General features: G+C 38.6%; 1 protein-coding gene across 1 annotated transcript; it reads left to right on the top strand.

The window, feature by feature from the left end:
* Window positions 1–14429: 14429 nt before the first annotated feature.
* On the top strand, window positions 14430–32470 carry LOC149175934 (uncharacterized). Its single transcript, XM_089421296.1, has 3 exons — window positions 14430–14981; window positions 15068–15369; window positions 32352–32470. Exons 1-3 carry the CDS (start codon window positions 14551–14553, stop codon window positions 32468–32470), a joined length of 852 nt encoding a protein of 283 aa, XP_089277422.1. The 5' UTR covers window positions 14430–14550.
* Window positions 32471–72089: the final 39619 nt, after the last annotated feature.

Here is a 72089-nt window from a genome sequence, read left to right as displayed (position 1 = left end):
CGCAATACCACACGTACACCAATAGCATATGTACAAGGCACCACCTGCACAATGTGTGCACAACATCACATGTACATGACACCACCTGCACAATGTGTACATAACACCATGTGTACATTGTACCACTATACAACGTGTACACAAGACCACATGTACATAGTACCACACACACAACATGTACGCGACACCACATGTACACAGTTGTACATGCACGACATGTACACAACACCACCTGCACATAGTGCCACTTGTACAACATTTACACAACACCACTTGTACAATCATGCATACAACACCATATGTACATAGAGCCACATGTACAACATGCACGCAACACCACATGTACATAGCATTGCATATCCAATATGTACATAACATCATCTGTACCCAGCATTGCATATGAAATATCCACACAACATTACATGCACATAACATCACATAAGAAACATGTGCACAACAATATTACCACACATCCAAAACCACATTGTATTTACCAAGAAACCTTGGTTCCAGTGTCTTATCCATGCTTGTCCCAGCATGCGCATACCACACTGCTTTCATTTCGTTGTTGTATCCCTCTGTATAACCTATCCATAACATAGACATAATATAATCACATAATATCAACTCATAGTCACATGATACTAACCTTGTATATTTTTCATGACTACTCTTCCCACTTGATTCCTCATAGGCAGGTTCGTCTTCCTGCCATTCACCTGCGTAAGAAATCATTCCTCCACAAGGACAATTTATGATGACCTTGTCAAAAAGTGACATAGAAACATGGATACATGCATATATATACATAAAAAATTATCATAAAACAATCATGATCCTGTCAGACAACGATATACATACATACATGTATATATATATATATATATATATATATATATATATATATATATATATATATATATATATATATATATATATATATACATGTATATATATATATATATATATATATATATATACATGTATATATATATATATATATATATATATATATATATATATATATATATATATCTATATATATATATATATATCATCATGATCATGACCATAACATAATTACCAGATAACATAAGGTCTAGGTTAAGTGAACTTCCTTATTTGTGAACATCATGCACAACATTGAGAAGAATCATTCTCAACATAGCCAAGGCATCTGACACATCAGATCCATTTACTTTACCATTTCTGGTTATCTTTCTCATGTTTGTACTTCCATCGTCCTTTTACACCACTGGACCCAACCAGTGCAACTGATTGTCATAGTCTTACCTTCCGCTGCGCTTACTCATGCAAAAAGCTTCATTTGTGCCTTACATTACTTGTCAGGTACCACATAGCTCTCCCTGAGCTCTGTTAAATTTCCTCTTTCCCAACCAATCCCCAAGAATTAAAACATAAAAGGCAAGCCAAGAAACAACAAGAAGAAAAATCATGAAAACCAATAACAACACTGCATCGCAAAAAAGTGGCATAACTATGCACCACACACACAAAAAATCGCAAATAAAGTGCAACAATCACAAAATACCAAAGAAAAAGACTAAAAACAGATGCCATGACTCAATCCCCATGGTTCCCAAGGAAATCTCAACCTGAGCCTTCTTCAATATTTCATGGCAACCTCTCTTGCCATGCAACTCCTTGCATCATACTTCCATAAAAACATAACTGTCAATACATAAATAAATAATATAACAATACACTAGTCACCTTACCTTGTTGTGTCAAGCATGTTTCTTTCAACTGAACACATCACGCCATCTGTCAGGGGACTCCAATCCCCTTGACAGATCCACCTGTAACTAGAGACTAGCTAATATACATGTCAAGTACATGTTCATGAATCTAGCACATATCCATATAATCTCAAACAAAACCAAGGTTAAGAAGACTTCTTGTTTGCATAGAACTCATTCTTTTGGAATTAGGTTTTCCAAACATAGCCAAACAAATTCTTTCCCAATTCCTTTCTTTTACCTTTTTACCTTGTTGCAATTGAGTCTTACTACATACTATCACATCACCCAATTGTTAGTTATATAAGCACATCAATTGTTACCTTGTCACGTTAATACCAAGCAAGTTTCTTGCAACTCTTCACACATGTCAAACATATTGTTGGGTTGTGTTATATTCTTTCCACGACTAGCCCAAGTAGTTAACTAGGGGGTTAGAGGGGGGGCGGAGCCCCCCACTTCGTTGTGCCAAATGCGTAGCGGGAGGGTCACAGTGGGTTTGAGGGGTGCGAGTAGTCCCCCTCTATGGGGTTCGGGGCAGCGCCCCAAAAAATTTTGTTTTTGGAGCCTATATTAGGTTGGGCGGACCTACCTATGGTTTGTGCACATGTTTTGGACGCGATGGCTTTCGGTCCATGGTTTTGGATGCGATGGTTTTCGGTCCATGGTTTTGGACGCGATGGTTTTCAGTCCATGGTATTGGATGCTTCAGCATGTATAAATATGTATTGTAACATTGAAAGGAATATAATGAAAAATCAAGCTGGTAGTCCTGGTTTTTGGATCCAGGGGAAAAATCTCTATGTATATGTGTTTTATGTGTTATGCTCTTGCATTGTTTATTTTTTGTGTTTTAGAATTCGTATGTAGGTAATTTCTGTACGGGGTTAAAACCTACATTTGGCATTGGAGTTGTTTTGGCTTCAAGGGGACGCCCTTGTTGTTGACGGGTTTCACTCGGGCCTGTGGTAGACCTTGTTCAGTGGGAGATCTGAGGGATTGATTCTAGTGGTGAAAGAAGATGTCGAGCAGTGGAAATATAGAGATCGAGAAATTTAATGGTCAGAGTTTTTAGCTATGGAAACTCAAGATGGAGGATCTGTTAGTGGATAAAGATCAGTGGGTCACGGTAGATCCAGGTACTAAACCAACGAGAGTGTCCGATGAAGAATGGAAGAAGTTGGATCAGAAAGCTAAGAGCATAATACGATTGTGTGTCTCAGATTCAGTATTGCTGAATGTATTAGGGGAAGCTACGGTGAAGGCTTTGTGGGATAAGTTAGGGACTTTATACCAATCTAAGTCTCTGGTAAATAAACTATTCCTATGGAAAAAAACTGTATAACCTAAGGATGAAAGATGGAGACTCGGTGACAGAACATCTGAACGCATTTAATACTGTGGTAAGTCAGTTATTATCTGTTGATATTAAAATTTCAGATGAAGATAAGTGCATCAGTTTGTTGTGTTCTCTACTAGATTTGTGGGATAGTCTGGTTATTGCAATAGGTAGCAATTCAACTGCCTTGCCGTTTGATGAAAGAGTCTCATCCTTGTTGACGGAGGAGATGAGATGGAAAAATTTGGAGAGCCAGAATGGTGATACCTTGTTTGTATGAGGACGGTCCCAGAACAGAAACAGAAATAAGTCATTGAGAGGGAGATCTAAATCTAGAGGGAGATCTAAATCTCCAGGAAAACCTGTAAAGGTGGTGTGATGGAAATGTGGAAAGGAAGGGCACTACAAATGGGATTGTAAATCTAAAGCTCCTAACAAGGGAAAGGGATCTGATGATGCTCCTTCTACAGAGGTGAAAACCACCTCAGATGAAGGTGGGGATGTGTACTTGGTTTCTTCAAGTACACATGTAGATCATGAGGCTTGGTTGATTGACTCATGTGCATCCTTTCACTTCACTCCCCATAGAGAGTGGTTCTGCGAGTATGAGAAATATGATGGTGGTCATGTCTTCTTGGGGGATGACAAGAAGGGTAGAATCGTTGGTCGCAAAAAAGTAAAGTTGAAGTTGCAAGGTGGAAGGGTTAGAACACGTATGGGTGTTCTGCATATTCCTACATTGGCTAGAAATCTAATTTCCATAAGTAAGCTGGATGATGCAGGTGTAAAAGCAGTATTCGAGAAGGATACCTGCAAAATGGTTCAGGAGCATTGGTATTGATGCGGGGAGTTCTGATTGGAACTCTAAACAATGTAAACTTTGAAACGGGAACTATAAACTCAAAATGAGAACTCTGGCCCAAAAACCCCAAAAAAACCACAAAAACAGTGCTCAAAACGAAAAGTGTGTATACTGGAACGATGTTTTTTTTTTTAGGTGTCAATTTTGCAGTTGTTTTAAAAATGGCAGCGACTACGAAATTTTCTACGAAATTTTCCTGCAAAATATAGCTTCAGAAAAAAAGTGTTGATACTGGAATAATGATTTTTTTTTTAGGGGTCAATTTTCATACTTTTTAAACAATGCTAATAAAACCAATTTTTTATGTCTCAAACAAAGTTAACTTTTAAGGAAAAACACATTAATGTTTCTGGTAGAATATCATTTTTCTTTCTTAAGTATAAATTTAACATGTTTTCAACCACAAAACTAAAAAAACATGACATTATGAACAAATTATTTCACTGAATGAATTCAAAAGTCTTTATTTGTACACTGAATAAAAGAGACATTATATCTCTAATTTGATATTGCATTGTAGATATTTAAACAATAAGATTTATCATACTTAAGACATAATCCAACAACATAAAAATGCTTCATAACTTCTCATTTAACAAAATATGGAAAACATCCATTTTATTTGAAGATACGATGCATACATCAGTTATATAAACTGTCTTAAACAATTATTCAAAATCACTCATATTTTCTTGCACACCATCAGAATTCACATCTTCAGATGAGTGACTGGATGCTGACGAAGATGTTCCATATTCTTCTCTGTCATCAACTAGTGCCCCATCTGAGTCCACATGCATGCCCAAGATTCCAGGTTTCAAAAGTCTTCTAGATCTACGACTGGTTTCAGCAGAGTCCCATGTCAACACTGTTCCTTCTGGTAACAACCTTTTCAGAATCTCTGTCGTCTTGAAGCGAAGAGTTCCTCTCTTTGTTAAATTGAAGTCATAAACAAGTATGTCAACATCCTTCAATTGTAATATGTCTGTGCGGCGGCGATTTATATTTGTACCCTTTCTTTTTCTTTTTCCACCATTTTTTTTGTCAACTACCATCTCTGGCTTATACACACCATTGAATGGATGTGTATTTGTGGCATACCAATGTACTTCAACACCTGTAACATCCTCATTTTCTGTAAAGACCTTTAAAACTTTAGCAACCCAAAATGGATAGCCATTAGGATCTCCATCTGCTAGCACTGCAATCATGCAACCCTCCTTAATATCCTGTACTGAACCCCTATAAAGGTCTTCCATGGCTTCACGTTGTGCACGAGATCTTCTGGAACCTATATACATCTCTCTTTCCTCTGCCTGTGAAGAATTAATAATACCCTGAGATTGTTGTTGTTCAACAATGTTTACTTCCTCATGTTCATTCGACACATTTTGTGGCCAAATAAATGGATTTTTCAAAGGTATATCTTCATTTATTGTTGTCGAAATGAGATCACTTTGATTATTGAAAAACGACTCCCACCAAACTGAATCAGCAATGTCAAAGTACTCATATGTATATCTAATACATTTTTTAATTTCTTCCAGGCAATCAGAATAATTTATAGCCCTGTTCTGTCTACGTGCATTCTGAACTTCACCAACTGATTGTAATGACAATATTTTTGATGCAAATATTGGATGATCTGGAATGAACTTCAAAAATTGCAATCCTGATGACGGTGCCCACTCTGTAGTAGTTGAATACTTCTTGCCCCATATTAGTGTTTTCCCATCAATTTTTTTGATACGAAATTGATGTTGGAAGCTAATGTCATTAAGTTGTTCAATGCATTTCCCCTCACCATATGATCCCAGAATAAACCTTCGCATGTCAACAGTTTCTTCCAACACTTTAAAAGCAGGCTCTGGCATGTATGATTTCTTAATACATTCAATTAGTGATGGCAAGCTCCCAACTTCCTTCCTCCTCAATGTGACTGAAAAACGACTGAACATCTGATCAATATGGTCATGAGTGTGCCCAACAAGAAGGAAACCAACCTTTACCTTTTGAAAAATTCTCAATTCAACAAGCATGTTCAGATACCCAAAAACAATCTGATTTTTGTTTTCACGGCAAGTGTTGTCCAATTGTAGATACAAAACTTCAGGAAGATTACCAGACCAATGAGAAATGACATCATGAATTATGGTTATGGTCAGATTTGCATCATTATGAATATTTGGAGCTGTGAAGTACACCCTTGGCAACATTTTCCCATTGAAGACCATACAACCGACCAAGTGAAACTGAATAAAATTTTCTTCTTGTAGATTTTTGGGTGTGCGAACAAAATGTGGTAAAAGTGTTTTCTTCTGGTCCATACCATCAATTATCAAACCCAAATATTTATTTGGATTATCATAACACTTCTTTCGATGCTTGTACAACTTCTTCCTTTCATTTGTTTGTTGTTCGCGATGCTCCTGAAGTTCTTTGACAATTAAATCTACACAACATAAAAGAAATTCATTAAGAAATATGTTTTCATAGTTGATGACTATACAATTTTAAAAGTAAAAGTTATGAACACTTACCTCTTTCTGAGCCTTCACATTTGTCCCTTTTTGATTTAAGAGAAGCACATGTACTGCAAATCCCCATCCTTGTCTTCTTAGGAATACGAACATTATTGAATTCTTTCTTCCATAGCTTCACAAAATATTGATATGTAATAAAGTGGCCCTGTCCCTCAGCACTTTCTGCATATTCTTTGTATAAGTTGTAGATTTCTTGTCTTGAAAAATTATCTGGAATATGTATTGTCTCTCTATTTGGCATACACTCTCCATGCTTTGAAAAGAAATCTTTCATCCATGACATTGCAGTATTTGATAATGGCCCAAACTGTCTTTTATAACGTACTTTTGAATAAAATGTGGGATCCTTTTCCAAATTTTCTTGAATTCTCGAGAGACGAAAATTCCCAAGTGAATGAAACTTTTTGAAAGCTTTTCTACACAATAAAAAATTCCTAATATGATAATCATAACCTGACAATGTAGATTGCATGTAGCCAACTAAATATGAGTTTTGCATGCTTTTATTCATTGACAAATATCTCTTCCTGCTTTCTAATGCAAATGTGAAATCCATACGTTTCAAGCAATTTTTTTGGCAACATTCACTTGAAATGAGAGCGCTGATAGAACTTCTTCTCGTCAGATATTCTGCTCTACCCCTTGTATAACTAGAATAGCTTGCATTGATACGAAAAGGTCTACTCCTACTCCTTGATACAATATTTCTTGGCAACATCTCCATCATTGGATCTTCATTTTTATAAGGACTTTCATCATTAAGAGGAACGTTATCCACACTATGATCTGCTCTGATTTTCAAATTTTGACTGAGAGGATACCCTTCATCTTCCCCTTCTTCAGTGCTACTATCATAGTCCTTAGAATTCAGACTAAATGGAAAATCTGACTCGATGTTTAATGGATATTCTTCCTCATGTACATTGTCAGTGCTGCTCTCATAGTCCATAGAATTAGGACTATGTTGAAAATGTGGCTGTTTACTTATTGAAGATGCTACATCCTGTCCTTTGTCACTGCTACCTTTATACTGATTAGAATTAGGACAAACTGCATCATCCTGTTCTTCATCACTGTTGCTCTCATAGTCCTTAGAATCAGGACTAAGAGGACATTGTGATACTCCAATGTTTTGAGAATCATCATCCTGCGCTTCATCACCGCTGCTCTCATAGTCCTTAGAATCAGGACTAAGAGGACATTGTGATACTCCAATCTTTTGAAAATCATCATCCCGTGCTTCATCACCGCTGCTCTCATAGTCCTTAGAATTAGGACTAAGAGGACATTGTGATAATCCAATCTTTTGAAAATCATCATCCCGTGCTTCATCACCGCTGCTCTCATAGTCCTTAGAATTAGGACTAAGAGGACATTGTGATACTCCAATCTTTTGAAAATCATCATCCCGCGCTTCATCACCGCTGCTCTCATAGTCCATAGAATTAGGAGTAAGAGGACATTGTGATACTCCAATCTTTTGAAAATCATCATCCCGCGCTTCATCACCACTGCTCTCATAGTCCATAGAATTAGGACTAAGAGGACATTGTGATACTCCAATCTTTTGAAAATTATCATCCCGCGCTTCATCACCGCTGCTCTCATAGTCCTTAGAATTAGGAGTAAGAGGACATTGTGATACTCCAATCTTTTGAAAATCATCATCCCGCGCTTCATCACCGTTGCTCTCATAGTCCATAGAATTAGGACTAAGAGGACATTGTGATACTCCAATCTTTTGAAAATTATCATCCCGCGCTTCATCACCGCTGCTCTCATAGTCCTTAGAATCAGGACTAACTGGACACTGTGACAATCCATACTTTTGAAATCATCATCATGCTCATCATCACTGCTGCTCTCATAGTCCTTAGAATTAGGACTAAGTGGACACTTTGAAACTCCATTATTTTGAAATTTTCCATCATGCACCTCAAAACTGCTGCTCTCATAGTCTTCAGAATTAGGACTAAGTGGACATCGTGACCCTCCATTCTTTTGAACTTCACCATCACATTCTTCAAAACTGCTACTCTCATAGTCCTCAGAATTAGGACTAAGTGGACATTGTGACACCCCATTCTTTTGAACTTCACCATCATGCTCCTCATCACCGCTGCTTTCATAGTCCTTAGAATTTGGACTAAGTGGAATCTGTGACTCTTTAAATTCTCCATCCCCTCTTTCATCAGTGTTGCTCTCGTAGTCCTTAGAATCGGGACTAAGTGGAAGAATTGACTTTCTATTCATAGTGGAAGGATTCCCACTATATTCATCAATATGAATAGAGTTGTTACGCGATGAAGATGTTGATGGTGTATAAACCAAAACTTCACCATCAGAGCAATCCATCACTTTCAAATAGAAAATGTTGAATGACACAAATGGAGTCTCCTGAGAGTATTATATAGCTTAAAGAATGAAATATTCCCTCCAAAGTTATTCCCTCCAAAAATTTTCGCGAAAATATTTCCCTGCAAAAAATTTCGCGAAAATATTTCCCTCCAAAAATTTTCGCGAAAATATTTCCCTCCAAAAATTTTCGCGAAAATATTTCCCTCCAAAAGTTTGTTAGATTTATTTACCTTTATTATTTTATTCTACAATTGATTGAAAAACATAAACTAATTTATTTTTATGAAATAAATCACTAAAATTCAAATTGTAAATCACAACTTGTACATTAATTATTCTAATAGTTAAAGTATATCATATTTACTTAACAATTTCTTTTTTTTCTAATTTTTATAATATATTCTCAAACATATTAATCCCACATTCAATCCGTTGTAAAACAACTCTACAATATTCTCTCTATACTAATGTAAAACAAATTATCCCACATTAATCGTATGGAAAAACATCTTCGTAATTTCACTTATATAATAAATTTCGCTATCACTATTACTCGCCTCACATCTAGGTTTTCTGAAATTCCTTGAAAGACTCGTGAATTTGTGGAGCAGCGATATTGCTATCAACAATATATACAACGAAGAATTGTCGCAATTGAAAGGCAAGTACAAATATTTTTTCGAAATTTTCATATTAAATTACGCTAATGAAAAATATATTTTTTTTTAAATTAAAAAATTTTCCAAGCCAATTTTTTTTTTTTATACCACATGGTGAATCGGTAACTGTGAATCGGGCTGGGCGGGGCGGGCGGGCCGGGTGGGCTGGGCGGGCCAGGTGGGCTGGGCGGGGCGGGCGGGCGGGCCGGGTGGGCTGGGCTGGGCGGGCCGGGTGGGCTGGGCGGGCCGGGCAGGCGGGCCGGGTGGGCTGGGCGGGGCGGGCGGGCGGGCCGGGTGGGCTGGGCGAGGCGGGCGGGCGGGCCGGGTGGGCTGGGCGGGGCGGGCGGGCGGGCCGGGTGGGCGGGGCAGGCGGGCGGGCCGGGTGGGCTGGGCTGGGCGGGCGGGCGGGCCGGGCGGGCCGGGTGGGCGGGCCGGGTGGGCTGGGCGCGGGCGGGCGGGCGGGGCGGGCGGGCGGGCCGGGTGGGCTGGGCGGGGCGGGCGGGCGGGCCGGGTGGGATGGGCGGGGCTGGGCGGGGGGGCGGGTGGGCGGGCTGGGCGGGGCGGGCGGGTGGGATGGGCGGGGTGGGCGGGTGGGCTGGGTGGGGCGGGCGGGGTGGTCTGGACCACCCCGCCCGCCCCGCCCAACCCACTCGCCCACCCCGCCCATCCCACCCGCCCGCCCTGCCCACCCGGCCCGCCCACCCCGCCCATCCCACCCGCCCGCCCACCCCGCCCATCCCACTCGCCCGCCCGCCCACCCCGCCCATCCCACCCGCCCGCCCACCCAGCCCATCCCACCCGGCCCGCCCGCCCCGCCCGCCCACCCCGCCCATCCCACCCGCCCGCCCACCCAGCCCATCCCGCCCGGCCGCCCACCCCGCCCATCCCACCCGGCCCGCCCGCCCACCCCGCCCCGCCCGCCCCGCCCGCCCACCCCGCCCATCCCACCCGCCCGCCCGCCCGCCCCGCCCGCCCGCCCGCCCGCCCCGCCCGGCCCAGCCCGCCCCGCCCCGCCCACCCGGCCCAGCCCGCCCCGCGCCGCCCACCCGGCCCAGCCCGCCCCGCCCCGCCCACCCCCCCCGCCCACCCCGCCCGCTCGGCCCGCCCCACCCCGCCCCGCCCGAGGGCGGAGCGGGGCGGCCCGGGGGTGGCGCTGCGCCGGCGGCGCCGCCTGCGCAGCGCCACCCCCGGGCCGCCCCGCCCCGCCCGAGGGCGGAGCGTCGATTCCCGGAATCGACGCTCCGCCCTCGGGCGGGGCGGGGCGGCCCGGGGGTGGCCCTGTGCGGGCGGGGTGGGCTGGGCGGGTGGGCTGGGCGGGGCGGGGTGGGCGGGCGGGCGGGGTGGGCCGGGCGGGCCGGGTGGGGTGGGATGGGCGGGGCGGGCGGGCCGGGTGGGATGGGCGGGGCAGGCGGGTGGGATGGGCGGGGCGGGGTGGGCGGGCGGGTGGGATGGGCGGGGCGGGGGGGCGGGTGGGCTGGGCGGGGCGGGCGGGGTCGGATGGGCGGGTGGGATGGGCGGGGCGGGCGGGCGGGTGGGATGGGCGGGGCGGGCGGGTGGGATGGGCGGGGCGGGCGGGCGGGTGGGATGGGCGGGATGGGCGGGGCGGGCGGGTGGGATGGGCGGGGCGGGCGGGGTGGGGTGGGCATGTGGGATGGGCGGGGTGGGCGGGTGGGATGGGCGGGCGGGCGGGTGGGATGAGCGGGGTGGGCGGGTGGGATGGGCGGGTGGGCGGGCGGGCGGGATGGGCTGGGCGGGGTGGGCGGGTGGGATGGGCGGGGCGGGCGGGCGGGATGGGCGGGTGGGATGGGCGGGGTGGGCGGGCGGGGCGGGCGAGCGGGGCGGGCGGGATGGGCGGGGCGGGCGGGGTGGGGTGGGCGGGTGGGATGGGCGGGGCGGGCGGGCGGGTGGGCTGGGCGGGGTGGGCGGGTGGGATGGGCGGGGCGGGCGGGGTGGTCCAGACCACCCCGCCCGCCCCGCCCATCCCACCCGCCCACCCCGCCCAGCCCACCCGCCCGCCCGCCCCGCCCATCCCACCCGCCCGCCCCGCCCATCCCGCCCGCCCCGCTCGCCCGCCCCGCCCGCCCACCCCGCCCATCCCACCCGCCCATCCCGCCCGCCCGCCCCGCCCATCCCACCCCGCCCGCCCCGCCCAGCCCACCCGCCCGCCCGCCCCGCCCATCCCACCCCGCCCACCCCGCCCGCCCATCCCACCCGCCCCACCCGGCCCGCCCATCCCACCCGCCCGCCCGCCCCGCCCATCCCACCCGGCCCGCCCACCCCGCCCGCCCCACCCGGCCCGCCCACCCGGCCCGGCTCGCCCAGCCCGCCCGCCCCGCCCAGCCCACCCGGCCCACCCCGCCCGCCCGCCCCGCCCGCCCCACCCAGCCCACCCGGCCCACCCGGCCCGCCCCGCCCACCCGGCCCGGCCCGCCCGGCTCGCCCAGCCCACCCGGCCCGCCCGCCCCGCCCATCCCACCCGGCCCACCCCGCCCGCCCGCCCCTCCCAGCCCACCCCGCCCAGCCAACCCCCCCAGCCACCTCGCCCGCCCGGCCCGCCCAGCCCACCCGGCCCGCCCGCCCACCCCGCCCCGCCCACCCGGCCCGCCCCGCCCACCCGGCCCGCCCCGCCCAGCCCACCCCGCCCAGCCCCGCCCAACAATTTTTTTATTTACTAATTTATGTGTTTTTTTTTTAGGAAAATGGCATCAAGAAAAATTTCTGTGAATCTTTCTGGAGCAAGGAGTCTTAAAGGTGTATCTTCAAAAAGCGTTGGTGAACGAACTCCACCTGAGCTCATACCTACAAAAAACGTTGGTGAACGAACTCCACCTGAGCTCATACCTACAAATATGTCAACTCTTTTAAGTGATAAGAAGCTAATCTCAGATTGGAAAAGTTCAAAAGAGGTGAAATTTCCATCAAGAGCCTGGTATGTGAAAGAAAGAGAGAGCACAACTGTGAATATATATCTATACATTGATACACGCAATAATACTGAAAATTTGGAGGTGATGGGAAAAGTCATAGATATGTGTTCGGTACCAAACACTGAAGTTGTTTACGTACTTACAAAAACTGCCAAGTCACATGAAAGGATTAAATACCGACTATCATATTCATTATATGATAGGAGAGAGGTATCTACAAAGTTGTGTAAACAAATCGTAAATGATATGACACAAAACACGGTAAGTATTGTTATTTGTATTTTTATTTTGCGTTTTGAAAATGTCTCGCTATATTTTTTAACTTTGATTATATTAACATATGATATTTTGTTTGGCAGAATTTTGTTGAAAGCTGTTCAATTATGGTGGGAGGCATTCATTACATAGAGAATGATATCATGAACGTTGTCAGCCATTTTTACTCAGTGTCAGAGGAAGATATGCAAAACATGGAAAATGTAGTAATTGATGATGCTACAAAACTACATCCAAAGAATCAGAAAAAAAGGCCTCTGGTGGATAAATCTAGCAAGGGTAAACAAGTTACTTTTGAGGACGATGAAGTTGACAATGAAGCATATGTTGCCATTACTGAAGATGACATTGAAATTGTGGAAGGTCGTAAAAGACCAAAAGTAACAATGGCCAAGAATAGATCTCTTCAGAATGTTAAGACGAAAAAAAGTAGAGTTGAAGATCTTGAAGTAGTCATTACCAGCAGTCAAGAACCTAGTGAAACTTCAAAAGAAAGCAGAGAAATCATTACACCAGGAGCTGATTTAGGTGATGGCATTATCAAAACAAAACAAAATGCCATTCGACAGAATTTGACAAAGAGAAACCTAGTTGATGGTGATCGTACATTTCAGTTAAATGTGACACAAACCTATAAGGCAAGTGAAGGACAATGCCAATATCAAGTCAGAAAGCCGCACCATCTGCATGTTCACAACTTGAAGACATTGATGAGGTACAATCCATATGCTCATGTGGTTAGTTATGTGCTTCTTGTTGATCCACTTCAAGTTCCCAACAAAGAAGCATTTGATAAGTCAAAATGTTTTGAATACAATTATTATGTGCTTGGGGGGAACCATTCTGTTGAAGCTCAAAGACAATTGATGGAGGAATATCCTAATAACCCACGTTTTGAAACGATGAAATGTATCATTTATGCTGGTTTAAATGAAACAGAAGCAAAGCTAGTGGCATGGGATCATAATTCAGATAATGAATATAGGATGTCTATGACTTTGGTCCAAAAGGTTAGATTTATTCATAGTGAATTCCTAGAAAAATGTGGTGGGGATAAGATCAATATTACTACAGATTTCCGAAAGGAATGTTGTATGGAAATAGGCTATCAAATTGAAGATAAAGGCAATTCAAAAAATGGAAAAGACAACAGATCTAGCGATTTATTCAGAGGTGTTGATAACATTTTCCAATTGGCATTTAGAACTGGAGATATTTGGAATTTGATTGATGACATTTTTAGCATGTGGGAAGACATTGGCATTAAAAACCAGAAGGTCAGAAAGTCTAAGCCATTGATATGTAGCAACAATAAATCAGCGCCTGAACTGAAGCAACTTCCAGACGATATGACCATCACGCCTTGGAGGGCGATGCAAGGAGTGAAAGATGAAAAAATTGTCAAAACAATATTATCTCGTGTGAAGTCGGGGGAATTATCATTGGAAGAAATGTCTGAAGAATTTCAAAAGTAAGTTTGCTGAATTATTTTTACTTATTTCCAGGATTATAGTTATCTTTTAACTAAAACATGTTGTTATTGGTAGTATTTGTTATACATATCAGTATATTAACTTTTTCTTACTTTATCTATGCAGTCACAAAGTTTACATGAAAATTCAGGAACAAATGGTTAAATTGTTGAATGAAGATAGTTGGGATGATGTTGTACGCAACTATCCAGATTCAAGTTCTACATCAACATTGAAAGCTTTTTATCTTGCATTTAAAAAGGTAACTTGATTTATACATTCAGTTTTAATCATCTGTGTACTATTTTTAATTTAAATTAAAACTTACACATACATTTGTTTGTTTGGTAAAAGATGAAGAAAGAAGATAATGGAGCACCAGACAGTTTCAAGACTTTTATTGAAAAAATAAAGATTGAAAGACTGAGAAAGCAACGTATTAAGAATGTTGAACTTGATCCAACTCTTAATCATTTCATTTGGAATGGGCTAGACACTATTCAATATCAAGTAATACAAGGCGACTGTGAAGACATTGCGAAACTCATACCAAAAAGGGATTATGCCCTCGTTATTGCAGATATTCCCCATGGTTTCAATATTCCAAACATTTGCTATGATAATGACCCTTATACTTATCAAGCTTTTAATAAAGTGGTGGCGGGATTTAAGGAAGTGACGTCATCACCATTATGGAGATTTGTGACATTTCATTCAGACACACAGTTGGCAATGTTATTGTCAAGCTTCAAGGGGAAAACAAATTCAAGGATGCAGCTTACATGGTAAGATGTTTAAAGGTATATTTGATTAATGTTGAAAAATTAATTTATGTACAAGTTAATTGAAATTTTACTATTTTATGTTACAGGCAAAAGTCAAATCTTCTTGACAATGAAGATCAACAATTTATAAATGACTGTGAGTTCATTCATATTGATAGTTGGGCAAAAGATGATAGCCATATGTCTATGATTTTTAATCGGGTGGACAAAAAGAGTCATAGCCAAATACTGACTTATGATGCTGTTGTGAGAAAACTAACATATGAAGACAAAGAAATGAAAGGAGAGATAGTTAACATTTATCAGAAACCACAATTATTGATTAACTATCTTATAGACATATGTTCAAATGAAGGAGATTGGGTTCTGGATTTATTTTCTGGCTCAGGTACGTTTTGCCACATGGAATTGAATTTCAATATGTTCTTTTTTTTAATTAATATGTCATTGTACTAATTTACTTCATTATTTTTTTGTGCTTGATAATTAGGTACAACACTAGCATGCTGCCTTCAAAAAGGAAGAAATTGCATTGCAATTGAGAAAGATCCATTACAATGCAATTTCATTCAGCAAAGAATTAATGCTCTTCAATTTCTTCCAGATGCAATGCAAGAAATTGGGTTGAAGAAAGGGGACTTTAGTGAATCACGTGTGGCAAAAAAGGCAAAGGAACCCCAACCACCATTACATGGAATGTATGGAAAGACACATATTGGGGGATTTGCAGACATGAAAGACCCATTAGAAGAGGAAAATGAGCAAAATGAGCAAAATGAAACAGAAAATATTGTGGAAGAGGACAATGATGAAACTCTAGAGGACGAAGAGTTTGGATTACGTGACATTCTTGATTAAATTTAAGTTATGCTTGTAACTCAAGCTTTGCAATGTTTTGACTTTGACATTTTATGAGAAGAATAAACACTCAATTAGGGTTGTTATACGTTCAATATTGGTAATATGTGATTTTTGCATTGATTTTTAAGTTAATCATTTTTTTTTGAAAAAAAAGTAGTTATTATTATCCTTTTGACATGAAATTCATAAAAAAAACTATTATTTGACCATTTTTAGTTAATATTTTTGTATAAAAATTGTGATTTTGACATGTTAATTCTAGCAAAAAATTATCAAAACGTTTAGTTTTTTTGTTATATTTATGTTAAAAATGGTTATTTTTTATGTCCATTGTTAAAAAATGTTGTTTTTTAGAAACAATTATTTCATGTCGATTGAAAAATTAATTAAGGGGGTTGAAAAGATGTCTAAATATGTAGATTATCTAAAATTCAAACTATCGACTTTATAATTTAAAAACGCAAAACAATAAAAAGCCCACTAAAAAAAAAAAAAATTAAGATAGAGAACAAGAAAATATGAATACAATGACGACTTCAAAAACTATCAAATTTAGAAAATAATTTTTTACATTTCACACACTAGAAAATTTAAAGTCAAAAAATAGGTCTTTTAAAAAAAGGGTGTGATGCAGAATACACACTTTTTAAAATCAGGATGAAAATCACTACCATTCACCGAGCCTCACCCACTTAATGCACATGAAAAAAATTAAAGTTCCAAAAAGCATGTTCTTAAAAAAACATGTGTATTCTGCATCAACACTTTTGAAAATCGGGTCATTTTTTTGCCACCTCTACAAAACGGGTAACAGTATCAGTTCCCGTTTCAATGTTTACATTGTTTCTATACAAGCTGCAAGGTAGCATTGTTATTGATGGGTGCAACAGTTCTGTGGTTCCTGAAAGTGGAGCAGAAAATCTAGTGGTCTTTGGAGAGAAGACCATGCGGTGGCATCAAAGGCTTGGACATATTGGAGAGAAGGACCCTCGAATAATTCATGGTAAAGGTATGGTAGAAGGTATGAGTAATAGCTCTCTAGATTTTGATTTCTGTGAAAATTGTGTATATGGGAAGCAGAATCGGGTGAGTTTCCCCTCTGGTGGTAAGAGGGCGTAACATATATTAGAACTTGTGCACAGTCATGTGTTTGGACCTGTGAAGGTTCCATCACTAGGTAAGTCTGTGTACTATGTATCATTTATAGATGACTTCTCAAGGAATACATGGATATATTTCCTTAAGAAGAAATCTGAAGTCTTTGACAGGTTTAAAGAATTTAAGGCTCTGGTGGAAAACCAGACAGAGAAGTAGATAAAGGTGTAGAGGATAGATAACGGTGGAGATTTTTGTAGCAAGGAATTTGAAGAATTCTGTAAGAAGTGTGGTATAGCACGACAAAAGACTACTCCATACACACCTGAGAAAAATGGAGTTGCAGAAAAAATGAACTAGACGTTGACAGAAAGGGCAAGAAGCATGCTCAGTGGTGTTGGATTAGGACAAGAATTCTGGGCAGAGGAGGTGGAGACACATATTACCTGGTCAACAGATCACCTTCATCAGTGTTCGAGGATAAGACTCCACAAGAGGTATGGACTGGTAAGAAACCCTCTCTTTCACATCTGAGGGTATTTGGATGTGATGCATATGTACATGTTCCAAAGTAGAAAAGAACCAAGTTGGATAGTAAATTTGAAAAGTGCATCTTTATTGGGTATAAGGATGCTTTAAAGGGTTATAATCTTTGGAACCGAGTAACAAGGAAGGTTGTGTACAACCAAGATGTGGTGTTCAGAGAGGTGAAAGATGTTATTAAACATGAAGTCCAACCAAAGGAACCTGAGAAGATAGAGTTTGAGCTTAAGGAGGAAGAATCAAACTCTACAACAAAGGAGGAATTAGAAGATGAAGAGCCACAAATTTTGAGTGTGAGAAGATCAGTTCAAGAAAGAAGGTAGCCAGAAAGGTATAGTCCATATGCTTTCTGTTCAAATTTTTCTTTATCTATTACTGATGATGATCCCAGAACTGTGAAGGAAGCAGTAGATTCAGAGGATGGAAACTATGGAAAGAGGCCATGGTTGATGAAATGACATATTTGCACAAAAATGAGGCTTGGGATCTGGTGGAGTTGTCAGCTGGAAGGAAACCCATTGGTAGCAAATGGGTGTTCAAAAAGAAGACAAATGCAGAAGGAAAGGTGGAGAAATACAAAGCTCGATTGGTAGCAAAAGGTTATTCCCAGGTGCCAGGTATTGATTTTGGTGATATTTTTTTCCTATCGCCAAGGTAGCTTCTATTAGATTACTTTTATCTGTTGCTACTGCTTTTGATTTTGAGGTAGAACAGATGGATGTGAAGACAACATTTATTCACGAGGATCTGGAAGAGGAGATCTACATGATGCAACTTGAAGGTTTTGCAGTGAAGGGTAAGAAAGAAATGGTATGCAAGTTAAAGAAGTCTCTGTATGGGTTAAAACAGTCATCAAGGATGTGGTATCATAAATTTGATACATTTATACGGAGACTTGGCTTCACCAGAAGCAAAGAAGATCACTGTGTGTATTTTAAATTAATTGGTGACCATGCTATTTATCTGGTCTTGTATGTGAATGATATGTTGTTGGATGGAAATGACAAAGAAATTATCCAAGATTTGAAGACCCAATTTTCCTCCAAATTCGACATGAAAGATCTTGGTGCTGCAAACTATATTTTGGGCATGGAAATTAAAAGAGACCAAGAAAATATGAAGCTCAAGTTAAACCAGAGGAAGTATGTCGAGAAAATACTACAGAGGTTTAATATGCAGGATAGTAAACTGGTGAAGGTTCCTATTCCTATAGGTGTGAGGTTATCTGTTGAACAGTGTCTAAAGATACAAGAAGAGGAAGAGGACATGTCCTGTGTTCCATATGCAAGTGCAGTCGGTAGCCTAATGTATGCAATGGTCTATACTAGACCAGAAATTACACATGCAGTGGGAGTATTGAGCAGGTTTACGTCAAAACCAGGGAAGGAGCATTGGACAACAATGAAGCAGGTTTTCAAGTATTTTCGTGGCATTAGTGATTATGGTTTGTGCTACTAAGGAAGACCAGGATTGGACAGAGTGTTGGATATTTGTAGCTTTGTTGATGCATACTGGGCTGGAGATTTGGATCAGAGAAGATCTACAAGTGCGTATGTGTTTAACCTATTTGGAGGTGCGGTCAGTTGCATGAGTAAGAAACAATATGTAGTGGCACTATCAACTACAATGGAAGAATATATGGCCACCACTCATGCAAGAAAGGAAGCAGTTTGGTTGTAGAAATTGCGTTCAAGTATGGGGTTAGTTCATGGAGCTATAAGGATAGATTGTGACAGCCAAAGTACAATTTTCTTGGCAAAGAACACTGCATATCATTCAAAGACAAAGCACATTGATGTTCAGTATCACTTTGTGAGGGATATGATAGAAGACAAAAAGGTGTTGCTGGTAAAGGTGGACACTTTGAAGAATACTGTAGATGCATTAACAAAATCTGTGAGCTCTGAGAAGTTCTCTTGGTGTAGAGAAAAAATGGGTGTTGTAGGGATGGATAAATGACTAAGCTTTCTTGTGGCCCCCTGTGGAAAAAAAACAACAAGTGGGAGAATATTGGGTTGTTTTATATTCTTTCCACGACTAGCCCATGTAGTTAACCGAGGGATTAGAGGGGGGGCGGATCCCCCCCCTTCGTTGCGCCAATTGTGTAGCGGGGGGGGGGGTCATAGGGGGTTTAAGGGGTGCAGGGCAGCGCCCTGGAAAGTTTTGTTTTTGGACCCTATATTAGGTTGGGCAGACCTACCTTTGGTTTTGCGCATGGTTTTGGATGCGATGGTTTTTGGTCCATGGTTTTGGACGCGATGGTTTCCGATCTATGGTATTGGATGCTTCGACATGTATAAATATGTTTTGTAACATTGAAAGGAATATAATGAAAAATCAACCTGGTAGTCCCGATTTTGGGATCCAAGGGAAAATCTCTGTGTATATTTGTTTTATGTGTTATGCTCTCCCATTGTTTATTTTCTGTTTTTAGAATTCATATGCAGGTAATTTCTATACGGAATTAAAACCTACACATATGTCCCAAATATCAATAAAATCATATCTATCAATTCGAAATCAACCTTACAAGGACTAATCAATCATGTCATAATCCATATTCAATTCATAATCATCATATGTAATGCTACAATTGTCACCTATTACACTCAAGTATGTATCAACCATCTCAACAAGTATGTTAGTACAATCATCTTAAAACAAGATCATTTAAACACATACTCATATTATGCAATTCATCAAACATTCAACCAACTTTAAAACATACCACATTAAATAAATCAAATAGACGATGTAATAGACACCAAACACTCAAACACCCAATAGACAACATAATCAAATGATCAAGCACCAAGTATATGATATAAGCAAACTCATACTTAATGTATCTCGAGGGAGGAAATCTTGTCTGCACCATCAATCCATATTAGCACGATATATCTTTACAATATATTAACCCAAACATAAATAAGATCACGATATCCAAATAGTCACTAGCTAGCATGTTTACATCATAACTCATACACAATTATCATTCACACATATGCAAAGTCAAACTAGATTAGTACAACACCATATCACAAATATGTTGGCTCATACTTGAACGTCATAACCCTAACCATCTGCATAGGCCAATCCAATTAAAATCTTAATGTAATAACCCTAATCATCAAGTTACTAGCATATAACAACAATAAGTTATATATCATGCTCATAGAAAGCATATAACATAATCATCAATTTATCTAACATAAAACAATAATAAAAATGCATACAACTACAAGTTACTATCATTCTTGACTATCTGACACATGTGCATATAACTACACTAATCAACTAACATCTATCATTAATGTAACCATAACATCAAAAGACATGTACATAAGCCTAATTATATAACCCTAATGCATATAAAAATTCTTAACTTACATACATGCATGTCAACATACAATACATGTATGACGATATGATCTTATTGCAAAGCCTAATGTTGCAACCTCATTATGATGATCTGCATCTCCTGCTCTATCTCTACCAACACATTAGCATCATAACATGGCAACATCACCCTAATGACCTAAATTGTGTACCATGACTTCACAGGGCATGTTTGACCTACTATTCATGCATAACTATAACCAAGACCATACATGCATAACCATTGCATATAGACATATAACACATGAGTACCAAATCATATACACATCATTCTAGCTAGACTTTAGTCATCAATGATGTTGTGTGTGGAGCCTGATTATCTTCTTTATTAAGAGGTATCACCGCATTGGACCCCAGTTCATAATGTGGCAGCAATGCCACCCGTAATATTTACGCTGCAGGGGGGTCTAGGGAGGAGCGATTGCAACCTTTGGGAACCCCCCCATGGTGGGGGATCGGGGGCAACACCCCCAAAGCTAAAAATAGATGTAAAATTTCCTTGTAAAATGTTGTAATTTCGTAGTCAATCTGAGTCATTCATTAGGTGGAGATGTGACGGTAGAAGTTATGTTTAATTTAGTGTTTTTTTCCCTAGAAGGCAACCCCTTGCTATACATGAGGGAATTGTGTTGTGTCTATGTATATTTGTATTCTAAGTGAGAACGAGAGAGGAGATTGTGTGTGAGCGAAGATGGAATTACAGTGGATCTCTTGTAGGTTTTATCTCTTCATTTTGCTGGATAATATAAAAGGAAGGACTAGCTGTTTCTTCGTGGACGTAGCCCAAATTGGGTGAACCACATATATCTATGTCTCTCTTGTTTTATGTGTTCTTTGTGTTTGTATTTCTGCAATATATTTTATGTGTTCTGTTTCTTTGTAATATATAATTGTCTAACAACTGGTATCAAAGCTGAAGGTCTATTTGGCTGATAAACTCACAGGAGAGAAGGGTTCCTAGTTTGAGTGGGAGAAATGGTGGAATATGGTAGGTTTAGGGTCGAAAAATTTAACGGCCAAAACTACCAGCTGTGGAAGATGCAAATGGAAGATTATTTGTACCAGAAAGATTTGTACCAACCATTGAGCAGAAAGACAAAGAAGTTGATGAGTATGACAGACACAGAATGGGATATTCTCGATAGAGAGGAACTTGGAACAATACAACTGTGCCTAGCGGTTTCGGTAGCCTTTAATATTTCAAAGGAAATGACAACAGAGGGTTTAATGTCGACATTGGCCAAACTATATGAAAAACCCTCGGCCTCAAATAAGGTATTTCTTATGAAGCGTTTATTTAATATGAAGATGTCAGAAGGTGGATATGTTGCTGATCATTTAAATGAATTTAATATAGTTACCAGTCAGTTAAGTTATGTAGGGGTAACTTTTGATGATGAAGTTAGGGCTCTGTTATTTCTATGCTCATTTCCAGAAAGTTGGAATCGTTTAGTTATGGTCATTAGTAACTTTGTCTCTGGATCTAGTAATTTAAAGTTTGATGATGTTGTCGGTGCAATCCTTAGCGAGGAAATATGATGAAAAAGCTTTAGTGAGACATCAGGTAATGCTTTGACTACAAAGACTAGGGGAAGAAAAATGGAAAGAGTAAAAAGCCCAGGATATCGCAGTAAGTCAAGGAAAGGCAGATCCAAGTCCAGATCGGGGATAGTATGTTGGAAATGTGGGAAGAAAGGACACTTGAAGAAAGACTGCAAGTCTCGGAAGGGAAAAGAAGGAGACACGCAACAAGGAAACAATCATGAAGCGAATGTGACAAGTGATGTGTTGCAAGATGTTATGATTCTTTCATTAGAAAATATTATTGATGCCTGGGTGGTAGATTCAGGGGCCTCATTCCATGCCACACCTGATAGGAAACATTTTCATGATTATGTTCAAGGATATTTTGGATAGGTTCGATTGGGTGATGATAAACCCTGTAAAATCATTGGAATGGGAATAATTTTCATAAAACAACAAAATGGAAATCAATGGCTATTGAAGGAGGTAAGGAATGTTCCAGATATGAAGAAAAATCTAATTTCAACAGGGCAGTTTGGAGGTGAAGGTTGTGTAACTACTTTTACAGATAAAACTTGGAAGGTCATTAAAGGAGCCGTGGTAATATCAAAAGGAGAAAAGGTTGGTACATTGTATTTATGCAATGGTATTTCTAATTATGTTAATGCTTTAACCTCTACGGGGGAAGATATAGAATTGTGGCATCATAGGCTTGGGCACATGAGTGAGAAGAGGATGCAAATTCTTCACTCAAGAAATTTGTTACCAGGTTTGGAGCATGTTGATTTAAAATTCTGTGAGAATTGTGTTTCTGGAAAATAGAAGAGAGTCATATTCCTTAAAGTTGGGAAAGAAAAGAAGAGCGAAAAATTAGAGCTTGTACATATAAATGTATGGGGACCTGCTTAGGTATCATCTCTTAGTGGCTTTCATTATGATGTTAGTTTTATTGATGATGCAACCAAAAAGACCTAGATTTATTGTATTCGAAATAAATCTGATGTATTTGATACCTTCAAGAAATGGAAAGCTTTGGTTGAAAATGAGACATGAAAAAGGTTGAAGTGTCTCAGATCAGACAATGAAGGTGAATATTGCAGCAAAGAGTTTAATAGGTATTGTTCAGAGAATGGAATTCATAGAGAAAAGACAGTTCCAGGAACACCACAAGAAAATGGTGTGTCAGAAAGGATGAATAGGAAAAGCATGGAGCGTGCAAGGTGCATGAGATTGCATGCAAGATTACCTTTACAATTTTGGGAAGATGTTGTAGATAATGTTGTTTATCTAATAAACAGAGGGCCTTCAACTTCCTTGGATGGTGGCATTCCAGAAGAAGCATGGACAGGTAAAAATGTAAACTACTCATTTTTAAAGACTTTTGGTTGTGAAGCCTTTGTCCACATTAATAAAGAAAATACAAAGATTGAGGCAAAATCAAAGAAATGTACCTTTATTGGATATGGTGTTAATGATTTTGGTTATCGCTTTTAAGATTATGAAAAACACAAAATCATTAGGAGCAGAGATGTCATATTCAATGAAAATGTTTTGTATAAGGACCAGATGCAGGAAAAGAAATAGGAAAAAGAAAACAGAGAATACATGGTGCTTGATAAGATCATAGAAAAAGTGAAAGTGCCTAAAAATCATAATGATCAACAGCCAGAACATCAACAACAACCATAACAACAACAAGCACCTCAAACACTTGAAAGTGGTGTTAAAATATCTACCAGGATATGTAGTCCCCCTGAACAATACTCTCCTTCATTATCTTATGTATTGTTGACTAATTCTAGTGAACCATAATGTTATGAAGAAGTAGTGCAGTTAGAAACCAGGAAGAAGTGGGAGCAAGCCATGAAAGAAGAGATGGAATCCTTAGCACATAACCAGACTTGGGACTTAGTCAAGTTTCCTGCAGGTAAAACAACATTGCAAAATAAATGGGTTTACAGGTTGAAGGAAGAAGATGGAGGTAGAAAACGGTATAAAGCTAGACTTGTGGTGAAGGGGTTTGCACAGAAAAAGGGTATAGATTTTGATGAGATATTTTCTCCTATTGCTAAAATGACTTCAATCAAAACTATTTTAAGTCTAGTAGCAGCTAAAGATTTACATCTTGAATAGTTAGATGTAAAAACAACCTTTCTCCATGGGGATTTGGAGGAAGAGATATATATGCAACAACCACAAGGATATGAGGTAAAAGGTAAGGAGAAACTAGTGTGCAGGTTGAAGAAGAGCTTGTATGGCTTAAAACAAGCTCCAAGGTAATGGTATCTAAAATCTGATAGGTTTATGTCTGAACAAAGTTATACTAGATGTCACTCTGATCATTGTGTTTATCTCAAAAAGAAAAATGATGGCAGCTATATTATATTGTAATTGTATGTATATGACATGCTTGCTACATGTTCTAACATGTAGGAAATAAATGTGCTCAAAACAAAATTGGTGAACTCATTTGCAATGAAGGATTTGGGTGCTAAAAAACAAATCCTTAGTATGAGAATAACTAGAGACAGGAAGAATCGAAAATTAACATTGTCTCAGAGTGAGTACATAGAAAAGGTGTCGAAAAGATTTAATATGTAGAATGCAAAACCAGTTAGTATACCTTTGGCTAGCCATTTCAAACTAAGTAAGGAGGTGTTCCCAAGACTCAGGAAGAAATGGCTGATATGTCTAAAATTCCATATGCATCAGCAATTGGAAGCTTAATGTATGCAATGGTCTGCACAAGGCCTGATATTGCACATGCAATGGGAGTTGTAAGAAGGTACATGAACAATCCAGGGAAAGAACTTTGGATGGATGTGAAGTGGATTCTCAGGTATTTGATAGGTACCACAAATCAAACATTATTCTTTGGTGGTTCAAACATTTCTCTACAGGGATATGTTGATGCAGATATGGTGGGTGATAGAGATAATAGGAGGAGCACAACAGGGCATGTGTTTACTATAGGTGGAACAATTGTCAGTTGGGTTTCAAAACTGCAAAGTGTTGTTGCACTCTCCACAACGAAAGCAGAGTATGTTGCTACCACAGAGGTTAGTAAAGAAATGATTTGTTTACAAAGGTTTCTGGATGAATTGGGTAAGAAGAAGGAGTTGGGCAGGTTATACAGTGACAGCCAGAGTGCCATACATATTGCAAAGAACTTTGCATTTCATTCTAACACAAAACATATACAGCTCAAGTATCATTTCATACGGTCAGCATTGGAAGACGAACAATTGAAGCTAGAAAAGATACACACTAGCCAGAATCCTGCAGATATGTTAATAAAAGTGGTAACTAGGGAGAAACTGAGATTTTTCTCAATTTCAAATGGTCTTCAAGTATGATGAAGAAGATGAGAAATAGCCAGGTCCAAAGTGGAGTCATTTTCCAGCAAATGAAGCAGCGGTGAAGTTGTTATAATCAATCTCCAAGTGGGAGATTGTTGGGTGTGGAGCTTGATTGTATTATTTATTCAGAGGTATCACCGCATTGGACCCTAGTTCATAATGTGGCGGCAATGCCGCCTGTAATATTTACGCTGCAAGGGGGGTCCAAGGGGGCAGGGGATTGGGGGCAGTGCCCCCGAAGCTAAAAATAGATGTAAAATTGCCTTGTAAAATGTTGTAATTTTGTAGTTAATTTGGGCCATTCATTAGGCAGATATATGACGGTAAAAGTTATGTTTAATTTAGGGTTTTTTGCCCTAGAAGGAAACCCCTCGCTATACATGAGGGAATTGTGCTGCGTCTATGTATATCTATATTCTGACTGAGAAAGAGATTGGAGATTTTGTGAGAGCGAAGAGGGAATTACAGCGGATCTGCTGTAGGTTGTATCTCTTCAGTTTGTTGGATAATATAAAAGGAAGGACTGGCTATTTCTCTGTGGATGTAGCCCAAATTGGGTGAACCATGCATATCTATGTCTCTCTTGTTTTATGTGTTTTCTGTGTTTCTATTTCTGCAATATATTTTATGTGTTCCGTTGCTCTGTAATATATAATTTTCTAACAAATGCATGACCATATCAACTACACAAACCATGACCTCATGCATGACAACAACCATTACTCCATTGTACACATTTCCACATGCAACCATCAACATGCATAAGAAATGCCTAATCAACTACACATACACATAAAATCATGTAGTCGAGCATAAGCAATCAATTCTTGTAACCAACCTACAAGATTGATACATGTAATCAAACATACTGGGAATGTAGCCTAACATATAATGATGTAATCAAGCTGCATATAATCATGTAACCAATCATACACTCCTGACAACACATTCCACAAAATAGCCATCAAGCTCTTCATGATAACCTTACTACAACCATTATCAACATGATGCAATGCAATGGGCACATGGAATGCAAGTGTGAGAGGCACACATGAAACTGACATGCATGCATGACCAAGCATCTTCACTCAAGGAGAGCGCAACCACGCTCTGATACTAATCTGTAACACCCCATCCTCCCAGGTCTACCTAAGCAACTAACCAGCCAGGGAAAACATGTGATGAGAGAGGCTACTATAAGGGATTCAACCTCCTCAGTGATGTTAAGGAAATGGAATCAAAGAAACACCTTAAACAAACCCATCCACATCAGTAGCAACACCCTCAGGATACATGCCAGCCACTCATACATCCTGTCCCTGAGTCCCACTGATATTTTAAGCCTTTTAATCCATGATCGCTCTCATATTATAGGTATGACAGCGTCCAGAAGCCAAAGTCGCTCTCAAAGGCCTATGTGCCAGTGTCCCTAGACTCTTTTCAACAGGCCCATGCCAACGACCCTGAGATTTGAGCCACTTTTCTAGCCTAGAATCTCGTCCTCTACCCAGAACTTGTTACAACCTCCAAAATCCATCAAAGACATGATGACAATACTAATAAATCAAAAATAAACCTTAGGACTAGGACTAAGCATCCCCAACTGGGACTGACATTTTGTCAAACACTTGGGATTAAAGTAACCTATAGGTCTAGGACACAAGACAAAGCATAAATGACTGAAAGTACTTATGAAACATAACCAAAAGGATCACCTCCTTCTCCATTGAATTATTATAACCTCAATTAGGTATTGCATCCATCATTTTAACAATTATAAGTAAATACATGAAATAACCATGACATGAGCCAGTCATATAACCATGCTTACAACCAACATAAAACCATATAAATATCAGATATATGAAACCATCAAATCCACATATAAACGAGTGAAAATGTAAGAGAAATTAGCTTTTATTAATCATAGGCAAATCCAACCAGGTTCGAGACTTCTACGTACCACCTCACCGTAGATATGGTTGAACCAAAATATCTCTTTCAGCCAGTCACCCCCATACCATATTCCAAACATGAATGTGGGATCTCCTCATAGAACAACCAAGGGAATCGAGAGGTTAAACTACCTCCACCCTCACCAAACTGTGATCACACCAAAACTGGTGCTTCGATCACAATTGAACCAAACTTGGAATGCCATCTTGAATCCATCACTATCCTTGAGAAATTTTCCATCCCCCTATCTCTCAGGCTTTACTAAAATCTAATCCCATATCACTAAGCCCTAAACCAAGACCAGTCTCAGGCTTTATCGCAATCCAAACCTGGATCACTAGGCCCTAAAGCGAGACTCCTCCCTCGGGCTTTACTGTGTATCCTGCCAAAATTGGTCAAGGGATTCCTAGCCTTTGGGACTGAAATTTGAGACCACCTCCACCATGGATTTTGAAATCCCTCCATAAAACCAAATCTCAAACCAAGATAAACATCCCAACATACCATGGCATCCAAAAAACGGCAAGGCTAGGCTAAAAACCACTATCATAACCTGGCAAAACCATGCCACCGACAGTAAGAGAACCATACACCAACATGCAAAACCATGCATGTCCAAACCAGCTAATAAGTCACACATTCAAAAGGTTACCTATAAGTATTCCTACTAAAGTTGTCTGATCCTGCTCTTCTTCCTTCATCCTTTCTTTCCTTCCTTTCCTTTTGCTTGTTTTTCCTTCCTTGATCCAAAGCTAGAGTGCTCCAAGAAAAATCTAAGTGACCAAGAGTGAGAGAGAGAGAATAATGAGAGAGCTCCAAACTTGAACTGAAAAAGGTTACACTGACCAAGCTTTCAAGACGCTTCGCAGAGCCTACCAACTAATCCTCATAATCCTTTTTATTAATGAGGCCTCTATTTTCTTCAATTTCTATTATTTTCCTTCAATTTCCTCCTCATTTGCAACCTGTGACCTTTCACCTTAATTTTCTCCTAATTTCCTTTATTTCCATAAATAAGTTTGCCAAAAATGTCTTTTTCCTTTTTAAAGCATTTGCCTTAGCCTTTGCCAATTTTCCTTAGCCAAAACACACATCCAGTGATGCCCACTAGGATATCTTTGCCAAACATTCAGTTTGGAATAAGTGTCCCTTAACCGTGGTCTTATTTTTCCTTTATTAACTTTTATTACATGAACTTTTCAATAGGGTTGTTACACTAAAGGCAGGAGTAATTTTAGAAGTAGGGTGCATTATAAGGTTGAGAATGAACAAGGGTTTGGGGAGATGGGTATACAATGTTATGCTATTATTAGTTTGGGTCAAATGGGGAATCAACGATTTCCTTCTTGGTGATAAGGATATTGAAGACGAATATGCGAAAACTTATCCCTGGAGAGAAAACAATGGAATGTGGGTATTTGGTTCGCATTCTTATTGAATGCTATGTTGGTGGCAATGCGAACCAAGTGGGTTTACTATTTAAACTTGTAATGTAAAGCAAAGTATGTAATCCAAATGGACATGCTATGATAAATTCGTGTGATATTAAACACATATTAAGGTATGAATTAAATTACGTTATGCTTTCAAGGTGTACATTAAATTATGTTATTCTTATATTTTTTTTAAGGTGTATCTTATGTGATATAGATATTTATTTTTTGTGTTTTTAGATATAATTTGTGTAATTGATTTTTATTTTCAATCATTTTTATTAGATTTGAAACTCAAAATTAAACCTCATATAACTTAATTCATTTCATCTCTATTTATAGATATCTTTCACAATAATTGTTTTTCATTTTATTATTTTAAATTAAATATATTTATATTTGTAATTTTAATTTTTTATATTTAGAAAATATTTTTTAATTTAATATTTCTAATTTATTTTAATTTCTTTTTGATAAATAATAAATTAAATAATTTCTATTTCTATACTCTGGAAAGAGGAAAAACAATTTCTTTTCTAAAATAATATTTTTTATAAAAACAAAATGATTTTATAATTTAATTTTAAAATAAATTATAAAATCAACTTTTCAATTGGGAGGAGTTTTGAAACATGTCAGGATGTTATTCACGAGCCAACATTGCGATAGAGGGCCCACACTCGCTTAACTCGTGAACTCATATGTGTGTTCGTTCGTGGTTTGGATGGGTCCTACATATGAGCAAGTGAGTACCCTGGGAAAGTCTGCCACATGGGTGGTGTCATGGCCATAGAAGGGTCGCACCTATGCATTCTATCTCTTGCAAGACTCGTGTTCATATGCCGTTATGTACGTTATTACCCATTTTGTTCTCCATGCATGTTAGCCCCCTCATCTCTAATTAACATTTCATATATATATATATATATATTATGTCCATTGTATGTTGGACCTCATAAAGAAGCCAAACGACACCACAAAAATTAATTTTCAATAGTGGGGAATTGTATTACCACCAACATACCAAACCCATTTTCAACACGAATACCTATTTCCAACACAACCATAGATTAAGTGGTGCAAAATCAATATGAAATGGGGTTATCTACCTTCTTGCTTAACATTGCAAAAATATCAAAAGACAGATCACACTTCATTCTATGAATTATGCAAGTCTATACCACATGATGTGAACAACTACAAATCACTAGTGTTAATGAAGGAATGTACAATGGGTGCTTTCAAGTTGAAGAGGCGAGTAAGCCGAATTGTGGAGGTTTCCAAGCATGCCAAAGGGGAGGTTTTTGCTGTAGAGGTTAAGGAGGAGAACACAATGAAAGACAACCCACTTGTTACAATTATGGGAAGGTAGGTTACCTAGCCTAATTTTGTACCCAACTCCATGTAATCTACACCTATTTCTATCGTATAGAGAATGTGACAATTGATGGAGTTGTTGACTAAATAGAAGGAAAAGAAGAGATACTTGAGTATAGTAACCCATGAATTATATGATTCACATTTTTCTAATGGAATTTAATAATTATTTTGTATATTTAGTATTTTTTAAGATATTATGAATTTAATATTACTTTTTTTTTAAATAATAAATATTATATTATTTTCATTTAATATATACTTTTATTTCTTTATACTTATTAAATTTAATAATATAAATTTAATATAGAGTAAATATGACATAATTTTTTATTTAGATATTTGAGAAAAATTGAATATAGAATTCGCATTTTCAATTTAACATCATGAGTTTCATTCATACTATAAATTTAATATAGAGTAAATATGACATAATTTTTTATTTAGATATTTGAGAAAAATTGAATATAGAATTCGCATTTTCAATTTAACATCATGAGTTTCATTCATACTAAATTTATAAATTTATACTAGCTTCATTGTTGATTTAATTTTTATTTAATATAATTTTTTTTTTAAATTGTTTTTTTTTAATAATATATTTTTATTACATTTATTTATTTTTTTAACAATTTTTTATTTTATAAAGAAATGTATATTTAAACTATATAAATATGCTTTTTTGGGCTCTCCTAATAACTAGTTCTAATTAGAGAATATTATCATTATTCACATCTAAAAAATATATATGATTTTTTCAAAATATTTTATTTATTAATATGAAAAATCTGAAATAATAATAATAATAATAATAATAATAATAATAATAATAATAATAATAATAATTATTATAATTATTATTATTATTATTATTATAAAGTGTATAATTTTATGGTAAATTTAATGATTAGTTTAAATTAAAATATTTTGAAGTAATTGTTTATGTTTTATAAATGAATATATATTGTTAGATGTTTTAGAATTTATTTAAATTTTATAATAAGGTTTGAAGTCATTATAACTAAGTTTATTATTTAATTAGTGAGAATTTAATTTTGATAAAGAGAATAACAAAGATTTCTCTTATTTTCATAATGATTAATATGAATTTTATAAACTAGCTTAGATTAATTTTAACTCTATATTTACTAAACCGCAAGAGGTTGTCATACTAGGCTAGAGAGGGCCCTCGACGCAATTAAAACATATGAAACCGACATTTAATTTTGATTTGATTTGTTTTTTTTGTTTTGTCTTTTGTTTTTTCGTTTTTTTTGTTTTGTTTTGTTTTTTTTTTTTTGTTTTGTTTTTTTGTTTTTGTTTTTTTTGTTTTTTTTTTTTTTCTATATATGTTTTCTCAACATTTAAAAAATGTTGACATAATTACTTTATTACATTACTCCTACACATCTCTCCTATTCTATGTTGTAAAGTGCATACTAGTGTAATTAATATTTTAAAATAATTTTTTATTATATCAATAGACGTGTCTATTTTGGAAGCTTTCAAAATTTTGATTTAATTATAAATCATTATTAGGTAGATAGTATGATTTAATTTTTACAAAATATTTTAAAATATTCTTAATAACAGTTACATAGCAAAAGTTCAAAAAATAGTATATAAAATGAATTTTAATTTTTAGAAATATATTATGATATTAGTTTATATATGTTTCCATCTATATTAGAATAATACATATATAATAATAAGTATAAATATATACTATATTATACTAGAATTAATATTATAATATAATAATGATTTTTTATATTTTAATATTAGTTAATTAATAGTATATATTAAAAATATATGTTAATTAGGTTTATCTCTCGTGCTTGAGAAAAATGATTGGGATATTCTCCACCAAATTTCAATTCTTGCAAGTGATATGACGAGCTTTAATGTAATGGCTTTGAGTCTTATTGTTGAAAATGCATAGTTCTTCAAACACCAGAAAGTGTATATTCCTCATATGGAATATAAAAGCTTGTTCTACATGTACATGAGAATAAAAAAAGACTAGAGTATTCAAGCAAAAAATCACTTCAAAAAAACTCATACAATATCAATGTCTTTTATTCAACACTGGCCTTAAAAACATAATAATAATAATTTAAAATAAAATTGTAATTTTATATTTTTTAAATTTAACCATATAAAATATTACATATTTTTATAAATCAAGATTTACTGCTATTTAAATTTATATGATTATACTGTGATTTAAAGTACTAATTTCTCCTCACTAATTTCCATTAATTTCCATATTACCATCATTGCTTTTTCATCAACTTCCCTTGAGAAAAACGAAAGCCCTCGATGCTTTCGTTCCCCACCTTTAACTTTTGGTCCACAAACAATGCATAAGTTCTCCGATTCTCTGCATTTTCTCACAACCTTCCCTCTGCATTTTCTCACAACCTTCCCTCCTTTGGTCACTTCACTGACAAGTGGCGTTGTTATAAAATTAAGATAAAGGAGATTAAACATATCTTTCACTTCGGAGAAACTGACACACTGGAAAGTCCTTTATTAATTGCCTGAGTTGCAAGTTAATAAAGCAAAAAGCTTCGTTTAGATTCCGCTGTGCGATTTTGTTATAAGCCCATGCAGGGAAGCACGGTATGGATCGATCGCAGCAATAAGAGTTGAGTTTATTTTTGTGTCGTTGGTTATCGCTCCAAAGCTTCTCCCTTCCTCCCTCCAATTCACTTCAAATGGCTCTCTTCAATGTCAGTGTGTGGCAGAGAAGCCGATTCACCTTGCAGTGCTTCATCATAAACCTCGTTGGCTCCCTGGCATGCTTAACGGCCGTTGCTTTAGCACAGTTTGAGTGGAGTGAAGGTGTATCCAGATTGGTTAGTATTCCTGACGTGGCATTCACGTGCATAGGAAACTTGGCTGTCTTTATGATGGCCTTCACAAGAGGAAGACTGGATATGGAGAATGGTGCCAGAGATGTTCTGGCCACCAATAGAGGTCCCAAGCTAAATGCTATAAATGGTTGTGGACTGACCACGCGTCCCCCGAATGACCTGAGATACGTTGATGTCGTATTGCTGTCGATTTACAACGAGAGGCCCCATTCTTCCTTGACACAATTCATGCAGTATATCTCCCATTCCCACGCCTTGGACTCCATCCTTGTGCAATCCTTTCCTTTCAGATCTGCTCCAGTCACTGCAGAGATATGCGAATGCGGTTCGAGTTTGGATTGCGCATGCGTTGTATTCTGGGCAACGGAAGAGATCATGATCATGCTTGCTCATCGGCTCCCGGGAACATTAAAACGACTGTCTAAGTCTCAGTGCCTGCTGCCATCTCTATTCTGCCTCCAAAATGGCTGCCATGGATGTAACGACAGCCTGTTGTATGTGGAGGCGGCTGGTGAATCTTCAGAGCTTGGGACGTCTGAGCGGAGATTGAGAGAGGATTCCCCTGCTGCAGTAGTTTGTGAAGCACTAGAAGAATTTCAAATCGAAGAAGAGAGTAGTTGCATTTGCATTCCAGTGCATCCAGGGAACGCTGATCGGTGGACGAAGTTCATGATCAAATTTCTCAAATCTAAAGAAAAGGAAGCAAAAGGAATCAAAGTTGTGGTTTCAGATGCCCTGCAAACCTACATCACTCACAGTACCCAAGAATTGGGGTTCTTATTTTGATCAATAACTGGCTGTATGGTCATAAGTGAAAGATATGACAGTGCCTCCTTAATACTACCAAGGGTTGTAGAAGTAATAGTGAACATTTTACTAACGGGGTGGTTGAGAGTGGATGGCTTTTCTAGCTCTCTGGTTGCCAGAAGGGCAATCAGAGATTATGTTGTGGACAGCACATGGACCGGCTTGCTGCCAATGCATTTCTAACCGAAGCAGTGGTCTTCGGTAGTGCCGATGGGATCAATGCTTGCAAAGTGTTGTGCTTTAGAGGTGGTATTCTAAGTGTGAGAAGGGTATCATATATGGTGGGTTGTGTGAACCTGATTTGCTCCATCGCTTGGAGTGTGTTGATTGCGTGTGAAGGAAATTGGGCACACTCCACGCCACTCTCTACTCCCGGACTTGCCGTCATAATAGGAGCCATCGATGTTGCTTTGGGCATGGACTGGTTTGAGCTCTATGGTGGTCAGGTTCGGGCTCTGTTTTGGGCTCAGGCTCAGGCTCGGGAACAAGCTCAGGATCGACACTGGGTTCAGGCTTGGGTTTGGTGTTGGGATCAGGTTCGGCCTTGGGTTTGGGCTCAAGCTCGAGGTCAGGCTCAGTCTCAGGCTTGGGTTCGGGTTTGGGGGCTAGTGGCAGTTATAATTTTGGAAGCAGGGTGCATTGTATGCCTTGTTGTAAGGTTGAGCATGAAGAAAGCGCTGGGAAGATGGGTATACAGTGGTATGCAAGTATTAGTTTGGGTCAAATGGGGAATCAATAGTTTTCTTCTCAGTGATAAGGCTACTAAAGACGAAGATGGAAGTCCTTATTTATTGATAGGAAACAGAGGAACGTGGGTGTATTGCTTTGCATTCTTATTGAATGCTATGTTGGCGGGAGTGCGGTGCAAGTGGGTGTACTCTATTTAAAGCCAAGCAAAGCATGTAATCCAAATGGCAATGAAGCAGAAAAGTGACAGCAGCATAGCAGGCGAAGCGCGCGACACTGTAGCAGACCACTGTAGCAAGCTTGTGACTAGAAGCCCCTGCTGAAATTTGGTATTAGAGCCAGTAACATCTGGTTCTTAAGGTCGGTATTCAAATCTTTATACTCATAAAAGAATGGAGCCTTTCTGGAAATCAATTTCTTTCCGAGAATTAGAAGAAAGAGATTCTCAGGCTGAAGAGAACCCTTTACGGGATATGTTTGCTACTAGTTCTAGTAGAGTATTAAATTCTGCTGAACTTTCATATGAAGAACCCCAGCCTTCAGCCCGATGGGAACTACCTGCAATAGCTCCCTCAGAAGTGTATAGTGACCTTTCAGCTTTCCATTTAATAGCCGCTACTAGAATAAGCATTAAAGAGTCTGTAAGCCAAATTCAGGAGAATTTAGATAATATACAGACTATATCTCTGTTAAAACCCAAAGAATTACAAGTAGAGGCAAAAAGACTAAAGACGAATTATTTGCATTTAGGATGTATCCGAGTAGGAATCAATGCTCTAACCCATAAAGGGTTAAATACTTTTGTGCTAGCTACTGTTCGAGATATGACGCACAATAAGTATACAAATTCCTTAAAAGGCGGGATTGTTGCTCCTCTATCTGATGGCCCAGTCTACTTCGACTGTTACCCCAATTTCTTTGTTTATACCTTTGACGAAACCATAGACCAGATTCTGCAACTACAAATTCAGACTACTGGTTTCGATATGAAGAAAAAGAGGAATAACATTGCCATCCAGACCAAAGGTTGTTTCCGTCAAACCAATACCTTATGGCCAACCATTCGCCATACACCCAGTCGAGACTCAAAGTCAAGTATAGTTATCCTCATTGATGCAAAGAACCAAAAAATTGAGCATCAGACCATCCGATGGGAAGACTTGACATTTCCAGAACATTGGGTTGTAAATAATCCTAAGCCTCTTATTCCTAAAGCCATTACCTCCGCTGATATTATAGAAAATCTATGTTCTGCAATTATATTATTCCCCAGAAGATCTACCATTGACAGACGGGGTATAGAGTTAGCCTGTAAACAATCCAAGTATTACAGAGATCCTTCCACTGTAGATACAACTTGTTCTACTTCATCTTCTTGTAAACATAATTCTTTGTATGAATTAGCCCAGCGTGTAAATTATTGTTCCTTAGAGGTTAAATGCCCATATTGTCAAGAGCATGTAAATCTGCTTACTCTAGTAGAATTTAACATCCATATAAACCATAATCCCAGGACTGGTATAGCTCCACCTTCCACATCTGTAAATTCATGCCCAAATCCCAAATGCTCAGACATCCCTTTCCCACATGAACCGGATGCTGATCATGTGCTCATGATGCATGAAATAATTACAGTAGAAGGAGAACATCCAAGGATGATTAAAATGATGTGTTCAATGAGACCAGCCAAGCCCAGATATGGTTTGGGATACCTTGAGCAGGCACATGGTCTGATTCCAGATTGCAGATTTCGCCTTGTTCCTCCTGACTACAAAACGCCTGCAGTAATGGAAATTCATAAATTCTTCTCTCTTATGGATGGATGCTTGAAATCCGAGATTAGTGCCCAATGGATGAAAGCCATGTTGAATTGGGATTCGTATACTAATCCTAAAGCAAATGATTTTGACCAGAACTATACACCCATAGAGAAGAAACAATTTGCTGAAGATTGGAAGCATTATATGGAGATGAATAACACTTGGATATCTTTCTATTCATGGAAAGATAATATTGCTCCACTGAATGTCTTGACTGGTTCAACCATCACCTCAGCGAGTAAGCATGCTTGGATTGCACTGGATGGATCTAAAGTTGAAACCCCTACGACCTTTCCTCCTTACAAAGGAATTGTCATAGGAGAAAATCAAAATGCAACCAAAGCTATTCCTTTGATCCAGAAAGATGACAATGCTCTAGTCATTAATGGGAGAATTCAGAAAGCTAGTGAACAACTTAACTGGACAAATACTGCAGTAAAAGGCTTGAAAATAAATGTTGCAAAAACAATAGAAGTCAAGGAACAATTTGATACTGTTTAGGTATCACTTAATGATGTAAATAGGTGTTTGAACAATGTACAATTTGAATCCAGTATGATTCGTTCTTATGCAAGAGATTCTTTGAATAAAATAGAAGGAGTTGAAGAAAAATTAGTTGATCACTTCGATACAATAAACAACTTATAACTGGTTTAATAGACAAAGTTGAAAAGTTGAATCTGTCCAAAACTGAGAAACTAGTTCCAAACTCCTTTTTTGTAAAAAGAAGCATAAAAATTCAGGATCCTATGAAATCTGTAGACAGGTTTCCAGCATTATTTCCTAAAGAAGTAGCCATGTCATCTTCAGATACTGAGGCTACAAATAAAATCACAATAGCATCCTTGTTTAAGGATGAAGAATCAGAGAAAGAGAAAGAACAAAGAAATCAGGATACACAGATCCTTCCTATATATGAACCACTTGAGCATAGGTTCATCAGATATCCCGCACTTGACATAGAAGGAAAAGGAAAGCTTCCTGAAGCACACACCTTTTTTCCTGATTCCCACAGAGAGTGGAATATCGATCACATGAGTGTTGGTCAAATAAGACAAATGATTGACATAATGTATACAGAATATAAACTCATGTGTCTTAGAGGGAAATCTGAAATTGATTCTTGTAGAACAGTTATTCAGTGTTTTACAGGGACACTCCTCAGGTGGTGGGAAACATAATCATCTCCAAAGCATATAGAAACAATGGAAGCAGAAGTGCTAAAAGATGAAAAGGAAGATGTAATACATAATCCTGATGGCACAGTTATCAGCAACACGCTAGGAGCACTTACATCAATGATCTTGGAACATTGGTGTGGAAGTGAAATAGAAATCGCTGATAAAAATGAAGTAATTTTGATGAATCTAAAGTGCCACAAAATGTCGCAATATGAAGACTTCCACAGAGATTGTAGGCATAGAATCTACGAGGTAAAGGATTCAAAGAACCCGTTATGGAAATAGGTATATCTTGCAGACCTACCTTCTAGATTTGTTGATTACATTAGATTGCAAGAAGTCTTCCAATTACCTTTTGAGTCATATACATGGGGAGAGATATATGCTCTCATTACAAAGACATTGGTCAGTCTTTGTACTAGCTCAAAGGTAAATAAGTCTCTGGAAAAACTTTCTAGACTGCCTGACAAGAAGTCCATCTGCAATAAGTATGGACTAACAATGGATGATCCTTTGGTAAGATGAAGAAAGGCTAAGAAAAGATCCAAAAGAGAGTTTAAAGAAAATTTCTACAAAAATAGGAGGAATTATCCAAAGAATAAAAGAAGATATTCAAAGCCAAGGAAAGGCCAAGCCTCTAAGACAAAGAAAGGGTATTATAAGTATGTTCCCAAAACACACTATTATAATCCCTCAGATATTCACCTGCACACCACTAAGCAGGAGAAATGGAATAAAATTACTTGTTGGTTATGTGGAAAGACTGGACACACTTCCTCCAGATGTCTAGAAGGTGAAGAGTCAAAGCTAAACAAAGGCAAGAAATCCCAAGCCTTTACCCAAAGAAACAAGCAAGTAAAGCAGGAAGGAAGAAGACCAATAGTGTGCATGAAATGTGGCTCTCATGCTCACAGTACAGAACTTTGCCCCAATGTCACAATCAAAGAAATAACTCAACAACACCAAATAGATGAGTCTTCTTATGATTCTTTTAGTTCTTCATCAGCAGAAGAACTCCATGCTCATATGGAGCAATATTCAGATTCTAGTTCTTCAGAATGTCTATGTTGTGACTCTGAGGAATGTGCCTATTAGGCTCAATATATTGCTGATTCTGAATATTTTAGTGAATCAAGTGAAGAAGAATGGGGAAAGCCTAAGCCCCCAAAAGAAAAAGTCCTTATGGCTACAACATAAGAAGAAGAATTGAATATTCTGTCGCAGATCCGTGCCATGGAGGATGGAGAGATGAAAAATTGCCTGACAGAAGCTTTTATGGATCAGCTCAAAGCTAAAGCTTCAAATAGTTTAGGTAAGAAATCTTTGTTTGATGATGCTTCATTTGAACGTAACACAAAATCATTTCAAAGGCATCAGCAGAAACCTGATAGAGTAAGATCACGTACTCTAGGAAAAGTCAGTGGAGAGATTCATAATCTCAAGACAGAAATTGGTGCAATAAAAACTCAAATTGCAGAAATGAGAAAAGAAAAGCATGTGGCAAAAGAAGACGAAGAAGTTCAGCCATGGAATACTGCTTCATATAGCAGTAATCAAGAAGTCCAAGTTGCTGAAGGAATAAAGGATCCAAATTTTGGATTCAGGGATATGAGATTGTTAACTATCTCCTACCAGCAACACCATGTACTGGTTAATATTTGCATGTAAAGGCAAATGTTTGAAATGGTTTCTCTTTTGGATTCAGGAGTAGATGTTAATATTTTAAATATGAAAAATGTTCCAGCAAAATAATGGGTTGCTGCAGAAAGGAAAGTAGTAGGTTTGGGCAACAAAAAGCTACTTTATGAAGTACCTAAAGCTTCTCTTTGCTTTGATACTCACTGTGTATATCTGAAATTTGCAGTAGTTGATATTCCAGTAGACTGCATACTTGGAAATGTCTTTCTGGCAGCAGTAGAGCCTCATGGGTCACTCAGACTCAAAGGAGGAAAAGCTGGATACTTTATATCTATCCCTACCTCTAAAGGAAAAAGAAAGAGAATTGAACTCCCATATATCTCCAATCCAAGAATATCAATAATGGTACAAACTGTACAAGATCTGGATAAAGCTGAAGCCAAATTTTTAGATCTAAAAGATCTGAAATGTACTCTGAGGATTGAAGAACAACTCAAGCTGCTTCAGATACAAAACAAAATTGGAGATTTGAAGAAACAAATAGAAGAAGAATGCTACTTAGAGGAACCTAATGCATTCTGGCATAGGAAGCAGCACACTGTCGAGGTCCCTTACAAGGAAGGATATGCTGGAAAGCCTTGTAAGAGCCGAGCTATTCCAATGAGCAAAGAATACAAAGATCTTTGCGAAAGAGAAATTTAGCAGCTCCTTAGCAGAAAATTGATCAGAGAATTTGACAGTCCCTGGAACTGTTATGGGTTTTATGTGAATAAAAGATCTGAACAAATTATGGGTATTCCAAGACTAGATATCAATTATAAGCCTCTAAATTCAGTCTTAGCTGATGATAACTATCCAATACCCCATAAAGGAGATTTAATCAGAAGGATAACAGGAGCAAAGATTTTCTCAAAGTTTGATCTGAAAGCAGGATTCTGGCAAGTGGCCATTGCTGAACAAGACAAATTCAAAACTGCTTTCAGCATACGAGCAGGACATTATGAATGGAACGTCATGCCTTTTGGACTCAAGAATGCACCGTCAAAATTCCAAAAGGTAATGGACAGTATCTTCAAGCCATATTTTGATTGGCTAATTGTATATATAGATGATGTATTAATTTTTTCCAAAAACATTCAAGATCATTTTAAACATGTAAATATATTTAAGAATTTGGTTAAGCACAATGGGTTGGTGCTTAGCAAAAAGAAGATAGAGGTTTTCCAAACCACTATCAAATTTTTGGGCCACACAATCTGCAATGGGCAGATTTCTCTGTAAAAACATGCAATTGAGTTTGCAGACAAATTTCCAGATGTCATAACAAATAAGAACCAACTGCAAAGGTTCTTATGCTGCCTCAACTACCTCAACAACTTCTACCAGGATTGTGCCAGTGATAGAAGAATATTGAACAAAAGGCTGAAGAAGAATCCTCCGGAATGGACAGAAGTCCATACCAAAGTAGTCTAGAACATAAAAGCTAAGGTGAAATCTTTGCCTATTCTATACTTTGCTAATGATATTGCATATAAAATTGTTGAATCAGATGCACGTAATATTGGATGGGGTGGAATTTTGAAGCAATTGGTTGGAAAAGATGAACAAGTTGTCTAGTTTGTTTCTAGAGTATGGAACCCAGCTGAATTAAATTACTTCACAATCGAAAAAGAGGTTAAGGCACCATGGAACTGCATCAGCAAGTTTGAAGTCTATCTTATTAATAAATCTTTTTTGCTTAGAACTGATGCATCTGCTTTACAAAAGGTATTAACAAAAGACATCAAGAAGGCTGGAGAAGCCAAGTTTTCCAGATGGCAAGCTATTTTTGTAAACTTTGATTTTCAGGTAGAACATATCAAAGGAAAAGACAACAATCTCCCTGATTTTCTTAGCAGAGAATACATTGAATCAAGAGATCATGTCATGATGTTCATCACTGAGTGGGACTAGCACCAGAAACAAGAAGTCTTAAGGACTATCCCAGACGACCAAGACTGGGAGACCTATAAGAAAAACTGGAGACCCACTTGGCAGCTGAGAAACACAAAGGTCCTAGACGCCAACTTGCAGCCTCACATAGATATTCAAAACTTTGTCCCAGAAAGAAAAGTGTACCCTAAAGGAGGCAAGTGGATTCATGATATGATATATGAAAAAGCAAGACGTGATGTTGACATTGCACAGCGAGCATTGGAGAAAAATTTTCATGACATTGCCACTATTTGGTACCATGGTGGACCCAGCACAGGAATACATGAAAGGTATGTCTGCATATACAGAACAAGAGATCTTTGGAACGAGCTAGGACATGTCAGAACACAACCTACTGCTAGATGGCCTAGAAAAGATGCCAAGACCAGTTTTCCAGATACAATGTACAATTTTGTAGACTACAAGCAGCTCTGGTGGGACTTCCTAAATGTTGATGATAAGATAGGAACCCACTACACCAAGTTAAAATTCAGCACAATTGGCCATTATCAAGGATATAAACAATGTGGATGGCTTAGAGATTGGTGGACTGATTATGGTGTAAGTAGCACTGCAATGGACCCAATATGGCATGAAAAATATTATAAGACCCATTATAATATATGTAATCAACAAAATACATAATGTATTCATCCCATTTATAGCACTGTCAAAGAAATGACAGAAGGAGAATGGATGACCTACAAGTCATCCCCCTATAATAATTCCCTAGAAGAATATATGAGAGAACACATGGAGTGGCTTGTATTAACCAAAGTCCAATATCAGATTGTACTAGGGAAACCGATGATTGTCTGCAGGATCTACACAAAAGCCTGGGATGAAATGTTGTATAGAAGAGATAGATTCCCTGGATTAACAGTGTTTTGATGGTTCTCATGGGCTTTCCGTAAAAAGCATCTATATTGTAAAGATGAGTACCAATCACAAGGGCTTAATTGTGACCAGATTTTTCGTGGGCTTTGCTGTAATAAAATCTCCACTGTGTAAATAATCTTTCCCATGGGCTTTTAAAAAAGCATCCACTTTGTTTTTTCCATTTCATGATCTTCTCGTGAGCCTTATATTGAGAAGAATGTTTTCTGTAAGATTTACTTTTCTGGGCAAGGATCTGTCGGACGGTTGACGCCTTGGCATTACTCGAAAGCAATAATTCCATTAACCCGGATTGGAATCTTTGTGCAGACGTTGTCTTGGCAGCACCGAAAGGCAATGATTCCGTCTACCCTTAGGTCAGATCACGGATGATCCACAGTGCTGTTTTTCCCCCCCTCTCTTCCTATATAAGGACGGTAAGGCTCATTACTAGGGAATTCGCATTTAGAGTTTGAGTCAGTCTGAGTCTTTGAGAGTTTGTGTCGAGTGCCTCTCCTGCTCTGCATCTGTGGATGTTCAGTCTGATCTTCTTGCATCACGAGAAGAACTCAAGTCCTTAGGTGATTTGGGAGCCTGCGCATCAGTGCTTGACGTTGGTGTGAACCTAAAGTGGCTGAATCATATAGAGAGTCAACCAGTCTGTGTATGAGTCCAAGTCTTATTCTGAGGCAGAGCCTATATTTCGCCAGGTAGCCTTCGGTATTGCTTGTTCCTTGCGAACAACATATAGTCCGATAAATGCGAAGATAGTCAATCTCTGTAAAGAATCTCTCTGTAAAAAGCTTTATCCATTCTGAAATAAAATGAGTATACCATTCTGCATCTGAATACTTTGCGCATATATAATGTTTGTTGTGGTAGTAGTTATCTCTGAAGCTTACATCCGAAGTTCGCAGGAAGTTCGCCAAAGGAACGAAGGGACGCCAAGGCCATTGTTAGGCGAGGAAGCCGTTGTTGGGGCCGTGAGAGCGTGAAAGTTCTGAGTAGGTTCACCACTGGTTCACCAGGAGTTAGTAATCAGAGATAATCGAAGAGAGACAACAAGGCCAAGTCAGCAAAAAAAGTGATAGCAGCATAGCGCACGAAGCGCGTAGCACTTTAGCAAGCTTTTGACCAGAAGCCCCTACTAAAATTTGAATGCACAAAGTATTCAGATGCTAAATGGTATACTCATTTTATTTCAAAATGGATAAAGCTTTTTACAGAGAGATTATTTACAGGGATTGACTATCTTCGCATTTATCGGACTATATGCTGTTCACAAGGAACAAGCAAAACCGAAGGCTACCTGGCGAAAGATAGGCTTTGCCTCAGAATAAGACTTGGACTCATACACAGACTGGTCGACTCTCTATATGATTCGAACACTTTAGGTTCACACCAGCGTCAAGCACTGATGTGCAGGCTCCCAAATCACCTAAAGACTTGAGTTCTTCTCATGATGCAAGCAGATCATACTGAACGTCTGTAGATGATGAGTAGGAGAGGGACTCGACACAAACTCTCAAAGAATCAGACTGACTCAAACTCTAAATGCGAATGCCTTGGTAATGAGCCTTACCCTCCTTATATAGTAAGAGAGGAGGGGACAAGCATCACTGTGGATCATCCGTGATCTGACCTAAGGGTAGACGAAATCATTTCCTTTCGGTGATGCCAAGACAACATCTGCACAAATATTCTGATCCGGGTGGATGGAATTATTGCTTTCGGGTAACGCTAGGGCATCAACCGTCCAACAGATCCTTGCCCGGAAAAGTAAATATTACGGAAAATATTCTTCTCAGTACAAGGCTTAGGAGAAGATCATGAAATGGAAAAAATAAAGTGGATGCTTTTCTGAAAGCCCATGGGAAAGATTATTTACACAGTGAAGACTTTATTAAAACAAAGCCCACAAAAAATCTGGTCACAATTAAGCCCTTGTGACTGGTACTCGTCTTTACAATATGGATGCTTTTTATGGAAAGCCCATGAGAACCGTCAAAATACTGTTAATCCAGGGAATCTATCTCTTCTATACAACATTTCATCCCAGGATTTTGTGTAGATCCTCCGGACAATCATCGGTTTCCCTAGTACAATCTGATTTTGGACTTTGGTTAATACAAGCCACTCCATGTGTTCTCTCATATATTCTTCTAGGGAATTATTATAGGGGGATGACCTGTAGGTCGTCCATTCTCCTTCTGTCATTTCTTTGACAGTGCTATAAATGGGATGTCTTACAATATTTTTCATTCCATATTGGGTCCATTGCGGTCCTACTTACACCATAATTAGTCCACCAATCTCTAAACCATCCACATTGTTGATATCCTTGATAATGGCCAATGGTGCTGAATTTTAACTTGGTGTAGTGGGTTCCTATCTTATCATCAACGTTTAGGAAGTCCCACCAGAGCTCCTTGCAGTTTACAAAATTGTACATTGTATCTGGAAAAATGATCTTGGGATCATTTCTAGGCCATCTAGCAGTAGGTTGTGTTCTGACATGTCTTGGCTCGTTCCAGAGATCTCTTGTTCTGTATATGTAGACATACCTTTCATGTATTCCTGTGTTGGGTCCACCATGGTACCAAATAGTGGCAATGTCATGAAATTTTTTCTCCAATGCTCGCTGTGCAATGTCGGCATCATGTCTTGCTTTGTCATATATCATATCATGAATCCACTTGCCTCCTTTAGGGTACACTTTTCTTTCTGGGACAAAGTGTTGAATATCTGTGTGACGCTGCAAGTTGGCGTCCAAGACCTTTGTGTTTCTCAGCTGCAAAGTGGGTCTCCAGTGTTTCTTATAGGTCTCCCAGTCTTGGTCGTCCAGGATAGTCCTTAAGATTTCTTGTTTCTGGTGCTGGTCCCACTCAATGATGATCATCATGACATGATCTCTTGATTCAATGTATTCTCTGCTAAGAAAATCAGGGAGATTGTTGTCTTTTCCTTTGATATGTTCTACCTGAAAATCAAAGTTTGCAAAAAGAGCTTGCCATCTCGCAAACATGGCTTCTCCGGCCTTCTTGATGTCTTTTGTTAATACCTTTTGTAAAGCAGATTAGTTCTAAGCAAAAAATATTTATTAATAAGATAGACTTCAAACTTGTTGATGCAGTTCCATGCTGCCTTGACCTCTTTTTCGATTGTGGAGTAATTTAATTCAGCTGGGTTCCATACTCCAGAAGCAAATTGGACAACTTGTTCATCTTTTCCAAACTTTTTCTTCAAAATTCCACCCCATCTTACTTGCATCTGATTCAACAATTTAATATGCAAGATCATCAGCAATGTATAGAATAGGCAAAGATTTCACCTTAGCTTTTATGTTCTAGACTACTTTGGTATGGACTTCTGTCCATTCCGGAGGATTCTTCTTCAGCCTTTTGTTCAATATTCTTCTATCACTGGCACAGTCCTGGTAGAAGTTGCTGATGTAGTTGAGGCAGCCTAAGAACCTTTGCAGTTGGTTCTTATTTGTTATGACATCTGGAAATTTCTCTGCAAACTCAAGTGCATGTTTCTACAGAGAAATCTGCCCATTGCAGATTGTATGGCCCAAAAATTTGATAGTGGTTTGGAAAACCTCTACCTTCTTTTTGCTAAGCACCAATCCATTATGCTTAACAAAATTCTTAAATATATTTACCTGTTTAAAATGATCATGAATGTTTTTGGAAAAAAACTAATACATCATCTATATATACAATTAGCCAATCAAAATATGGCTTGAAGATACTGTCCATTACCTTTTGGAATTTTGATGGTCCATTCTTGAGTCCAAAAGGCATGACGTTCCATTCTTAATGTCTTGCTGGTATGCTGAAAGCAGTTTTGAATTTGTCTTGTTCAGCAGTGGCCACTTGCCAGAATCCTGCTTTTAGATCAAACTTTGAGAAAATCTTTGCTCCTGCTATCCTTCTGATTAGATCTCCTTTATGGGGTATTGGATATGTATCATCAGCTAAGACTGAATTTAGAGGCTTATAATTGATAACTAGTCTTGGAATACCCATAATTTGTTCAGCTCTTTTATTCACATAGAACCCATAACAGTTCCAGGGACTGTCAGATTCTCTGATCAATTTTCTGCTGAGGAGCTGCTGAATATCTCTTTAACAAAGATCTCTGTATTCTTTGCTCATCGGAATAGCTCAACTCTTACAAGGCTTTCCAACATATCCTTCCTTGTAAGGGAGCTCAACAGTGTGCTGCTTCCGATGCAAGAATGCATTAGGTTCCTCTGAGCAACATTCTTCTTCTATTTGTTTCTTCAAATCTCCAATTTTGTTTTGTATCTGGGGCAGCTTGAGTTGTTCTTCAATCCTCAGAGTACATTTTAGATCTTTTATATATGGTAATTTGGCTTCAGCTTTATCCAGATCTTGTACAGTTTGTACCATTGTTGATATTCTTGGATTGGAGATATATGGGAGTTCAATTCTCTTTCTTTTCCCTTTAGAGGTATGGATAGATATAAAGTATCCAACTTTTCCTCCTTTGAGTCCGAGTGACCCATGAGGCTCTACTGCTGCTAGAAAGACATTTCCAAGTATGCAGTCTACTGGAATATCAGCTATTGCAAATTTCAGATATACACAGTGAGTATCAAAGCAAAGAGAAGCTTTAGGTACTTCATAGATTAGCTTTTTGTTGCCTAAACCTACTACTATACTTTCTGCAACAACCCAGTATTTTGCTGGAACATTTTTCATATTTAAAATATTAACATCTGCTCCTGAATCCAAAAGAGCAACCATTTCAAACATTTTCCCTTTTATGCAGATATTAACCAGTACATGGTGTTGCTGATAGGAGATAGTTAACAATCTCATATCCCTGAATCCAAAATTTAGATCCCTTATTCCTTTAGCAACTTGGACTTCTTGATTACTGCTATATGAAGCAGTATTCCATGGTTGATCTTCTTCCTCTTCTTTTGCCACATGCTTTTCTTTTCTCATTTCTGCAATTTGAGTTTTTATTGCAGCAATTTCTGTCTTGAGATTATGAATCTCTCGATTGACTTCTCCTAGAGTAAGTGATCTTACTCTATTAGGTTTTTGTTGATGCCTTTGAAATGATTTTGTGTTACACTCAAATGAAGCATCAACAAACAAAGATTTCTTACCTGAACTATTTGAAGCTTTAGCTTTGAACTGATCCATAAAAGCTTCTGTCAGGCGATTTTTCATCTCTGCATCCTCAATTGCACGGATCTGCGTCAGAACCTTCAATTATTGTTCTTCTGTTGTAGCCATAAGGACTTTTTCTTTTTTGGGCTTAGGCTTTTCCCCTTCCTCTTCACTTGATTCACTGAAATATTCAGAATCAGAAATATATTGAGCTTGACAGGCACATTCCTCAAAGTCAGAACATAGACATTCTAAAGAACTAGAATCTGAATATTGCTCCATATGAGCATGGAGTTCTTCTGCTGATGAAGAACTAAAAGAATCATAAGAAGGCTCATCTATTTGGTGCTGCTGAGCTATTTCTTTGATTGTGACATTGGGGCAACGTTCATGAGAGCCACATTTCATGCACATTATTGGTCTTCTTCCTTCCTGCTTTACTTGCTTGTTTCTTTGGGTAAAGGCTTGGGATTTCTTGCCTTTGTTTAGCTTTGACTCTTCACCTTCTGGATATCTGGAGGAAGTGTGTCCAGTTTTTCCACATAACCAACAAGTAATTTTATTCCATTTCTCCTGCTTAGTGGTGTGCAGGTGAATATCTGAGGGATTATAATAGTGTGTTCTGGGAACATACTTATAATACCCTTTCTTTGTCTTGGAGGCTTGGCTTTTACTTAGCTTTGAATATCTTCTTTTATTCTTTGGATAATTCCTCCAATTTTTGTAGGAGGTTTCTTTAAACTCTCTTTTGGCTCTTTTCTTAGCCTTTCTTCGTCTTACCAAAGGATCATCCAATGTTAGTCCATACTTACTGCAGATGGACTTCTTGTCAGGCAGTCTGGAAAGTTTTTCTAGAGACTTATTTACCTTTGAGCTAGTACAAAGACTGACCAATGTCTTTGTAATGAGGGCATATATCTCTCCCCATGTATATGACTCAAAAGGTAATTGGAAGACTTCTTGCAATCTAATGTAATCAACAAATCCAGAAGGTAGGGCTGCAAGATATACTTGTTTCCATAACAGGTTCTTTGAATCTTTTACCTCGTAGATTCTCTACATCCAATCTCTGTGGAAGTCTTCATATTGGGAAATTTTGTGGCACTTTAGATTCATCAAAATTACTTCATTTTTATCAGCAATTTCTGTTTCACTTCCAAACCAATGTTCCAAGATCATTGATGCAAGTGCTCCTATCATGTTGCTGATAACTGTGCCATCAGGATTATGTATTACATCTTCCTTTTCATCTTTTAGCACTTCTGCTTCCATTGTTTCTATAAGCTTTGGAGATGATTCTGTTTCCCACCACCTGAGGAGTGTCCCTGTAAAACATTGAATAATTGTTCTATAAGCATCAATTTCAGATTTCCCTTTAAGACACATGAGTTTATATTCTATATAGATTATGTCAATCATTTGTCTTATTTGACCAACACTCATGTGATAAATATTCCACTCTCTGTGGGAATCAGGAAAAAAGGTGTGTGCTTCAGGAAGATTTCATTTTCCTTCTATGTCAGGTGCATGATATCTGGTGAACCTATGCTCAAGTGGTTCATATATAGGAAGGATCTATGTATCCTGATTTCTTTGTTCTTTCTCTTTATCTGATTCTTCATCCTTAAACAAGGATGCTATTGTGATTTTATTTGTAGCCTCAGTATCTGAAGATGACATGGCTACTTCTTTAGGAAATAAGGCTGGAAACCTGTCTACAGATTTCACAGGATCCTGAATTCTTATGCTTCTTTTTACAAGAAAGGAGTTTGGCACTGGTTTCTCAGTTTTGGGTGGATTCAACTTTTCAACTTTTTCTGTTAAACCAGTTATAAGCTGTTTAGTTGTATCTAAGTGATCAACTAATTTTTCTTCGACTCCTTCTATTTTATTCAAAGAATCTCTTGCATAAGAATGAATCATACTGGATTCAAACTGTACATTGTTCAAACATCTATTTACATCATTAAGTGATACCTGGACAGTATCAAATTGTTCCTTGACTTCTATTGTTTTTGCAACATTCATTTCCAAGCCTTTTACTGCAGTATTTGTCCAGTTAAGTTGTTCACTAGCTTTCTGAATTCTTCCATCAATGCCTAGAGCATTGTCATCTTTCTGGATCAAAGGGATAGCTTTGGTTGCATTTTGATTTTCTCCTATGAAAATTCCTTTGTAAGGAGGAAAGGTCATAGGGGTTTCAACTTGTTGTGGCCACCAACAACCCCCCTCCTTATTTAGTATTAGCAATAACACTAAGTAAGTGGGGACCCTTTGTAAAAATTCAAAAAATTCAATTAAAACTCATGTATTATACTCCTTAAGAAAATATCGCATCGCGCAAAGAAAATAAGACATTTCTTTGTGAGTACAATGATAAACTGCGAAAATGCGACGCGAAATTCATCGCATCGCATGCATTAAGAAACGCTCATAAAAAAAAACCTTAAGAAATCGCCGATGGCCGATATGCGACATCGCATATCGCAACATCGCATAAACAACACATAACCATTTAACGAATTATAACAATTTGCGATCTTGCGATAACGCGATACTGCGATTGGCGATCTTGCGATCGTGCGATATAGCAATCTGCGATTCTGCGATAAACGTGATCGGGAAACCCTGCGATAACACATTTTGATGAAAATGCGATAACCGATAATGCGATGATGCGATGCTAGTCGCAGAAATTTTCCATCGCAAATTTTCCCCGGCTCAACATTCAAGAAAAGCTGTCCATAAACCAAAAAATTGGATACGCGCTTTAATGAAAATTAATGAATGTACACCAAGTGTTAATGAAAGACAGTTTTGTGTTTTTCAAAAAGTTAGTTCACGTCAGGTGGCATGTTTTTGTACATCCATAGAGTTCAGAGCTTTCTTGTCAATTTTTATTATCATTACTCTCTCCTTATGTGTGAACTGCAGGAATGAAAAACAGAAACAATATGAAGCAATGTGCAGGGAGTGATTAAGGAAAAGGGTAAAGCTCCAATGCTCAGAAACAGAGAAGAAATGCCCTCATGAACGGATACCGCATGCAACAGAGCCGCAAAATTCCAGAGCGCTGCTGAACTATCCATTACAGATCTGTCAGTCAGAGCCATGGTTGAATGAGTGGTTAAAAAATGCTGATATCAACGGGGATTTAACGCACAAGGTCAGAAGCTCACGAAAGCAGTATGTTTACAAAATTTTGAAGCTTATACCCAGTGAAGGAAAAGGCGTTAAAGGCGAAAAACGCACCAGAAAGGCCCGGATTAAAGAACGGAGGCAGTTTCTGATGCGCGATTAGCGCCTAGCGCTAATCGCGCATCGCTGAGAAAATTGTTCAAAAAGCAAAGTCCCTAACTGCTTAGTCATTCATAAGCCCGGAAACGCAAGAAAGCAAAGGCAGAAGCAATTTGAGGATTAACCAAGTGGAATTTGGATCATTACTGAGCATACACAGTAAATCCACCTAGCCAGAGGATGATTCTCAAGAATATCTTCTATTTTGCTAAAAAAATGGTGCCAGCTCTTGCCATTTATGTTTGCTTAGCTCAACCAAAAGTGGAAGACAGTCAACCGACTCTACCCAGGCAAATATTGAATGCTCGCAACATTAAGGAGCAAATGCAGAAATAGTTAGAGATTAGATTTAATTTTTAGAAATAATTTTGCTTAGAAAAAGCGCGGTCATTTAAACTGTATCCTGAATCTGTGTAATTAAGTTATTTAGTTAGTAGTATTTAAACCCTTCTCATGCATTTAGAGAGGGGTCCATAAATTTATCAAAAACTTGTCCTCAGAACATGCACTTTTGTACCCTCTGAGGAGGTTTTGGTGAATGAATGGATCAAGATTTGTTGATATTTGCATTTGATATCTACTACTGATGTTGCACTTCTGTACTCTTAGTAGATGTTAGAGCAAGGAGCAATAAATCATTATTGCTTGAAGCTTATGAGTAGGACCAGTCATAAATGGTACTTTTATCTCTTGACCATTTCTGCTTATATGTTAATGTGATATACAATTTTTAGTTGTTTATATGTTATTACATGAATGCTTGAGTTATCATTTGGCACTTTTGTACGGTGGTAGCTATTTATTTATGTTTAATATATGAATAGCTTATTATGCGATATGCTGTTCACAACTGTTTTGCCTAACTTTTTATGCAAAGTGGTTCATCTTAATTGATTTCCTTTCTTATAATCGTTGAAGGATCTTTATTACCAGTTGTTATTTGAAACCTCTTTAGATCACATAATAAAAGAGTTAAATCCCGGGTTAACATAGATTAGATGTGTTTCTTTTTTAGATTACAATAGAATAAAATTAGATTAAAAGTTTGAATTAGAATAGCTTAGATAGGAACTGTTAGATCAACAACATCTAATTATACACACACACACCCATAGATTGGGAAACTGGTCCCATTATCCCCAGTCGGACCCGCTATACCAAACGGATAAGGAGCTGCCAACCAAGGTCCGGACCGGGCGGGTATCCCCCTTGTTGTCGACCCAATTTTCGGGGCCTCAACATATTTGGCGCTAGAAGGAGGGACTGAACTATGAATGGCAAGTAAATCAAAATCTGAATACCATTCTGAGAGTAAATTGCCCTCATCATCTCCCCCCAAATTCCCCATTACATTTAAATCCAGAGTCAGAAGTCGCTCGAGTATCAAGTGCTGCTACACACCCTGATATTTTAGACCAATCTACCATTGAACCTCCTGAAGTCGAATCCCTGATTCACAAACTTCAGCGCTTTTCCATTTCTCCTCAGAGGTCTGATAAATCTCAAGGCAGCGTGCGTACAACCCTGCTCATCCCCTGACCAAGTTAAAGAGTGAAAAGCTTGGCGTCTAGCCAACCGAATTACCTCTTCCCACCAGGAAAAGAGCGAGGAAATCACCGCAAGAGTCTGACAGTGAGACTCTTTCGTCTACATCATCCATCTCAACTACTTCACGGCGAAGTCAACCATCCACACCTCCACTCCAGATCATCGTCCATCCGTCCACTGGAACCCCCACAACCCCTCTTCAATCATCTACGATCATAGAATCCTCATCCTCCCAGCCACATGGATCATCTTCTGCACTTTCCTCTGTTAGCAGTTCAATGATGGCCTAGTCTCCATGGAACAACCCTGGGGCAGTTTTAATGCCTGCACCCTTGAGTCAAATACCGGCCCATCTTGAGAAATGGCTACCCAAATTCAATCCCGAAGCCGACATGCTAGCAGAAGAGCACATAAACAACTTCACGCTTTCCATTAATCTTAATGGAGTTACTAATGAAGATGCTGTTGTTCGGCTTTTTCCCTATACACTGCAAGGGACAGCCGGGTCATGGTACTTTTCATTACGCTCCGGGTCTATCACCAGTTGGGACATCTTCCAGAATCAATTCCTAACCAAGTTTGGTGATGACAGATCAACGACAACGTTAATCAATGACCTATCCAATCTTAAAGCCGAAGCTAAAGAGCCTATCAAGGATTTCAATTTACGGTTCAATAAAATTTTCAACAAAATTCCCACTGCTTCCCAGCCCAGCGAAGAAGTACGATGTGAATGGTATATTACCGCTCTACCATCAAACATAGCAATCTTCGTGGACAGGGCAAATAAAACAACCTTAGCTGATAACATGAAAGAGGTGATAGCAATAGAGAAACTGATGATAGCCCTAGAAAAGAGATCCGTGATAGAGGAACGTAAGTCCAAAAAAGTCACCTTCAAGGAAGATTCCAAGAAGAAACAAGCAAAATATCCTTTTGATTTGGAAGGATTGCAGAAAGTTCTAAAGACCATGTCCAATGAGATGGTCGACATAAAAAAGCAAGTAGCAGAAACTTCTTCAAAAAAGCCCTACAGAGCTTTTAAAATAGGTCCTTCAACGGATGCAAAGCCACCCAATGCCATCTCAAATGCTGAATCCGAGGAAGAGGAAGAGGAAAGTGCCACTGAAGGGCAGACCAATGACGAAGAAGTTGTGGAATTACAAGGAATTTGGGATTTCATCCTCCCACAAGAAGAAGATCAAGAAGTATTTCCAGTTAGCACACGAAGCAAAAATCAGCTTGATCCTCCCCAAACTACCCCTAAGCAGAAAAGCACAAGCTCTGCAACAAAGGATAAAGTCGCGACAAAGAAATCAACATCCAAAGCGACCCAAACTAGCCCATTCCAAGCAAATGAAACGACTCCATCAAAAACACTGATAGTGTCAGATGAAATGGAGTACAATATTATTGATGACATGAAGAAGACCAGGGCTAACATCACTCTTTACGAACTGAGCAAATTGAAACATCAACAGAAGATAATAATGAAAGAATTACATGCCGTGCCAGTTGCACCTTTGCCTGCCGCTGTACTTTCTCAAGCTTCCCACAACATGGATAGACCTCCAACTAACGCGATCAGTAAAATTGACCCAAATGACATCGCCTTAATTGGAGGAAGATCAAGATCTCACACTCCCCCGTTTCTCCTTACTTATGAAATCTTCAATAAAAATGTGCACAATTGTTTGGTAGATTCCGGTGCTTCATCGAATATTTTACCCAAATCAATGTGCCAAGTTAAACGTTCAACCACAGAAATCCGCAGTGCGCATAGTTCAGCTTGATAGATCTCAAGTCGAAATGATTGGTGAACTAAATCAAGTTACCATAAGATTGTCATCCAACCCGAAGGTATGTCAGGTTATTGACATTCTAGTTGCTGACATCCCAGAATTCTATTGCTTAATCCTTAGCAGGGATTGGTCAGAGAAACTACATGGATACTTCGCAACCGATTGGTCCCACATGTGGCTGCCCTACAGCGGTAAACCGAATCAAATAAAAGTTGAATGAGAGCTACACCAGAAGTACATAGTAACGGATTTAGAGGGAGAAAATGAACCAATAGCGTATAACAGCAGTATCATTGGCAATTACTCGGTAGATTCTTTCCTCGGCAATTTCAATGCTCATGCGTCACCCTATTTAGTACACTCTGTTTTGTCCCAAGTCGAAAATTTTTCTCGAACTGATAGTTCAAAATGTATTGATTTTTTAGATAAACCTGTAAATACATCTGTGTTTTGGAAATTATTTTTTGATGGCTCTAGATCTAACGAAGGAGCAGGAGCAGGATGCGTTCTGATTAGTCCAGAAGGAGATAAGATCATGCTCACATGCAGACTCGAATTCGATTGCACAAACAATACAACAGAATACGAGGCTTTGGTTCAAGGCATGTACAAAGCAATCTGGTTAGATGTCAAGTATCTTCAAGTCTTTCGAGACTCTGAGATTGTGGTTAAGCAGGTACGTAACACTATACATTGCGTATCAGGTCATTTAAAACACTATAAATCTTTAGTACAAGATCTGACTGAGCATTTCATAGCGTTTAATATTTCTTCAATCCCCAAACTCCAAAACGCAAGTGCAGACCTTTTGGCTAACGTAGCTTCTAAGCTTATTCCCTCCGAAGATTTTAGTCCAGATAGGTTTTCAATAGAATTAATCTTTAGACCGTCCATTCCTGACAACATCACAAATTAGAGAATATTCAATGATGATCCTGATATCGTAAATTTCCTCACTTCTAAAGGATCCTACTCCAATCAAATAATTGACGAAGACCATCACGATCGACAATTGCAACAAAATGGCATTGATAATGCTATACCTAAGTCGGTGGTCAAGTTAGAAGACTTATACGATTTTAAAGATCAGTTTAAAAGGTCTACCAATTCAAAACTCTACAGTTCAACCTTGAACTACGAATTAGTAAACCTAGGGACCGATGCTAAACCACAAAATTTTAATCTAGGCCTCGACCTAGTCCCTGAAGAGAAACTAGCGTATATTCGTCTTTTAAGACAATATAAAAATGTTTTTGCCTGGAATTATGATGAGCTGAAAACATACGACACTTCTATCATTCAACATACTATTCCCATGATCGATAATGAAAAACCTGTCCAACAAAAGTTGAGAAAGATCCACCCCAATTTAGAAAATCAGATAAAAACTGAGCTCAATAAGTTATTGAAAGCCAGGATAATCTTTCTCGTTAGACATTCCAAATGGGTCTCCAATATGGTACCCGTTAGAAAGAAAAACGGAGATATTAGGATCTGCATTGACTTTCGGAACCTTAACAAAGCCTGTCAAAAAGACAATTTTCCTCTTCCACCTATGGAGCAGATACTACAGGCAGTGGCGGGCTCAGAACTAATGTCTTTCTTGGATGGATTTTCAGGATACAATCAAGTGTTGGTACATCCTGATGATCAGTTGAAAACCACATTCAGAACTAAATGGGGCACATACGCATATCGGATGATGCCATTTGGTTTGATTAATGCTGGCGGTACATTTCAGAGAGCCATGGACATCGCATTCAAAGGTTTAGTCAATAAATCTGTAGTAATTTATTTGGATGATACAACAGTGTACTCCAAGAAGCGAAGCGACCATCTCAAAGGCCTGAAAAAATTCTTTCAACGATGTTTAAGGTATGGAATTTCACTTAACCCAAAGAAATCTTTTTTTGCATTAAGTGAAGGGCAACTTCTAGGATTCATAGTGTCAAAATCCAGTATTCACATTGATCCCGACAGAATCAAAGAAATTTCTGAAATATCCCTACCTCATAACAAAAAAGCCATGCAATCTTTCCTTGGCCAAATCAATTTTGTAAAGAGATTTGTTCTAGATTTTTCGCGAATCGTGTCTCCTTTGCAAACCATGGTTAAAAAGAATTCAAATTTTAAATGGGGTCAAGATGAACATGAAGCATTCAACCTGATCAAGAAAGCTATTATTAAAGCTCCATCTTTAGCAATGCCGAATTTTCCAAAATCTTTTATTTTATACACATTTGCTTAAGATAAATCATATGCTGCGATTCTAACTCAAGCGAATCAAGAAAAAGCGGAAGCTCCAATTGCGTTTTTTAGCTCAAATTTACAAGGTGCTGAACTCAATTATTCAGACGTGGAGAAATAGGCCTATGCTGTTTTCAAAACGGTCAAATACTTCAGACCTTTCTTACTTAAAACCCATACTAAGATTATAGTACTGTTTCCAGCGGTAAGGAATCTTCTAGTACAGAAGGATGTGGGTGAGAAAAGGGCCAATTGGGTCACTGCTTTACAGGAATACAACCTTGAAATCAAACCAGCAAACATTGTAAGAGGTCAAGGCTTCTGCAAAATGCTGGCCGGAGCATCGCAAATTTCTGAAATTCCATCTGAAGAGGTACAAATGTGTGAGGTAAGCCTAAATGATGCAGAATCATTATATGCTGATATCATTTATTATCTTAAGAACGGGTATGCTCCTTCACACCTCGATCATACTAAGAAAAGAGCTCTAAGATTGAAAGCTAAACAATATCAGCTTATAAATGATATTCTTTTTAGAAAAAATTATGATTCTGTTCTTCTTAGGTGTCTTGAAAAAACTGAAGCTGAAAAAGTTTTGCAGGAACTCCACGATGGGCCAGCAGGCGAACACTATGCTAGAGATGCTACTGCACATAAAATCGTACGCGCAGGATATTACTGGCCCACGCTGTTTAAAGACTCACACAGTTACGTGAGAAGATGTCAAGTCTGCCAAACTACTACTGGAAGACAAAAGAAGCCGTCCCTGCCACTACAGCCGGTAAACATCGAGCAACCTTTCAGTCAGTGGGGTTTGGACATAATAGGTGAGATCGTTCCTCACTCTTCTAAACAGCATAGGTACATCCTCATGGCAACAGATTATTTTACTAAATGGGTAGAAGCAGTTCCGCTCAAGACAGCTAATTCAGAAAATATTATTGAGTTCATAGATCAATTTATAATCACTAGGTTTGGATTGCCAACCGCTTTAATGTTTGATAATGCATCATACTTTTCTGGAAATGCAATGACTGAGTTTGCACTTAAAAGAGGATTCAAAATTAAATATTCAGCCAATTACTATCCGCAAGGTAATGGGTTAGCTGAGTCAACCAATAAAAACCTAATCAGGATTATTAAAAGAACAGTTGACTAGAATCAAAAGAATTGGCACAAAGCTTTAGTATATGCTTTATGGGTAGAAAGAATAATGCAAAAAGCTTCAATCGGCACTTCTCCCTTTAATTTAGTTTATGGGAAAGAAGTGGTTCTTCCAACTCACTTAGCGATTCCCTCTTTGTCTTTAGTACAATACATTGATGAAGTACCTACTTCCTCCTTACAACTAAGACAAATGGAAATAATTAAATTAGAAGAACAACGAGAACAAGCTAAGAAAACACATGCTCATCATCAAGCGCTAATAAAATAATCTTTTGATTCAAACATAATGACCAGAAAAGATTTTCAGATGGGAGATTTAGTTTTAAAGTGGGATAAGGCTCATGAAGAAAAGGGCAAACATACAAAAATTCAAAGAATGTGGCTTGGTCCTTTTCAGATTGTTGAAGTCATAGGTCCATCAACGTTTGTGTTACAGGATTTAGCAGGTAAGAGGGATCCTTTGCCTGTTAATAAACAAATTCTCAAAAAATGTTTTCCATAGAAGATTATTCTTCTATTTTTGTAGAATAGTTAAAAAAAAAATAAAATAAATAAAACTAGTTGTAAGTGGTTACATTAGGTATTTACGAAAAAGACACCAATTCTCTTTTAGATTTTGAGCTTTTCGCTTGTATAAATAGCAAATCTTTTGGAAAAATGATCTTTATTATTGACAGATACAGTAAAAAAAAAAAAAAAAAAACTTTAGCCTAGATATGATACTAGTTTCAACTTCAAAAAATTTGATAAAAGCAACCTTTAGTGAAGAAATTGTTTTATATCAGCACAATGAAAGGTATCAATAACAAAATAAAGATTCTCTGTAGAACAGCTGTTTCCAAAAACTCTATTATTGTCGTCCAGAGCTATCTTAAGGAAACAATGACTTCCTCCCTGCTAAGGAAAATCGCAGCATTCAGAGGAACAATCCAAGGATACACTATATCTTGAAGAATAAGAGGTCTCATCACGAGCCGGCTTATCATGATCACAGATATTATAACTTGCTGACTTTGCCAATACTGTCCACCACAACAGGGCAATGACTCAAGATTGTTGCAATCAAAAGACAAGGGGTCTCATCACAAGCCAGCTTGTTCAGCAAAGTTATAGATCAAGTGAATGACTGTGTCATAATTTGGCTACCAAACCAAGACATTGTTATTTAAGAATAAAAAGAAAATCAAAGCAATAAGTGTAAATATGGGTTTTCTTTGAAAGTTGTAGGTCACCTTAAGTAGGATACAGGATCATTGCTGGGTAGCAGGTAACCCTGTCGAGGCTATAAACACCTGCTGGCAGTAGAGGCTCTACCTACGACAAATGAGCATATTTAAAACTGGTTTACAGAGGAGACTTTATTTTATCTTTACAAGACCAAGTAATGGCTGATGTAAATACAAGGACTAGCCTGAGGAAGCAAATAATTAGAAGCAAAATAGGTTGAAACAAAATATCATTGACAGAATAAGGCATAATGTACTCTATCTGTCCATAACAAAGTTTAAATTTCTTAAAATTTTTCTGTTTTGGAAGTTTGAAAAATTCAATGGAAAAACAGAGATAACTGGTTCTTCCAAGTGAATCGCCAATTGTTGTGGCCACCAACAAACCCCTCCTTATTTAGTATTAGCAATAACACTAAGTAAGTGGGGACCCTTTGTAAAAATTCAAAAAATTCAATTAAAACTCATGTATTATACTCCTTAAGAAAATATCGCATCGCGTGAAGAAAATAAGACATTTCTTTGTGAGTACAATGATAAACTGCGAAAATGTGATGCGAAATTCATCGCATCGCATGCATTAAGAAACTCTCATAAATGAAAACCTTAAGAAATCGCCGATGGCCGATATGCGACATCGCATATCGCAACATCACATAAACAACACATAACCATTTAACGAATTATAACAATCTGCGATCTTGCGATAACGCGATACTGCGATCGGCGATCTTGCGATCGCGCGATATAGCAATCTGCGATAAACGTGATCGGGAAACCCTGCGATAACACATTCTGATGAAAATGCGATAACCGATAATGCGATGCTAGTCGCAGAAATTTTCCATCGCAAATTTTCCCTGGCTCAACATTCAAGAAAAGCTGTCCATAAACCAAAAAATTGGATACGCTCTTTAATAAAAATTAATGAATGTACGCCAAGTGTTAATGAAAGACAGTTTTGTGTCTTTCGAAAAGTTAGTTCACGTCAGGTGGTATGTTTTTGTACATCCATAGAGTTCAGAGCTTTCTTGTCAATTTTTATTATCACTACTCTCTCCTTATGTGTGAACTGCAGGAATGAAAAACAGAAACAATATGAAGCAATGTGCAGGGAGCGATTAAGGAAAAGGGTAAAGCTCCAATGCTCGGAAACAGAGAAGAAATGCCCTCATGAACGGATACCACATGCAACAGAGCCACAAAATTCCAGAGCACTGCTGAACTATCCATTATAGATCTGTCAGTCAGAGCCATGGTTGAATGAGTGGTTAAAAAATGTTGATATCAACGGGCGATTTAACGCACAAGGTCAGAAGCTCACGAAAGCAGTATGTTTACAAAATTTTGAAGCTTATACCCGGTGAAGGAAAAGGCGTTAAAGGCGAAAAACGCACCAGAAAGGCCCGGATTAAAGAACGGAGGCAATTTCTGATGCGCTAATCGTGCATCGCTGAGAAAATTGTTCAAAAAGCAAAGTTCCTAACTGCTTAGTCATTCATAAGCTCGAAAACACAAGAAAGCAAAGGCAAAAGCAATTTGAGGATTAACCAAGCGGAATTTGGATCATTACTGAGCATACACAGTAAATCCACCTAGCCAGAGGATGATTCTCAAGAATATCTTCTATTTTTCTTAAAAAATGGTGCCAGCTCTTGCCATTTCTATTTGCTTAGCTCAACCAAAAGCAGAAGACAGTCAGCCGACTCTACCCAGGCAAATATTGAATGCTCGCAACATTAAGGAGCAAATGCAGAAATAGTTAGAGATTAGATTTAATTTTTAGAAATAATTTTGCTTAGAAAAAGGGTGGCCATTTAAACCGTATCCTGAATCTGTGTAATTAAGTTATTTAGTTAGTAGTATTTAAACCCTTCTCATGCATTTAGAGAGGGGTCCAAAAATTTATCAAAAACTTGTCCTTAGAACATGCACTTTTGTACCCTCTGAGGGGTTTTGGTGAATGAATGGATCAAGATTTGTTGATATTTGCATTTGATATCTGCTACTGATGTTGCACTTCTGTACTCTTAGTAGATGTTAGAGCAAGGAGCAATAAATCATTATTGCTTGAAGCTTATGAGTAGGACCAGTCATAAATGGTACTTTTATCTCTTGACCATTTTTGCTTATATGTTAAAGTGATATACAGTTTTTAGTTGTTTATTGTTATTACATGAATGCTTGAGTTATCATTTGGCACTTTTGTATGGTGGTAGCTATTTATTTATGTTTAATATATGAATAGCTTATTATGCAATATGCTGTTCACAACTGTTTTTCCTAACTTTTTATGCAAAGTGGTTCATCTTAATTGATTTCCTTTCTTATAATCGCTGAATGATCTTTATTACCAGTTGTTATTTGAAATCTCTTTAGATCGTATAATAAAAGAGTTAAATCCCAGGTTAGCATAGATTAGATGTGTTTATTTTTTAGATTACAATATAATAAAATTAGATTAAAAGTTTGAATTAGAATAGCTTAGATAGGAACTGTTAGATCAACAACATCTAATTCTACGCACACACAGCCATAGATTGGGAAACTAGTCCCATTATCCCCAATCGGACCCGCTATACCAAATGGATAAGGAGCTGCTAACCAAGGTCCGGACCGGGCGGGTATCCCCCTTGTTGTCGACCCGATTTTCGGGGCCTCAACATATTTGGTGCTAGAAGGAGGGCCTAAACTATGAATGGCAAGTAAATCAAAATCTGAATACCATTCTGAGAGTAAATTGCCCTCATCATCTCCCCCGACTTCCCCATTACATTTAAATCCAGAGTCAGAAGTCGCTCGAGTATCAACTGCTACTACACACCCTGATATTTTAGACCAGTTTACCATTGAACCTCCTTAAGTCAAATCCCTGATTCACAAACTTCAGTGATTTTCCATTTCTCCTTAGAGGTCTGATAAATCTCAAGGCAGCGTGACTTCGCAGTACAACCCTGCTCATCCCCTGACCAGGTTAAAGAGTGAAAATTTTGGCGTCCAGCCAACCGAATTACCTCTTCCCACCAGGAAAAGAGTGAGGAAATCACCGCAAGAGTCTGACATTGAGACTCTTTCGTCTACATCATCCATCTCAACTACTTCACCGCGAAGTCAACCATCCACACCTCCACCCCAGATCATCGTCCATCCATCCACTGGAACCCCCACAACCCCTCTTCAATCATCTACGATCATAGTATCCTCATCCTCCCAGCCACAGGGATCATCTTCTACACTTTCCTCTGTTAGCAGTTCAATGATGGCCCAGTCTCCATGGAACAACACTGGGGCAGTTTTAATGCCTGCACCCTTGAGTCAAATACTGGCCCATCTTGAGAAATGGCTGCCCAAATTCAATCCTGAAGCTGGCATGCTAGCAGAAGAGCACATAAACAACCTCATGCTTCCATTAATCTTAATGGAGTTACTAATGAAGATGCTGTTGTTCGGCTTTTTCCCTATACACTGCAAGGGACAGCCGGGTCATGGTACTTTTCATTACCCTCCGGGTCTATCACCAGTTGGGACATCTTCCAGAATCAATTCCTAACCAAGTTTGGTGATGACAGATCAACGACAACGTTAATCAATGACCTATCCAATCTTAAAGCCGAAGCTAAAGAGCCTATCAAGGATTTCAATTTACGGTTCAATAAATTTTTCAACAAAATTCCCACTACTTCCCAGCCCAGCGAAGAAGTACGATGTGAATGGTATATTATCGCTCTACCATCAAACATAGCAATCTTTGTGGACAGGGCAAATAAAACAACCTTAGCTGATAACATGAAAGAGACGATAGCAGTAGAGAAATGGATGATAGCCCTGGAAAAGAGATCCGCGATAGAGGAACGTAAGTCCAAAAAAGTCACCTTCAAGGAAGATTCCAAGAAGAAACAAGCAAAAGATCCTTTTGATTTGGAAGGATTGCAGAAAGTTCTAAAGACCATGTCCAATGAGATGGTCGACATAAAAAAGCAAGTAGTAGAAACTTCTTCAAAAAAGCCCTACAGAGCTTTTAAAAGAGGTCCTTCAACGGATGCAAAGCCACCCAATGCCATCTCAAATGCTGAATCCGAGGAAGAGGAAGAGGAAAATGCCACTGAAGGGCAGACCGATGACGAAGAAGTTGTGGAATTACAAGGAATGTGGGATTTCATCCTCCCACAAGAAGAAGATCAAGAAGTATTTCCAGTTAGCACACGAAGCAAAAATCAGCTTGATCCTCCCCAAACTACCCCTAAGCAGAAGAGCGCAAGCTTTGCAACAAAGGATAAAGTCGCGACAAAGAAATCAACATCCAAAGCGACCCAAACTAGCCCAGTCCAAGCAGATGAAACGACTCCATCAAAAACACTGATAGTGTCGGATGAAATGGAGTACAATATTATTGATGACATGAAGAAGACCAGGGCTAACATCACTCTTTACGAACTGAGCAAATTGAAACATCAACAGAAGATAATAATGAAAGAATTACATGCCATGCCAGTTGCACCTTTGCCTGCCGCTGTACTTTCTCAAGATTCCCACAACATGGGAAGACCTCCAACTAACGCGATCAGTAAAATTGACCCAAATGACATCGCCTTAATTGGAGGAAGATCAAGATCTCACACTCCCCCGTTTCTCCTTACTTATGAAATCTTCAATAAGAATGTGCACACTTGTTTGGTAGATTCTGGTGCTTCATCGAATATTTTACCCAAATCAATATGTGCCAAGTTAAACGTTCAACCACAGAAATCCGCAGTGCGCATAGTTCAGCTTGATCGATCTCAAGTCGAAGTGATTGGTGAACTAAATTGTCATCCAACCCGAAGGTATGTCAGGTTATTGAAATTCTAGTTGCTAACATCCCAGAATTCTATGGCTTAATCCTTAGCAGGGATTGGTAAGAGAAACTCCATGGATACTTCGCAACTGATTGGTCGCACATGTGGCTTCCCTACAACGGTAAACCGAATCAAATAAAAGTTGAATGAGAGCTACACCAGAAGTACATAGTAACGGAGTTAGAGGGAGAAAATGAACCAATAGCGTATAACAACAGTATCATTGGTAATTACTCGGTATATTCTTTCCTCGGCAATTTCAATGCTCATGCGTCACCCTATTTAGTAAACTCTGTTTTGTCCCAAGTCGAAAATCTTTCTCGAACTGATAGTTCAAAATGTATTGATTTTTTAGATAAACCTGTAAATACATCTGTGTTTTGGAAATTATTTGTTGATGGCTCTAGATCTAATGAGGAGCAGGAGCAGGATGCGTTCTGATTAGTCCAGAAGGAGATAAGATCATGCTCACATGCAGACTCAAATTTGATTGCACAAACAATACAGCAGAATACGAGGCTTTGGTTCAAGGCCTGTACGAAGCAATCGGGTTGGATGTCAAGTATCTTCAAGTCTTTGGAGACTCTGAGATTGTGGTTAAGCAGGTACATAACACTATACATTGCATATCAGGTCATTTAAAACACTATCAATCTTTAGTACAAGATCTGACTGAGCATTTCATAGCGTTTAATATTTTTTCAATCCCCAGACTCCAAAATGCAACTGCAGACCTTTTGGCTAACGTAGCTTCTAATCTTATTCCCTTCGAAGATTTTAGTCCGGATAGATTCTCAATAGAATTAATCTTTAGACCGTTCATTCCTGACAACATTACAAATTGGAGAATATTCAATGATGATCTTGATATCGTAAATTTCCTCACTTCTGAAGGATCCTACTCCAATCAAATAATTGACGAAGACCATCATGATCGACAATTGCAACAAAATGGCACTGATAATGCTATACCTAAGTCGGTGGTCAAGTTAGAAGACTTATACGATTTGAAAGATCGGTTTAAAAGGTCTACCCATTCAAAACTCTACAGTTCAACCTTGAACTACGAATTAGTAAACCTAGGGACCGATGCTAAACCACAAAATTTTAATCTAGGCCTCGGCCTAGTCCCTGAAGAGAAACTAGCGTATATTCGTCTTTTAAGACAATATGAAAATGTTTTTTCTTGGAATTATGATGAGCTGAAAACATACGACACTTCTATCATTCAGCATACTATTCCCATGATCGATAACGAAAAACCTGTCCAACAAAAGCTGAGAAAGATCCACCCCAATTTAGAAAATCAGATAAAAACTGAGCTCAATAAGTTATTGAAAGCCAGGATAATCTTTCCCGTTAGACATTCCAAATGGATCTCCAATATGGTACCCGTTAGAAAGAAAAACAGAGATATTAGGATCTGCATTGACTTTCGGAACCTTAACAAAGCCTGTCAAAAAGACAATTTTCCTCTTCCACCTATGGAGCAGATACTACAGGCAGTGGCGGGCTCAGAACTAATGTCTTTCTTGGATGGATTTTTAGGATACGATCAATTGTTGGTACATCCTGATGATCAGTTGAAAACCACATTCAAAACTAAATGGGGCACATACGCATATCGGAAGATGCCATTTGGTTTGATTAATGCTGGCGCTACATTTCAGAGAGCCATGGACATCGCATTCAAAAGTTTAGTCAATAAATCTGTAGTAATTTATTTGGATGATATAACAGTGTACTCCAAGAAGCGAAGCGACCATCTCAAAGACCTGAAATAAATCTTTCAATGATGTTTAAGGTATGGAATTTCACTTAACCCAAAGAAATCTTTTTTCGCATTAAGTGAAGGGAAACTTCTAGGATTCATAGTGTCAAAATCCGGTATTCACATTGATCCCGACAGAATCAAAGAAATTTCTGAAATATCCCTACCTCATAACAAAAAAGCCATGCAATCTTTCCTTGGTCAAATCAATTTTGTAAAGAGATTTGTTCCAGATTTTTCGCGAATCATGTCTCCTTTGCAAACCATGATTAAAAAGAATTCAAATTTTAAATGGGGTCAAGATGAACATGAAGCATTCAACCTGATCAAGCAAGCTATTATTACTGCTCCATCTTTAGCAACCCTGAATTTTTCAAAATCTTTTATTTTATACACATTTGCCTTAGATAAATCATATGCCACGATTCTAACTCAAGTGAATCAAGAAAAAACGGAAGCTCCAATTGCGTTTTTTAGCTCAAATTTACAAGGTGCTGAACTCAATTATTCAGACGTGGAGAAATAGGCCTATGTTGTTTTCAAAACGGTCAAATACTTCAGACCTTTCTTACTTAAAACCCATACTAAGATTATAGTACCATTTCCAGCGGTAAGGAATCTTCTAGTACAGAAGGATGTGGGTGAGAAAAGGGCCAATTGGGTCACTGCTTTACAGGAATACGACCTTGAAATCAAACCAGCAAACATTGTAAGAGGTCAAGGCTTCTGCAAAATGCTGGCCGGAGCATCGCAAATTTCTGAAATTCCATCTGAGGAGGTACAAATGTGTGAGGTAAGCCTAAATGATGTAGAATCATTATATGCTGATATCATTTATTATCTTAAGAACGGGTATGCCCCTTCACACCTTGATCATACTAAGAAAAGAGCTCTAAGATTGAAAGCTAAACAATATCAGCTTATAAATGATATTCATTTTAGAAAAAATTATGATTCTGTTCTTCTTAGGTGTCTTGAAAAGACTGAAGCTGAAAAAGTTTTGCAGGAACTCCACGATGGGCCAGCAGGCGGACACTATGCTGGAGATGCTACTGCACATAAAATAGTACGCGCAGGATATTACTGGCCCACGCTGTTTAAAGACTCGCACAGTTACGTGAGAAGATGTCAAGTCTACCAAACTACTGTTGGAAGACAAAAGAAGCAGTCCCTGCCACTACAGTCGGTAAACATCGAGCAACCTTGCAGTCAGTGGGGCTTGGACATAATAGGTGAGATCGTTCCTCACTCTTCTAAACAGCATAGGTACATCCTCACGACAACAGATTATTTCAATAAATGGGTAGAAGTAGTTCCGCTCAAGACAGCTAATTCTAAAAATATTATTGAGTTCATAGATCAATTTATAATCACTAGGTTTGGATTGACAACCGCTTTAATGTTTGATAATGCATCATACTTTTCTAGAAATGCAATGACTAAGTTTGCACTTAAAAGAGGATTCAAACTTAAATATTCAACCAATTACTATCCGCAAGGTAATTGGTTAGCTGAGTCAACCAATAAAAACCTAATCAGGATTATTAAAAGAACAGTTGACCAGAATCAAAAGAATTGGCACAAAGCTTTAGTATATGCTTTATGGGCAGATAGAATAACGCAAAAAGCTTTAATCGACACTTCTCCCTTTAATTTAGTTTATGGGAAAGAAGTGGTTCTTCCAACTCACTTAGCCATTCCCTCTTTGTCTTTAGTACAATACATTGATGAAGTACCTACTTCCTCCTTACAACTAAGACAAATGGAAATAATTAAATTAGAAGAACAACGAGAACAAGCTAAGAAAACGCATGCTCATCATCAAGCGCTAATAAAATCCTCTTTTGATTCAAACATAATGACCAGAAAATATTTTCAGATGGGAGATTTAGTTTTAAAGTGGGATAAGGCTCATGAAGAAAAGGGAAAACATACAAAATTTCAAAGAATGTGGCTTGGTCCTTTTCAGATTGTTGAAGTCATAGGTCCATCAACATTTGTGTTACAGGATTTAGCAGGTAAGAGGGATCCTTTGTCTGTTAATGGACAAATTCTCAAAAAATATTTTCCATAGAATATTATTCTTCTATTTTTGTAGAATAGTTTAAAAAAAATAAAAAATAAAAAATAAAACCAGTTGTAAGTGGTTACATTAGGTATTTACGAAAAAGACACAAATTCTCTTTTAGATTTTGAGCTTTTCGCTTGTATAAATAGCAAATCTTTTGGAAAAATGATCTTTATTATTGACAGATACAGTAAAAAAAAAAACTTTAGCCTAGATATGATACTAGTTTCAACTTCAAAAAATTTGATAAAAGCAACCTTTAGTGAAGAAATTGTTTTATATCAGCACAATGAAAGGTATCAATAACAAAATAAAGATTCTTTGTAGAACTGCTGTTTCCAAAAACTCTATTATTGTCGTCCAAAGCTATCTTAAGGAAACAATGACTTCCTCCCTGCTAAGGAAAATCGCAGCGTTCAGAGGAACAATCCAAGGATACACTATATCTTGAAGAATAAGAGGTCTCATCACGAGCCAGCTTATCATGATCACAGATATTATATAACTTGCTGACTTTGCCAATACTGTCCACCACAACAGGGCAATGACTCAAGATTGTTGCAATCAAAAGACAAGGGGTCTCATCATGAGCCGGCTTGTTCAGCAAAGTTATAAATCAAGTGAATGACTGTGTCATAATTTGGCTACCAAACCAAGACATTGTTCTTTAAGAATAAAAAGAAAATCAAAGCAATAAGTGTAAATATGGGTTTTTATTTGAAAGTTGTAGGTCACCTTAAGTAGGATACAGGATCATTGCTGAGTAACAGGTAACCCTGTCGAGGCTATAAACGCCTACTGGTAGCAGAGGCTCTACCTACGACAAATGAGCATATTTGAAACTGGTTTACAGAGGAGACTTTATTTTATCTTTACAAGACCAAGTAATGGCTGATGTAAATACAAGGACTAGCCTGAGGAAGCAAATAATTAGAAGCGAAAGAGGTTGAAACAAAATATCATTGACAGAATAAGGCATAATGTACTCTATCTGTCCATAACAAAGTTTAAATTTCTTAAAATTTTTCTGTTTTGGAAGTTTGAAAAATTCAATGGAAAAACAGAGATAACTGGTTCTTCCAAGTGAATCGCCAATTGTTGTGGCCACCAACAACCCCCCTCCTTATTTAGTATTAGCAATAACACTAAGTAAGTGGGGACCCTTTGTAAAAATTCAAAAAATTCAATTAAAACTCATGTATTATACTCCTTAAGAAAATATCGCATCGCGCGAAGAAAATAAGACATTTCTTTGTGAGTACAAAGATAAACTGCGAAAATGCGACGCGAAATTCATCGCATCGCATGCATTAAGAAACGCTCATAAATGAAAACCTTAAGAAATCGCCGATGGCCGATATGCGACATCGCATATCGCAACATCGCATAAACAACACATAACCATTTAACGAATTATAACAATCTGCGATCTTGCGATAACACGATACTGCGATCGGCGATCTTGCGATCGCGCGATATAGCAATCTGCGATAAACGTGATCGGGAAACCCTGCGATAACACATTCTGATGAAAATGTGATAACCGATAATGCGATGATGCGATGCTAGTCGCAGAAATTTTCCATCGCAAATTTTCCCTGGCTCAACATTCAAGAAAAGTTGTCCATAAACCAAAAAATTGGATACGCTCTTTAATAAAAATTAATGAATATACGCCAAGTGTTAATGAAAGACAGTTTTGTGTCTTTCGAAAAGTTAGTTCATGTCAGGTGGCATGTTTTTGTACATCCATAGAGTTCAGAGCTTTCTTGTCAATTTTTATTATCATTACTCTCTCCTTATGTGTGAACTGCAGGAATGAAAAACAGAAACAATATGAAGCAATGTGCAGGGAGCAATTAAGGAAAAGGGTAAAGCTCCAATGCTCGGAAACAGAGAAGAAATGCCCTCATGAACGGATACCGCATGCAACAGAGCCACAAAATTCCAGAGCACTGCTGAACTATCCATTATAGATCTGTCAGTCAGAGCCATGGTTGAATGAGTGGTTAAAAAATGTTGATATCAACGGGCGATTTAACGCACAAGGTCAGAAGCTCACGAAAGCAGTATGTTTACAAAATTTTGAAGCTTATACCCGGTGAAGGAAAAGGCGTTAAAGGCGAAAAACGCACCAGAAAGGCCCGGATTAAAGAACGGAGGCAATTTCTGATGCGCTAATCGTGCATCGCTGAGAAAATTGTTCAAAAAGCAAAGTTCCTAACTGCTTAGTCATTCATAAGCTCGAAAACGCAAGAAAGCAAAGGCAAAAGCAATTTGAGGATTAACCAAGTGGAATTTGGATCATTACTGAGCATACACAGTAAATCCACCTAGCCAGAGGATGATTCTCAAGAATATCTTCTATTTTGCTTAAAAAATGGTGCCAGCTCTTGCCATTTCTGTTTGCTTAGCTCAACCAAAAGCGGAAGACAGTCAACTGACTCTACCCAGGAAAATATTGAATGCTCGCAACATTAAGGAGCAAATGCAGAAATAGTTAGAGATTAGATTTAATTTTTAGAAATAATTTTGCTTAGAAAAAGGGCGGTCATTTAAACCGTACCCTGAATCTGTGTAATTAAGTTATTTAGTTAGTAGTATTTAAACCCTTCTCATGCATTTAGAGAGGGGTCTAGAAATTTATCAAAAACTTGTCCTTAGAATATGCACTTTTGTACCCTCTGAGGAGGTTTTGGTGAATGAATGGATCAATATTTGTTGATATTTGCATTTGATATCTGCTACTGATGTTGCACTTCTGTACTCTTAGTAGATGTTAGAGCAAGGAGCAATAAATCATTATTGCTTGAAGCTTATGAGTAGGACCAGTCATAAATGGTACTTTTATCTCTTGACCATTTCTACTTATATGTTAAAGTGATATACAGTTTTTAGTTGTTTATATGTTATTACATGAATGCTTGAGTTATCATTTGGCACTTTTGTACGGTGGTAGCTATTTATTTATGTTTAATATATGAATAACTTATTATGCGATATGCTGTTCACAACTGTTTTGCCTAACTTTTTATGCAAAGTGGTTCATCTTAATTGATTTCCTTTCTTATAATCGCTGAATGATCTTTATTACCAGTTGTTATTTGAAATCTCTTTAGATCGCATAATAAAAGAGTTAAATCCCGGGTTAGCATAGATTAGATGTGTTTCTTTTTTAGATTACAATAGAATAAAATTAGATTAAAAGTTTGAATTAGAATAGCTTAGATAGGAACTGTTAGATCAACAACATCTAATTCTACACACACACACCCATAGATTGGGAAACTGGTCCCATTATCCCCAGTCGAACCCACTATACCAAACGGATAAGGAGCTGCCAACCAAGGTCCGGACCGGGCGGGTATCCCCCTTGTTGTCGACCCGATTTTTGGGGCTTCAACACAACTTTAGATCCATCCAATTTAGTCCAAGCATGCTTACTTGATAAGATGATGGTTGAACTAGTCAAGACATTCAGTGGAGCAATATTATCTTTCCATGAATAGAAAGATATCGAAGTGTTATTGATCTCCATATAATGCTTCCAATTTTCAGCAAATTGTTTCTTCTCTATGGGTGTATAGTTTTGGTCAAAATCATTTTCTTGAGGATTAGGATACAGATCCCAATTCAACATGGCTTTCATCCATTGGGCATTAATCTTAGATTTCAAGCATCCATCCATAAGAGATAATAATTTATGAATTTCCATTACTGCAGGCTTTTTGTAATCAGGAGGAACAGGGCGAAATCTGTAATTTGGAATTAGACCATGTGCCTGCTCAAGGTATCCCAAACCATATTTGGGCTTGGTTGGTCTCATTGAACACATCATTTTAGTTATCCTTGGATGTTCTCCTTCCGCTGTAATTATTTCATGCATCATGAGCACATGATCAACATCCAGTTCATGTGGGAAAGGGACGTTTGAACATTTGGGACTTGGGCATGAATTTACAGATGTGGAAGGTGGAGTTATACCAATCCTGGGATTATGGTTTATATGGATGTTAGATTCTACCAGAGTAAGTAGATTTACATGCTCTTGACAATCTGGGCATTTAACCTCTAAGGAACAATGATTTACAAGTTGGGCTAATTCATACAAAGAATTATGTTTACAAGAAGATGAAGTAGAACAAGTTGTATCTACAGTGGAAGGACCTCTGTAATACTTGGATTGTTTACAGGCTAACTCTATACCCCGTTTATCAATGGTAGATCTTCTGGGGAATGATATAACTGCAGAATATAGATTTTCTGTAATATCAGCGGAGGTAATGGCTTTAGGAATAAGAGGCTTAGGATTATTTACAACCCAGTGTTCTGGAAATGTCAAGTCTTCCCATCGGATGGTCTGATGCTTAATTGTTTGGTTCTTTGCATCAGTGAGGATAACTATACTTGACTTTGAGTCTCGGCTGGGTGTATGGCGAATGGCTGGCCACAAGGTATTGGTGTGATGGAAACAACCTTTGGTCTGGATGGCAATATTATTCCTCTTTTTCTTCATATCAAAACCAATAGTCTGAATTTGTAGTTGCAGAATTTTGTCTATGGTTTCGTCAAAGGTATAAATAGAGAA

Source organism: Pinus tabuliformis, chromosome 4_1 (assembly GCF_031772625.1).
Source record: "Pinus tabuliformis cultivar Carrire ecotype Pingquan chromosome 4_1, CPIR1, whole genome shotgun sequence".
NCBI classification, from domain to species: Eukaryota; Viridiplantae; Streptophyta; class Pinopsida; order Pinales; family Pinaceae; genus Pinus; species Pinus tabuliformis.
Note: the sequence above shows the minus strand (reverse complement) of the source record. Positions and strands in the feature narration are given on the sequence as shown.

What these genes read in the sequence shown, in the direction of transcription:
- LOC149175934 (XM_089421296.1), top strand. Translation starts at nt 14,551, where the DNA reads ATGAAGAAAGAAGATAATGGAGCACCAGACAGTTTCAAGACTTTTATT. An exon ending in TCAAGGATGCAGCTTACATG is followed by an intron (nt 14,982 to 15,067) that starts GTAAGATGTTTA and finishes TTTATGTTACAG; the next exon opens with GCAAAAGTCAAATCTTCTTG. An exon ending in GGATTTATTTTCTGGCTCAG is followed by an intron (nt 15,370 to 32,351) that starts GTACGTTTTGCC and finishes TATGTTAATTAG; the next exon opens with GTTTATCTCTCGTGCTTGAG.